The following is a 60,948-nucleotide window of genomic DNA, read 5'->3' as shown; positions in this document are numbered from 1 at the left end:
CCCCCTTCACCTGCCCATTCATGGGAGAAAAACAAAATAAAAAAAACCCAAACCCCTAAAACAGATAAACACCACCAACCACAACAGTGACCTATGCTGGCAACAGCCCGCACCCATGTTCCTCCGTTTGATTTCCCCGGCAAGGGCAGTTTTCTGACAGTGTTTACAAATGTGAGAAGCAATGGACCAAGCTAACAGGAGGACTCTCCCTGGTAAAAATGTGAGTGATGAATGCAACCGACTAAGTCAGCAGATAGCATTGCATTGCATCAATAACTCTCCATTCAATGCAAACCTCTCTGAAGATGGGGACATTTCCCACACAATAAAAACAGGGAATTTATCCCTTGCAAAGCCAAGGAGATTTTAGACCATGAAAATGTCACTTTAGTTCTTGTTAAAGATGAAAATTCTGTCCAATCTGTCAAATATGGAGAAATATCAAAAGATTTACATGATATAAACTAAACACAAGCATTAAATAGTTCAGCAAAACCAGGAAAACAATACACCCAGTGACTATAGAACCACCATCACAAAACAATGAATGTTTCGAAATAACAAGAACAAGGTTGGTCCCAAAGAAGACATAAGAGAAAACAACTCCCCATACTCTTTTGCAGAGACTGGTGTGTGGGGGGGAGTGTATCCATCCTATTTTATCAATGTATTTTTCCAGTACATTCCAACGTATTCAACATACTAAGTTTTGCTGCATTGTTTTCTCTTCCTCTTTTTCTTTGTTAAAAAAAATTCTTATAAGGGATGGCTTCTGGGATGGGAGGGATAGAAGGTATGAAAAGAAGGAAAGGTGGAATGAAAACAATAAATAATAAAAATCAATTTAAAAAAAAGCAAACTCTTCTAACACTTGCCTTTCCCAATTCAGAGGTGGACCTGAGACACCCGAGGCATCTCCCTTCTCATCAACTACATTGAGGCATTTGTGTGGCTACAAATCATAGCATCTCACGGCTGGAAGGGAACAGAAAGGTCATGGGGTCCAACCCATCCCAAAGTGGAGACCCCTTTCACAACATCCCTGACAAAGGCTCATCCAGCCTTTATTTAAAGACCTCCAGTGACAGGGAACTCACTACCTATACAAGGAATCCTATTCTATTATTGGGCAGTTATTATTAAGAAATTCCTCCTTGTATTGAACCACAGCTTGCCTCCCTATAATTTCCACTCGTGGCTTCCAAACCCTCTGCTGGAACATGGGAGAATTCCACTCTCTCTTCGTTTTGTGTCACCTAGCCCTGAACTGGGCTTATAGTTGGTTCCCAGTACAGGCCAATAGACTCATATAATCCCACAATCAAGTGCTAGAGGAAAAGATTTAGGGAGACAAGCTACTTCCATCAACACCACCACCGAGGGGGAGGCCCTCATCCCCTCCTCGACAGTGTGAGCACCAAGAGTTGCTGGCAGAGATGGGGCCAGAACCCAGGTCTTCTGACTCCAGGGCCAGGTCTGACCCCTTGGGACCAGGAGATGGGGACAGCTAGCAACCCATGGTCACAGGCCAGGAAGATTACTCCCCAACGGTGAAGGGCCTTCCTGCAGACACAGCCACAGGCTTTCTCCGTTCTGGGACTTGGTATCCCCTGACTGGCACAAATGCCCACACGTCCTCTAGATCAGGACAAAAATAACAACTCAGCCCCACAGGATATCTACCTGGAGGCTGGTGGCAAGCCGGGCTGGCTTCCATCATCTCACTTGGGAGAACCAGCCTTTCTGTGTCTCCCCTGGGAGGGTTCAGAGAAGGGATCACCGAAGCCCCATCACCACCCACTGGTACACAGAGTCCTGGACTCAGGAGTCAGGAAATCTGAGACTGAATTCCTGCTGTGCCATTTGGGCATTGGGGGACTGAGCAAGGCCTGCACGTCTCAGGAACTGCTTCTTCTTTTATGAGATGGGTCCTGCGCACCATGCCTGCTCCATACCAGGTAAGATCATGAATACTTAGCCCATCCTCATTACAGGCTGTGTAGGATGTAAGTGAGCACTGCCAAGGCCCTTCAGTAAATGGGGATTTCAGGGACGTGCCTCCGCCAGGCACTGTGCTCAGTGATGGAGATGCTGTTCTTATCCCCAATTCACAGCTGGGGAAACTGAGGCAGACAGAAATTAAGTGGCTTGCTCTTAAGGATCTGAGTCTGGACTTCAAGCCCAACACTCTCTCCCGAAAGGTTGAAAACCTTGGCCCAGCTGAGAAGAATGGCCTGCCCAGCCTTTCCAGGCCACGCTGACCAAGTCTGCTCACGTAACGCCTGTTACTTCCAGGCTTTTCCAGTGTTTGTGAGAGAAAGGGGAGAGGAAAAGAAATGAACCAATTGTGGCCAGGAGAGAAGTGGGCCACACTGCCTCCCCCTCCCTCCTCAGCTGATTATCTCCCTTTGACGGCCCCTACATTTCCAAGTGTCTCTGCCTCTCCCTCCTAACAAACTCTAGGAGAGCCATGAGATCCTCTGCCTGACAAATGTCAACATCTGTCTGGTAGGGCCAGGAGAGCTCAGCCACCATGAGCCACGAGGCCTTGGATGCCAAACGCCGGGAGCATCTCCATGACCTCCAGGATCCCTCCCAGCTCTCAGTCCACTAAGACTGGGGATGGGGGAGGAGCAGGCTCATGCCTTCCCCCCCAAACAAGAACTTTCAACACAAGCAAGAAAAAAGTCAAACTCTGTCCAACGTAATTTTATTTTTTAAAGTCCTCTCAATATATCAGAACATTAAGTATACTCTCTTTTAATCTTGAAACCAGCAAGATTAGACAGAAAATTAACCTTAAGTTTTTCCATCAGTAAATTCTTTCTCCCCATGATTGTACTTAAGGAATAAATTCATAATTGTTTTCAGATAAAAGCGGGCACAACCTGCAAAGCCCCTTTCTTAATGAAGATAAGCAAGAATGCATCATGTCACGGGGTACAGCTGCAGCCCACCCTCTCCTGAGATGTCTGTCCTCGGCTAACAGCCCCTCAGATGCCGCCCCTCGGGAAGAGGATGGCCCTTGGCTCCCAGGCTAGGACGAGGCTGGGCAGGGAGGCTGGAGCTAAGGCCTATCTGCTAGATCCCTGGGACTCCTGGCTTCAGCTGCCCCGGGAAAGGAGGGGCTATACATGTGTAGGCAGAAGGACCCGTTCCTACACAAAACATGGTGTGAGCGTCAGGCACCTTTGTCACCACCACACTGACATAACCACGGCTCTCCTCCCGGGTGCCAATGCCAGGGGCTCGGATTCCATAAGACAATGTACAAACCGACCGCCAGGGAGGATTCTGCAATTTCCAATGTGACAGGGGAAAGTAGGGGAATGTCCAGTCTCATATTCCTCTAAACAAAGTCTGGGTTTGCGAGACCGTGTTCCAGAATGGCTGAAGCCACTTTGGCAAAGAAGGGAATGTGGACCAGGCCTTTCTCTGGACCAAGTGCTTTCTCTAATAGAGAGTTAGCCTAAAACTGGCAAGGCAGACCAGTGGTAGGCTTGGTTTTCTGAGGAGGGGCAATGCCCCTTTGGAGACTCCTTTGGAGTCAGAAGGAAAGACCTAAAGCAGGTTGACCTGCCATTTTCACAAAAAGAGCTTGTTCAAGTGCAGAGTTTGACTTGGCATCCCCTAAAGGTAGTCACCGAGAATGGGAAGACCAGCTGGGACCACTCTGTGGGAGGCACCCCCCATGCAGGGATAGGATGAACGAGACAAACAGGGGTGCCAAGACTGTCACCTGCGGCCATGCCAGGCACGCCGAGATCTGGGAAGAAGGAAGGGAATGCTGACATAGGAGACATGGTCCCTGCCCTCGGGATCTTAGAGGACAGCAGGCTGAAAGCGCTTAAAGATCTCCTGGAAACCAAGGCAGTGGTTTGTTTGGATCCAGACATCTGATTCCAGCCCGAAGGCCACCTGACTGGTTCTTCTATCCTGGAAAATTTCATATTTTCAAGAACCAACTGCAAGCGTTTCCCTCCTTCCCAGGATTGGACCTACTGATGCAACTAAGCTGATGTCTACTTCAAAAGACTAAATTGCTCTAAGTAAATTCTAAAAATATATCATGTGATGTATGTTAAATCTGTCTAAATACCTAATTGAATCGGTAAAAACCCATCCATTACGGATTCTAGAGGAGTATAGAAAAGAGCCTAGTTTTGTAAAAGCTGTGTCAAGGATTTCACTGTGAGAACGCACGCAAGCGATTCTAAGCTCGTCTTCTTGTATTTTCAAAGAGCCTACTTTGCATACATTTTACCATATTCATAACTATGAATAACAATAAAACAATGATCTAGGACACAATTTAGTAATTATGCTGCTACTTGAGGAGGAATGCCTTCCCGGAAAAACCTGGTTCCTCTGATAATTGTACTTCCAAGTGCTTCGGCAGCAAAAGAACAATTAATCATGGTCTATAGACAAAACAGAAACACTGAAAACCCCCCATGACATACAGTAGTGGAGATGAGAAGGACAAAACTCCCAATAAATATATGGAAATAAGCCAGGCAGACGAGACTCCCACAATCAAGCCCCACACAAAGGTAACGCAAACAGACAGGCGCTGCGGAAGAACGGACTGCAGGCTGTGACAACACTAACAACAAACTACTCAACAATGAACTTCTGATTCACTGAGCTTCTCTTCAGCAGCACAATGAAGGTTATTTTAACCACTCGGCCTGCAGCAACACAAAGCACCAACATTCTGAGTCCAAAGTGTTGTTGGGTTTTTCTAAAAACAAAAAGTTGGCTAGCACCTGCTTTTCTGCCTTAAGAGCCAAGGGATCCATGACCTGTTTCTGCCAAGTGCTTGCCATCAGCTGAAACAGTCCTCATGAAAACACCGTGGAAAGACAGAGTCGAGACACTGACGACGAATCACGAATTATGATTGTTTAAGGACTAGGATCCATCAAAGGCCAGGATTTACTGCAGATGCAGCAAGGCTCGAGGAAAACCCCCTTTGCCCTGAAGTGGGAGAGAGGAAAACAAAGGCCCTCAACTCTACCTCTGCACAGCCTGAGGCCAAGGGGCTCTGCCCCCTCACCAGGATTCAAAGGTGATGCTGTTGACCTCTGGCCTTCCCCCGAGCTGGATGGATGGGATTCACATCATCTTAGTCCTATGATACACCAGGCCTCTCAGAAAAGTGGGCAGTGGCATCAGGAAAACCTTTGCCAGCCCACCTCCTCCCTGTGCCCTGGGCCCCTGGTGATTCACCTTCTAAAATGCTCAGGATGTACAGACAGCATTGAAAAAAGAGAGTTTTCTAAAATCAACATTTAACTATCAAAAATAAATTCCAAATTTCAAATGTGTGTATGCATCAACAGAATTGGTCTGCAATGTTCTTTCTAATAAATATGTTTGATGATTTACAAGTGCTGGCTGCACCCCAAAGGCCTCCGCCGGCAGCAGTGTCTCAGCTGAGGGCTTCCTGTGTTGAGGTCTCCTCAATCCCTCGGGCAAAGAGCTGCAGCAGCTGGCAGTGAACCCTGTGAGCAAAAGACATCAGAGAGATGAATCACAGCACAGGGACTGCTTGAGTCCAGCCCTGTGCCCAGCGTTAAGTCTGGAGACCTCATAGGGTCAGCTCATGGGAGAGGGGATGGCACAGGCCTTGTTGAGGGTTGAGGGAGATGAGGTCCAGGAACCCCAAGACTGGAGTTCCCAGACGGGGTCATTGAGAGGGAGTACCCTTCAGGGACCCCAGTAGTGGAGAGGGTCAGGGCCACCTGGAATGAATCCGTGGACCCAAGCATTCTTCAAGTCAAGGTGGCAAAGATTTATTAAGCTTTACAGCGGGCAAGAGTTCTTAGGGAACCTGCAACCTTACAGGGGTGCAGGTAAAGTTTATATAGGCCAAATATGTTAATTATTTGTTTTGGGGTAGGGTTAGGGAATGGTTAAGGGGTGGTCAGTTCTTAAAGGAACTTGCACTTTTGGTATCTACTGTGTAGGTATCTTACCCAGGGTTCACTGGGAAACAGCCCAAGGCGGGGCTACCTGGAGGTATGGTATTAGGCCTGAAACATAACTGAGTCAACTAACTGTCAGGGCTGACTAGAAATATCCAGGCTGCTTCCATCGAAGTCAAGATGAATGTAAGGGAGTATACATTTGAATATACATAAGGTCAGTAAGTAGTAAATGTTGCTCTATCCCAGTGCACAGCCAATCAGCATGTACACAGGGAGTTCAAACAAATAAATTCCACAGGAACAGCTGGCTGCAGTATCAGGAGGAGAGATGAGGGCATGCTGCCCTGCTTTGCTAGAGAGAAACTGCTAGGAATAGTGTTGTGAAGCTAGGGAGAGAAGTGATTTTAGAACTGGATGTGGTTTTAGAATTGGGGTCCAGGCACAGGCACTCAAGCACCCCCATCAGCCTGGCCTCAGGGAGTGGGCCTGGTCTGGTCTCTTCCCCTTTCTGAGCTGCAGCTGCATCGCAGTGCTGTCAAATGAGAGTCTCTAAAGGTTCTGCTTGTTCTCAGAATTCGTCCACCCCTTCCATTCTAGCCTAGCAGGAAATCCGTTCCCTTATTTCTAAAATAAAGGGGCTGGAGGAGCAGGCCCTGCCTCAGAGAGGGGCCAGGGCTTGTGTACAGGAGGGGCAGAGATGAGGCTCCAGTCTGAGTCTCCTGACTCCACGGCTACCCTCACAAGCGCCCGGTCAGTGTCTGCTGATGACCTGGACCTAGGGAGGAAGGCGGACACAGAGGGGAGACACCCACCTGACTTCGATGGCAGAATTGTTCAGGATTTCTCCATCACAGTTCCAGGTACTGTTAGGAAGAGTGCAGCAGCAGGCTGGATGGTCGCTGCAGATGTGCCCAAATCGCTTCTTCCCAAGGTCCTTGAGATCACCATCCTCATCTTCCAAATGCTTCGACGTAAACTGAAATTTCCTCACCCGGTAAACCTCAACAAACGCAAAGTCAAACTACAGGACAAAAGTAAATGGGATAATTATATCCTTAAACTTTTTATATCTGGAAAGCAAAATTGTGCACTGAAAAAAATTCCTAAGTCTTCCACGATTACCTGTGGAACTGCCATGTCCCTTTTCATTTAAAAAATAAAACCATTTCCCCAGATACCATATTCCTGCTGTCAATCACTTGGAGGTAATTAATGGGTCTGGTTTCTAGATCAGCTGATAATTCTGGCTCGTCTGTCTCCCGGCCAGGGCCTCTAATCTGTGCCTGTGGCCCCTACTTTGTCTACACCGGCCTTTCAGACTTGCCCTCCAGAAGCCAGGTAGTGAGCAGGCTCTCCTCTTATGAAGCCAGGGCAGCCACTTACACAATCTCTCAATGGGCCTGAGAAGCAAATCACTACATGAGAATCACCCCAAGCGGCGCTCTGAGCCAGTGTCTTAGGTCTTCAACAAAATCCTGCAGCAGGCTATATGTAAAATTCTTCCTGAAAACTGAGCCTGTGCTAGAACCCTAATCCTCCAGGGAGAGAACACCCTCCACTCAGGTTCTGCTGTGGGCAGGAAGCCACAGGGGACTGCATGGAAAAAGCCTTCCAGCTCTTCGCCCCAGGGATGCTCCCACAAAGGACATACCCAATGAGGGTAAAGAAGTGAGGACCCCCAGTAGCACTTTTTGTCACAGTGAGTAACTGTGAAGGCAGGGGGCATCCTGTGACAGAATGGAACACCCCTGTGCCCTGAGAAATACGCCTATGAGGAACTCAAAAGAACTTCAAGTCTCTAGGCAGGAAGTCAAGCCAGCTTCCTGGCAGAGCTGGCCTCTATTATATTGTTGTGAGGAAAGCCTCTGGGGTGGGGCTAGGGGCTGAGCAGGGACACCAGGAAGAGTCACAATAAGGCACTGCGGAAATCTCTGGGCTGCCTCCACCCCCTCCTAAACTGTCCACTCTGGGAGGGAGGGATCGTGTGTCAAACCTCTGGTCTATGCTGACCAAAGCCCAGGGCCACACACAGAGCAGGCCCTGCTTCACAGTGGTGGATTTGTATTCTAAGTGAATCCTGAATGACTGAATCTCACTTCTGTTAAATGCAACAGGGTTACCAATAAACGTGAAAAGGGCCCATCAAAGTAGAGAGGCAGAGAAAAAATTCACCAAGACTTAAATCTTTTCTTCCTACTTTCATAAAAGGCCAATCATTTTTTAAATGGGAAGATAGTTGCTAATTTTAACAGGGTTCGATAAGATCTTAAGGAGACTGACATACAGCACAAACACTGAGAGCTATTATTTTTTACAGTGAAAGATGAACATAACATGTCTTCATTTAAAGGTCCTTTTTTAGAAAAGGTGCCTTTGATAAATGGGTTCAAGTAACAAACCAAGTTTCCTGGCACTCTTCCTAATTAAGTGAACACTCTAGAGAGGCTCCCCTTTGACCTGTTCTCTCGAGCAAACGCTCACACAAAAATGAATGACTCTCACAATTAGATGAGAAACCAAAGGCCCCCCGAACGCCTACCTGGTCATCTTGATTTGTATGCCTGATGAGATACCTCAGAAAATTCAACCGGGAACACTTGCGGACCAGGATGAGGTCCGAGGAGCCGTCGGCCAAGTGGGCCACTGGGGACAGGCCCTTGGGGCTCCGCGGACAGGCGCAGCTCATGTTGGCTGCGTTGATTGCCAGAAACTTCCCCTGGATGACCTTCCACTCTTCCACTTCCTCTGGAATGACAAGAGGCCTTGGTGGTTAAAGGAGCCTGGGACTGTGGAACCCATTTCCTGATCTGTAAAAAGATGCCATGTTCTAAACCCACTTACAGCTCCAACATGAACTCAATGCCACCCACAGATGTGAAGTACCTACTATGTGCATGGCCCAGCTGCAATACACAGAAAGATGTGAGTCCAGGACCCTCGAGCTTGGCCCTGAAGAGAAGGAAGGAGATGAGGAAGGTGGGAAAACGTAAGGCAAAGCTGGGAAATGACAAACATCAAATACCAGTGGATGGAAGGACTCTGAGTGTGAGCGAAGAGGGAGAGGAAGGAGGCCTGGGCCTGTCCTGGTGCAGGCAGCACCTCCGCTACAGCCTGCAGCTTCAGGGAAGTCTGAACACCAAACGGAGGCACCGTGCTCTCTTCTACATGACTCTGCCAATGGAGCAGCCATCAGGAGGACCTCTGGCTGAGCTCTCCTGCTCCATCCTGGCACCGTCCCCACGGCTGCTGGCCTTGGGGCAGTCTGGCCACAATCCTCTCAAGTAACGTCTCACACACTCCTCTTATTCTCATTCTCGGCTGCCTTCACTGCTCTTCAGTCCTAAGGTACAAGATTCTTTCCAGGTCTAGTTCCCCTTTCCACTTTGTTTTTATCAATGACCTTACCCCTTCCTTCCACATTCAGGACCATGATGGGAGCGTCTGAGCGTGGTCGTTCCAATGGCTCGATGGTGAAGAGAGCTCGTCATAAACAACTTTCTGGATGTTTTCTCCCATTTCCATCTGCTGTCCTCATTCCCTCCTCTCAGGACCTTGGTATACCCAGGGCCTCTTGCCAAATTTTCCTTACACTGCTTTTTACTGCCTGTTTCTTGTTTTATGAGCTATGCTGCTCATAATCTTCTCCCATCCTCTCATCAGATTTCCTACACAAGTCCATATTTTAAACACCTGTTGTTTCTGGTTGCAAGGATTTTGCTGCCTGAGCCTCATTTCAGCTTCTTTCGGCCTCTCTGTTACAATAATTGATTTACACCGATCAAACTTCTTGGGGGAAAGGGGCGCGTGGGGCTGGAGGCTGCCTTGCTCCTGCCCCTTCTCCTTTTCAGTCTGGGCTGGTCTCGCTGCGTCCACTTTCCCCTCCTATTTTTATATCAACGCTGAAGGCCGCTCTATCAGGCTGGATACGGAGATGCATCAGGGAGGACGTCAGTAGCAGACTGTGAAGTCAAAGGCTTTAACTCGGCCGTAACACATCTAGCACCGGATTCTTTTTCTGAACCTACTTGGTTCAGAGGCTGTGTAGGAATGACGCTGCTCTGCAGGCCACAAGCCTTCCCAAGTCCTGAACCGCCCTTTCTAAAATTTTAGCCCCTTCCCTTGGGCCTGCCCAACCTCTGCACGGGAATACTCAAGTATCCAAATCTATGCTGGATTTAACCTGAAGGATCTCACTGAGTTTTTATAGAATTTTGTAACATTTCTCTACCTCCTCATTCTCTGGAACAGATGCTGGCACAGAAACAGCAATCATTCTCCTGGTGGTTCATTTGTAAATAGATATTATGAACATGACAACGAGATGAAGAAGTGTCCCATGGAACGAGAAGCCTGGTGGCTCAGTGGGTAGAGTCAGGAAGAGTCGAGTTTAAATCTGACCTCAGACACTGTGTGACAGCTGTGTGACCCTGGGCAAGTCACTTCACCCTGTTTGCCTTAGTCCCCTGGAAAAGGAAATGGTGAATTCCTCGGGTTTTTGACAAGAAGAGTCTGACGCGACTCACAACCATGAAATGATGCTTCGGAGCAGCTTTGCTGCACAGAAGCCAAGTCCTTCCTCTCATGTGCCTCTCCAAGGAAAACCTGGGTCCGTCCCTTTACTGAGCTGTGACTTTCCCTCCTGCTCTGGCTCCGAGACAAGCATCTCGACTGAGAACAACTAGCATACTGTCCGCGGATGCTCTCAAAACCACCTTCTGCCCCCTTTCCTTTTCCTCTGGCAGACTCAGGTGGGTTTCCTATTTTCTTTGCTGGGCATTCACAGCCCTTGCTAAGCTGGCCCTCTCCTCCCTTCCCAGGCTTCTGACACCTGACTCCCCTCCATGTCCATGGAGGAGAACATTAATGCCTGTACAGGGCTCTTCCATGCCCCGAATGCTCTCTCTCCTCATCCCCATCTTCTACCTTTGGGGCCTTTCCTAGTGTCTCTCCATTCACACCGTATATATGGTGCACAGACCTAGTTATTCTAGTACGTCTCCTTCATTGGAACGTGAGCTCCTGGAGGGTGCTGACCACATTTTTGCCTTTCTTTCTCTACCTCCAGAACTTAGCAGAGCCTGGCACATAAGAGGCCTTTACTAAATGACTGGTGACTTTCTCATCTGACATTTCTTAGTCTAGATAATAGCCAATGTAAATAAAGCAGAGTCGAGAGCAGGGGTTCCTAATTTGGAACCCATGAACTAAAGAAAGTGAGAACTGTTATCTCTGCGCAATCAGTTTCCTTCGTAATTCTATGTATTTGATGGATTTACAAATACTATTATGAAAAGGTGTTACCAGGTGCCAAAGGGATCCATGCCCCGCAAAAGATTAAGACCCCTTAGCCCAGCCTAAGTCAGGGCCTATAGCTTATAAGCTATTTTGACTAATGTAAAAAAAATGGCAGAAAATAACATTTCCACATACATATATATAGACATTATATATATGAATTTCTACGGTTATTACACTTCTTAGGGATTTTATCAAAAGTTACAGCACTTTTCGTATGATTTGCTATAATAGAGACAATTAGAAAAAGAAAAAACAATCAAAATGCTATGGTTCAAAAATTCATTCTTTCGATCTTATAGAACATATCAAACTTTTAAAACAGAGAAGTTCTAAACTCTGAAACTCCTGTTTTAATGCGGAGCGTTTATTGCGCACAGAGCAGAGAACACCAGTTGACTAAGTACATGCACCTTCAATTGGAAATGAGTGAGGCACTGAACGCTACATTTATTTTTAAAAATTGTGTGTTTAGAGACAAAGAGATGGAAACGAGAGATCCCACTTAGAGAACGTCCTTTGCGATGTGCCTCTACCCAGCATTACAGATTCACTCAGTTCCATCTCCTGGGATGGCAATGACTTTTCAAACACACTGGCTGATGTTTCCCCAAAAGATTTCAGAGGGAAATGGGGACACCCTTGTTTTCCACAACATACTTTCATTGGGCCCCTACAGGAGGAGCATCTTTAGCCACCCAAGGGTTTTAATATTCGGGGGTAAGGAGGGCAAAGGTGACCCATTTCTAACTGGGGGGCTTCCGCTTCACGGAGCATGGGTCCTGCTACAGTCAGCTCCTTTGAGGTGAGCCTTCTTCCTCCGCCAAGAGCTGCCGTGGGGCACTAAATGCCAGGGAAGTCACTGGTGATAGGTTATATCGATGCCATGTTATTGTGTCCTAAATATTGACTCAGCCAAGACAGTGGCCAAAGGAGGTCTTCAACTCTGGGAGGGAGAGGGGAGGAGATGGAGACAACCAGAACCAGGCAGGGTCCTTGCTTTTGAGAAACTTACAATGTAATAGGGTTCATAAGACTGGACACAAACCCAAAAAGACTCAGCGTTCATCATATAAAGAGATGCAAAAACAAAGACCCAGAAAGGGAAGGAGTAAAAAGACCTTCACACAATCACAGAATGAGACTAGGCCACACCTGATGAGTGGCTGTCCAGCCTTTGCCAGGGGCCCTCCGGTGATAGAAACATCCAAGAAGCACAGGCCATGGGGATATGCGCCTCCATCCTTCAAGGAGGCATCATTTCCAGGGTGCCTCGGCTGAGTCTAGGCCCGGTGGGAGACCCCCTCCTCAGTCACTCTCAACTAAAGACAGCCTAGGGGCAGCCTCTGGAGAGGCTCCTCCCAAAAGGTGGGCCACCAGGTGAAGAGTGAGTTCAGCCACAGCTGCTCCCAAAAGCCTCTCCTGAGTCACCAAGTGGTCACCAAGTGAAGAGGAACAAAATAATCATCAAGCATTACCTGACAAAGGAGCACAGACACCACCCTTTCCCCCAGGGCTGTCAGAGGACCTGGCATGACAAGGCTGAGGCAGAATGAAAGGGTCGGCTCTTGGCCATCTCTGAAGCTTCCTGTCCTCTACTGCGCCTCCCTCTTCCCTAAGTCAGTCACCAAGTGTTTCTTTATTAGGCACTTACTGTGTGCCAGGCACTTAGCAACGCTGAGACACGGAGAGACCAAAACAAGCTGTCCCGTCCAACGAGGGCAACCTCGTGCAAACCCACCCAAACAACATTCAGGACCCATGGACGCTGGCCTTGGAGGAAGATGGAGAGGTCAGGATACATGAGGGAGGGGTAGCAGGTCAGACACAGGGTGGGCGGGGGGGGGGGGGTTGCACAGTTTGACACAGACACTTATCCAACACCCCCCCAATTATCCAGACACTAAAGGGAACAAAGGCCTCCCCGAAACTCCCAGCCCTCTGTGTCTCCCCATCTCTCCTGCCCCCACCCCCATGAACCCCTTGCCTTCCTAATTATCCAGTTCCCTTCAGAAGCAGCAGGGCAGGGGGCAGAGACCCAACAGCACTGAGTTCCGATCCTGGCCCAGACACACCCTAGGAAAGTCACTTCATCTCTCCAACCTCAGGGTGTGCAGTAACACCCTCCAGATGCCGACCCTTCACTCAGAAAAGTTTGGTTTTCTGTTTTTTTTTTTTTTTTAAGCAAACTAGCCACCTGCCCACGCCTTCCTCAGGCCTCACACAAGAAGAGAATACTGAGGCTTCAACACTGCCTCCCTTCCCTAAAAGCCTTCTTCCTCTTGATCACAAAACCACAAGAATTCCTTTTCAAAAAGATCATTTTCCCCAAACAAGAGAAGACTAATTTTTTAATGAAGAAAAATGACACCATTTCTTATGAAACACAATGTCAAATGGCAGGTATGTGATCCATGGGTTGAGGCCCAACTCAAACATTGCCTCCTCCAGGAAGCCTTGGGGGGCGGGGCGGGGAGGACAATCTTCCCTTTGGGGAAGAGCACGCTTACTACTAGCTTTCATTATTCGAGCTTCCCACTGTAACGGGATGTTCTTGTATTATTTTACATTTTGGGAACGTGTGGAGGGACCTCATCCCTCTGCTGCACTTGGCATGCCCAGCCCCAGAGCAGCACCCAATGGGAACTCACTGGAGGACAGGAGGTGCAGCCTGGGTTCCTTGGAGGCGAGCATGGAGAGCCCGTCCCCCACGCTGGCAGGAAAGGCCTTGGGGACCCTGAGGAGGAGTAAGAGGAGAACGAGGAGAGGGAAGAGTGTGGGCTCCCCAAAGGAGAGGTGGAAAGCAGCTGGGGGGATGGGCCTGCCCCTTCTGAACCATCAGCCAGCACAGGCTGAAGTCTGCCCAGAATTTACCTGTGTTTTCCAAGCCATACAGGGATTTTTTCTGCTCATCTTCCAGCTGCTGCTTACTCTGCCTGCAGATGAAGCACCTGAAAGACAGGAACAGAGTGTCCTTAACATTAAACACCGCGGCAGTGTGAGCACAGTCCATCTTGCACAGACCCAAACTCCACTTTAAAGGGTTTCACCAAAACAACTCAAGTGTAGTACACACACCTGCACAGCTGCACAACAGCTGGAATTCTCAAAAGGGCACTTTTTTCCTGCAGAGACTTAAGATACCAGGGCAAAGGTCAGAGGTGTGACCCCCTCCTGGGGCCACTCAGGGCTCATCTACATAACCAAAGAAGGGTCCTCGGAGAGCCCCTGATGGGGAGCCTTGTGGAGTCTATCCATCCACTATGCACAACTGACCCTCTCTGAGGCACGCTGGCCACCGGCCCCAACAGAACCAACCCATCTCAGCCCTGACAAGTGTCTCCTGACCCTCGGCTGGCCCCTGACAGTGCCCAGGTAGGGGGGCCTGCACCCTCAGGGGGCAGCATGCCCCGCTCCGGGATGGCTCCCATCACAGTCACTGGAGCACTAAGGAAGCCCTTTCACGTTTACAAAGCACTTTGCGTGCATTATCTCATATGACCTTCACTAATCCTGTGAGATGGGCCCTACTGTCATTCCCATCTTATAGATAAGGAAACTGAGGCTGACAGGTTAAAGGTCATACAAGCTAATTAAAGTGTCTGAAAGGGGATTTGAACTAGGTCTTTATGACCCCCAGTCTAGTGCTCCAGCCACCCCCTCCCCCCTCCCATGGCCTCCAGGAGGTTTTCCTGCATCTGCCCATCTACACTTCCTCTTCCCCTCATCCCGCCCCTGGCTCTGTCCCCAGGGGCCAAGCAGAACCCTTCAAACCCTCCAAGGCTGCTCCATTCTCCTCTCCGGGATGACTGTAGGACCTGAAGCCACGTGGGCAAGGCCACATAGGCCATTAATGACCAGGGCTGGGACTCCAAGTTTGGTCTTCTGTCCACAGCAGTGGTGAGGACCAGCAGGTACAAGAGCATGGCGAACTTAGTTCATCTGCTCTGACAGAGAGAACAGCCTGGATAGGCATCCTTCGTGTGTGTGTATGTGCACATGTACGAGCACATGCACGCACACACACAAGCACAGGAGGACACAGGAGAGAAGCACCAGCTCCCAGGGGCTGGGGGAGGCCTCAGGCATCACCTTGGCATCTATGGGCCTCCGCCCTAGTTCTGCCCCTTGTCATCATCATTCACCCTCCACAGAGCTGTTAAAGTGACCGTGTCACTGCCCTGAGAAACTCTAACCCCCAAATTTAAAAAATACTGTCAAATGCCCAGAACACTGATTTCTTCCAGAAATGTCAATCCAGCCCCATCCCTGAAGCGAACAACACTTAGGGACAACTGACCATCTGGTGAAAAGCTTTAGGGCGCTAGACCCACAGGAAAACGTCAGGTTTTGTTCTGTTCCGAGAAAACACTGGCTCTTGGAAGGGTTTTGGGGAGGCAGCCGAGCACCACAACCGGCCTTCAGGAGTCCACGGTCACTTGTCCCAACCCAAAGGCCCGGGATTTCCAGGGCCGTTTTCCTGACCGCAGCAAATGCTGCCTCCTCCAATGGGAAGGAGCGCAAAAGCTTCTCTCACCCCATTCGGCACGGCTTCTTATCTCTCGGAGAGCCCACGGTGTGCTGTGCCGGGAGGAAGGCTACTGTTCCTTCGTAGCAATGATGAGAAAGAAAGGTCTTAAAACCTACAAGTAAAATGGAAGAGAATTCAGCGGAATTTGTCGAGCCTTAACACTGTGATGACTCCTGCTGGACTAGACAATCTCCAAGGTCTTCTTTGGCCAATGGCCCCTAGGGTTCTGAGGATGTCGCTTGGCCTAACCATCTCCCAAACGTAATGTTACCAGACTTTTCAACCCTATGGGGTCAAACATTCAAAAGGCCCCCATGCACCCAACTCCCACAGGAGCGCTTCTGTAGTAACGGAACCATATCTTGAGGAAGAGCTAAGCCAATCAAGGTGTAGCAACATGCTAGGAGATGAGGATGAGGATGAGGATGTGGGGCATTCAGAGAAATGTGGAGAGGTGCACGTGGGCTGTGACAGTAGAAGGAGAAGGATCAGGAGAAGAGACTGCCCGTGACTGAGCAGCCGAGACCCTCGTCGGCCACTAAAGCTGAGGGCTGGCTACCGGGTCGTCCCCGGGCAGATGGCTATGTGTCACTGTCTTCCTTTGTTACAAGGGAGGATTCAGAGCTGGGTTGGAGAAGTGGGAGAGGAGGATTGATGTGCAGAAGTGATCATCACGTAAAACCCCCCCAAAGAAAAGTTCTTCATTATACCATGCCTACAAATACCCACCCCCTTCATCACTGCTGTTGACTTCACCAAGCCCAGGGTTCGTTCTGAGGTCAGGGACCCCCCAAGGGGGATCACCTGAACACTGCACAAAGGGGAAACCAAATAGACCAAGCAGGCCTTGCTGGGGAATCATAGGATGTCACTGAGTTAGTCTAACAGGACGCTGCTCTTGGAAAGGCAGTGTTGATGTAAAGGGAGCCAGGCCCAGAACTGAAGAAGACTGGCTGAGGCTGGATTTCATCTGGACAGCATGGTGGCACTTTCCACAAACGCAGGGTACTCCCTGACACAAAGACAGAGATTCAAAGGGGAACAGATCACTGGCATTTGGAGAGTGAATTATTCTCATCAAGACAACAGCGGAGTCACATCACAGGCACCAAGGGGCCTAAGGAAGAAGCAACAGTGGTAATGAAGAAGATGAGACACAGATTGCTGGACCTGACCAAGCAGCCACACAAAGAAACCTGGGTTAGAAGGGCAGCCACATCCAAGCATTCCGAGACAGAGCCTCAAGATCTCTCCAGGAAGGGAGGAATTGTCAAGAGAGGTTTCAAATGCCTGTGTCCTATAGAGCACGGACGAAGGTGCATCCGCAGACCGGCTTCCTCTGCATGATTGAACTGTGAGCACGGCCAGGGATTCACGGTGAAAATGAGGAGGAAAAAGGCAGGTGCTCACCAGAGGGGATGGATGCAAACCAAAGCAAAGCAAACCTTTACAGAGTCACAGAGAACAACCAAGCCTGCAGAGGTCTTAGGAGGATGGATGAGGGACCAAGAAAAAAGGCCCAAAGAGATCACCAGTAACGCTGGAGAGAGCAGTTTAGAGGACTGATAAGGTCAGAAGCCAGACTGCAGCAGGTTTAGAGGAGAGTGGAGGAGAAGCAGTGGAGGCACCTAGTGTAGACAGCCTTCTCAAGGAGTTTAGCCATACAGGGCAGAGGAGATAGGGGATGGGAGGGGCAAGCGAGGGCTTTGAGGATGGGGAGACATGGGCACGTTTGGAGGCAGGAGGGAGAGAAGGAGGATGCCGAGAGGGGCAGTGTGCTGGAGAAGATGGGATCACTCGTGCATGTGGAGGGACTGGTCCTGGCAGGAAGGGAGAGGAGAGAGTTTTCAGTGGCTCGTCTCGGGTCTTTTTCAAGTTTTTTTCCTTCAGCTGAGGGGAGGGCAAGGAGAAGCCCTGGGAGTCTTGCGGAGGGAGGAGAAGGTGTGGAAGAAGTGAGGTGATGAGAGGGCCAGGGGGATGAGGGAGGTGTGAGCAACTACTGCCCTAGGAGCCATGACTGGGTAACTTCAGCTGGCACCGAGTCAAGCAGCTCAATGTCACAACTTTCTCCAGGGCTGACCAACCCCTTCTCACCCAAATAGAAGGAAGGGCATTGAATGAGCAAAGGGATGAAGGAAGGAGCCACCAGGGTGGAGCCCAAGGCCTCCCCTTCACGCTGCCCCCTCCTTGGGCCCTTGATCTCCCCCCTTGAACTTTCTCCAAAGAGGCCTCCCACAAGGGCTCCAGTCTTTAGGATCATGTGCATTTATTCAGCCTAAAGCCATCCTGTAATCTAATTTGATTTTTTAAGTCAGGTTCAGCCCCCTTCTAACGATTTCTTCTCAAAGAAGGTGGGCTCTCAGCCCATGGCATTGGTCAGCTTAAATTTCCCATGCACTAAGTGGCCCAAGAGAAGTATGCCAGAGTGGTGACGGGTCTACGGGAATCCTGCACTTGAGCGTGCAGATGAAAAATGTCCAACCTTAATCCTCCCTTTCTAAAATGCTCCGCCTTCTAGTTCCTTAACTGTTCAATGTTCAAGAACAGAAAAGGTACAGAGATCGATCCCTCGGATACAGTCTGGGGATCTCTCCATTTCATTTCCAATGAGTTCTTTCTTTATTAATTTGTGGAATTACAAGGAAATCTACCCGTGTTCACGCAGCGTTTGTTTGTAAAAACCTGACCCAAGAGTTGTTTGCTTGGTGCCCGATATTGAGGGTAGAGGCTGAGAAGGCTCAGACTGAGTCAGATAACAATTAAAGCCTACAACGTGGCACCTTGGAATGCTAAGTCAGGCCATTCTGCCCAGCACAGATCAGGACCATGGGGTCACCAAACAGCAACCCTGATAAACCAGTACGGATGAGAGCTGTGAAGGACACTCCAGTTCTACCACTCCCCCCAAGTCATCTCTGACCCTCACGGCCCAGGCCCATCAAACGAGAGGCTGCCAAGAACTAGAAAGGGCTGGCACACCCAGAACAAACAATTCCATGGGATTTTCTTCCCTTTTTAAAAAAAAGAGCCAGGTCCCAGCTGTCCCAGTGCTTGCACTGACTCGCTCCCAGGTCTCACTGCAGACTCCCCACCTCACTTGCCTCTCCCCACTTCTCCCGAACCCTGAGTTACCTGAAAGGTCATATCGGATGAGGCCCATCCACCGCTTTTTCTCGCTGTCCCTCAATATGTCTCCATAGAAACCATAGCCCAGCAAGGACACAGAGTACTTCAGAAACGCGTTGTTGTGATGCACTGAAGATACGTCCATAGACAGAGAGTCCCCTGTTGGGAAAGCCCAAACTTTTGTCAAGTCTTAACTGTATACAACTGCTCTTTCCCACGACTATTTCCGAAAGGCAGAACACCACCTCATTGAATGAAAAGGAAACCACCACAAGGCTGCTGAGGAGGGCAGCCACAGGAAAGGTGAGGCCCAAACATGCCACTCTTTGGCCTCATAGCCTGGGGGTGAGGGAAGGAGGGTTCCTAGCTGAGAAAGGTGGCATGGGAGTAATGGAAAATGCCAATGCCTCCAGCTCAGCATCCTATGACCACCACGGACACTGGTCAGACTGTGTGACCTCGGGCCGGTCATCTACCTGCCTGTGCCTCAGTTTCCTCATCGAGCCTCCCAGGTTATACCTACCTCTAAAGTGAACCAGATGTGAAAGGATACAGCTCTTGCACTTAAAGAGATTAGGATTAGGTAGGGGAGAGAATCCACATACACAAATAATGGTAGGACAAACAATAAATGACATGCAAGGTCACCCCTAAAGTGCTGAGATACAGAGGAGGACAGCCCCCTGCGGCTGGACTGTCTGTGGACATGAGGCGAGGTTTTGAGCAAAGACAGGAATGGGGGCAAGACTGAGGAAGAGGATGAGCAGCTTCACCCTGGGGACAGTGGGGGATAAGGCTTGAAAGTGGGGAGAGCTCAGTCAGGGTGGCACGAGGCCCAAAGGTTGGTGGAAAGAAGGGGGCCACAGCATCAGATGGAGAAATCATGTCTAGTCTGCCAGAAACTGGGGTGAGGAACCTACATTTTCACTAGGTGGGAATCAAAGCAGAGTTGGGCATTCTAGGTGTGAGGACCAGTAAGAGCAAAGGCCCTGAGGGGAGAAGGTAAGAGAGGCCTGGACTGTGTCCTGAGGTCAACAGGCCTGAGGTCAACTAAATGGCCAGGGATGGTTTCTAGTGAAGCCAGCTAATAACTAATTGATGCGCTGTTATTCTGCCACAGCACTGTCTGGCCTGAGTCCCCTAGCTTGTTATTAAGCATTTTTACACAATAAACGACTTACCAATAATAATATGTAATGCTGACGTTACTGGGTCATTGATACCAACCGTGGCATAGCACACACAATCTGTTGAACCTAAAAAAAAAAAAAGGGATTCTTGGTCAACTGAGGGATGGGGATGGAGGCTCAAAACCCTCAGCACTTTGAAGTTTCTCAAGCCCTGCTCTGATAAAGCTCCTAAGATGCCCAAAAAAATGCCTCGTGTCTGCCCCATTTTGCAGGAGAAAGCAGAAGACGCCCTGCCCGGCCCCCATCCTCAGCCACTTCATTCTTCCTGCTGCAGGCCTCTTTACCACACTGCCTCCCGAGTGACCGGGAGAAGCCAGCCACCTTCTTCTTTCTTCTAGGGCATCGAGGCATCCTGAAATTCTAGACCACTGCCATTTTCTATCTCAAAACGAAACCAAAGATGCTGCTCGTTGGGTGGCTGGCGCATTCTGAACATGCTAGACTGGACGGCGGGCCACCAGGACAATATGCTTTGCTTAAAGATACGAAGGTTTTCAGTGGGTGAGGGAGGTGACAGGGAGAAGAAATGTCTGATGATGGACAAAGAAAGCACAAGACACAGACAGACGGCCAAGGCCAAAAAGAAGCACAGATGAGGGCGACTTTGAAAGTTACATGCTGAGTTCGTTAAATATTTAAAAGAAAAGCAAGCTGCATATGAGAGAGACACTCACATCCAAGCATCTTCTCTGGTTACACCATGTGTTTGGAAATGCACGTTTTATTGGATGTTCAAGCTCAGCACAAAAATCAATAAAATGAAGGCTTGCCTCTTTCTCAGGAAGAATCAGGCCAGCTCCAGCCAGCGAAGTCAGGGACCCAGCGTACAGAGCGAGGCACAGGTTTGTTCTTGTCTTGTTTTGATTTTCAGACCTCAGCAACTCAGGGATTTGTTTTGTTTGATTACACGTCTGTGACAGCTTTTGTTTTTCTTGCTTTTTCCATGAGGGTTGGAGGGAGAACCAAAGTAAGTGTTCCCATCTTAACTTTACAAGGCCGGCAATCACAAGACTCTAACATTTCATTTACATTTTTCAAATAAGATATGGTGTAGAAATCAACGACACTTTCAAACAGATGAACTGTTCCTCAGAAGCTCAGTGGTTTTCAGAAAAACTAATGACCCAGGGTCTTCAAGCTTCTCCTCACAAGCTCCATTCTTATGGAATTTGGAGCCCCAACTGAAAGTTCTCCTCTGAGGTCTCCCATCTCTGACTTTCAGGGGAATAATTGTGAGCCCTGGAAGGAATGGAGTAGGAGTGAGGTTTGGAAAAGCTCCTGCCATGATGGTGGCCACAGAGAACTAAGGACAGCCTCAGACTGAGCAATTCATGAAGGTCATTTTGTTCATGGCACGATGGTGGAAGGAGAGTCTATACCAACACAAGCAGGGCCCAGAGAGAACAATAAATAATGATAATAAAACCGCTGCACAATTACAGAGACCAAGTACGGTCCCGAAGAAGAGAAAGGAGGCAGCCCCTGTCCCCTTTGCAGAGATGGGATGTCCACAAACATGGTATACTGCACGTATTTCAGACTCTTTTGATAAAGTAATCAGTTCTGCTCACTTTTTCTCTCTCATTTTCTTTTTTCTTTCAAAAACAATTTGTTATATGGGATGTCTCCCTGGGAGAAGAGGGGAAGAGATACTGGGAGAAACTGTTGATGTTTGAAAAGACAACAAAAGATTATCAGTCACTTGTTTGGCACTTGAGATGGAGACGAGACATAAAAATTTGGGCATCTTAAAGCCATGGAATGAAGCTACACCAACGAGAAAGAACACAGAAAGAAAAGCAGCTCCCGGTTACTAGGGTTTTTGCTGGCTCCTTTCCCAGACTTTGTCTCCTGTGAATTTCTGGGGGCCTTAGCTACTAACAGTAGCTTTCTTCTTCCTCCTTTGTGGCTACTCTCTATGGTATCAAACTTTGGGAATGCACACAGGGAGTCTTTTTTCTCCCTTGTCTTCTCCAGTTTAAAGACTTTTTGGCCAAATTCACAAGACCCCTGGCAAATGCATTCTTACAGTCTCATCAGGTACGCTTCATCCCTGGCCAGGAATCTGTCAGCCATGTATCAGAAACTGCAGATATTGTAAGGTCATCTTTGGGGGTGCCCCCAAATTCCTCACCTGGTGACTAGCCTTCTAGTACTTGTCAGGACCATCACTGGCCATGCTGGCAGTCCCTAAGAGAGCCTACAGTCTGCTAGGGCAGTATAGGTACCCTGTAAAAGCCCAAGGCCCCTGCCTACCCCAACAGCATGAGGCCTTCCAGGGAATCATCAAAGAGCAAACTGTGTCTAAAACACCTTTAATGTTGCATGCATCTTAACTCCTAGAAGACTGGAAACTGACCCAGAAGGTCCATTTAACCACAATAATCCCAAGATGCCTTTTTCTCAGTCCTGTTGGCTGAGTCTAACTCCCATTCCCTTTCTTTCTGCAATACACGGGCAATAATCACATGGCAGGTAAAATTATCCCATTTCATTCTATTTACAAAACCATACAGAAGATGACTTTCCGAATCTCTGCTGAAGAAGAAAAAGGATCAGGAATTGATGTGCAGGGGCTTAAGAAGCAAAAGGAATTATTAAAACACGAACAAGAGCTAGACAGACACTGCAGGGAACAAAGGAAGGAGGGGTCTTGGTGCAAAATGACCACGCCAATCGCCATGAGAAGAGGGCAGGGAAAAGGGCAGATGACAGTGAGGGAGAAGGAGCTGAAGGCAAACATATGGATTCTCTCGGGTATGAGATACGGAGGTCTGAATGGCTAGCCCAGGAAACAGGGGAAGAGGGATAGCTTTGTTCTCCAGAAAGCAAAGCTGATTCTTCATCTTAAGTCTCTGCACCTTCTGGGTTAAAGAACTGCACTTTCCCAAGGCCCTGGGCCCGGCAGCAAGATTGGGCTAACAAGGATGAGGTACAGCTGGGGCCTTCCCAGGAGGGCCTCGCCATCCCTGAAACAATTAATGAGGCAACAAGCTCTCCTGGTAAACATTCTGCCCACCTTTCTTTTCAAAAGTAACTCCTGCCTATCCTGGAAGCTGCACAGCTGGCTCGAATACCAGGCTCCAGCCAAGGCATCTGGGCCCCCTACGGGCACTGAATCTGGGCCCTCAAGAGTCACATTCTCTGCTGGCTCACAGAGGGGTCAGACCAATCCAATAACACGTGAAAGTTCTTTCTCCAGGCATCATTACCTGGAGAATGAAATCCCTGGTTGTTTCTTAACAGCATTCTCTTTTTCCCAGTCTGAGCAGGCCCGCTATTCTGTCCTCTCCAGACTGCATGGCTACCTCCCTCCCCAGGACTTTCTTCCCCTTAATCACCCTGATGCACACTCCACCCCTGGGACTACTTCTCATACTGGAAGCACCTCACTGCCCCTACCGCCTCTCCCTCTGATCAGTCGGTCCCTAGCTCTTCATTGTAGGCATGGCCCAACCAGTTCTTCCCAGTCTCAGGGCTCCCTTCCCCATTAGAAGGTAGGCTCCCTCAGGGCAGGGACTGCCTTTCAGCACTTAGCACAGTGCCCCACACACCATAAGTACTTGATACAGGACATGCAGCTGTCTCTAGTGATTACTTTCTATCATCCCTAGTGCTTGAGGATCCCATCCAGGACTGCCTCCCTTGCTACTATCTGGGGTCTCGTGTAGGCGTCCGGCATCCCTTCTCCTGGCTCTCCTCAAGCCATGACCAGTCCGGTCCTGTAGGGCCCTCGCCATCCCCCTAGGGTCTGAGTCCTGGAATTCTGCTCTCGGGACTCTGGTCTCCCAGCCTGCTTCCTCACTTCCCTCGCTCCTCCTGATCCCACCAGCGCTCTCATCACAAACCCATCGAAGACCTACCCCAACACAACCTCCTCCACGACCCTCTCCTGAGTCTCCCAGTTTACAAACGATCATTGCTCTGACACTCCTTGAATGTCATCACAAGTGTGAAGGAGAACCCTAAGATGTGAACAGCCTCAAGGTCCTGATGGTTTGGGGCTCCTGAGTGTAGGGGCCAACACCCCTGTGAAGTCCTCTCAGCATCACTGTGGACTAGGACTCACTGTGGGTAAAGAACCACAGCCATGGCGGTGGCCAGAGGGGCGTGTATGGACAGTGGGTGACGAACAACAGATGGGAACCCAAGGGGCGCATTAGTACCCTCGAGGTGCAAGAACCAGAGGAAGGATGCCGACTCACTTCTCTACATGGGAAATGGGATCAAACAAACAAAAGTCACCAAGCCCGAGAAGTGAGATCTCAGACACAGGAAAACATAACTGATTATTCAACATTTTAAATGATAATCTTAAGTAATCAGAAAAAGTCAAATTATCTTACAAATACTTTGATTAGGAGGACAAAGAGTATGCTACATTTCATAAAAGTCTTCCACCAAAAAATGGTGCAAATACAATCTGGGCCCTTTGGGGGAAGTTTCAGTTACATGAAAACCTAGGTAATAGCACAGGTGGCCCACCTCCGTGAGACTAAGCTGAATAAGGTGGTACTGTACAAAAACACCGGCAAGAACAAATTTAAAGACAAAGAAATCGGGGGCAAACAAAGGCAGTCAGTGTAACATAGGCAATGATAAATACGGTCTCCATCATTTCCCAGGTCCAGAGTTCCTTACGAATGACATTTTAATGTTAATTTTGTTGATATCAAATACTTTTTCAGAAAGGACATTTATCCAATAGCTTGGTGCTGATAAAAATCAGTTTAAATCATGAAAGAAAACCCAACAAAGTTACTTTTGGAGCCTCAATCTCAATACAGCCAGTGATGAGTATCATTACTAACTAGGCCTTGACCAAATTCCTGTCAGAAATAAGTGAAGAGCAACATTCCCCTCGTGTGAAATACAATGTTAAAATACACCCTTCGGCTCGCTTTGGTTGCTTACCTGCAGGGATTATCCCAATTCGCAGACTGCACTGGACTAACGAAGCTTTGGGATTATTTTGGTCTATACCACAATCCCTCTGTGTCCTTCCAATGAGACCATGCAACACCTCACTGAACATGCCATCTCCACCAACACAGACGATTCTGTAGGAAAGCAGAGAATACAGGAGAATCACTCAAACGAATCTGCCTCAAAGAGCCATGGGTCTAAAAACAGTCAATCACCCTCAAGAGGTCGGATGGGCTCATTCCTGGCCCTCCACAAGCTGGGTCCAACCGGCTTGTAAAGCTCACAATCTGGAGGCAGGGACCAGCTATGGAGTCTCGGATGAGAAACACAAAACCAGAAGCAGAAGGGCAGGAAGCAGGACTCTGGGAGGTTCCACACCATTTCCTAGGCAGGGACAGCCTCTAATATCTACCCATCCCATCACTGCCTCACAAAGTGAAACTGATGGGTAAAGTACAACGCATAACTCCATGTTTCTGGGATATACTTTTTTAAATCAAGAGACAAGAAACCTTACTTACCCATCATATTTCTCAATATTAATTTCAAACAAACTGTCCTTGGCATGGTTAGCATGTTCAGTAACTGTGGAAAATAAGCATGTAATTTATAGTTAAGTTCTCATGAGAAATAATCAGCCATAAAATACCATTTGATGGTATTTAAATAAAAACAAGGAAACAACACTTTAGAATCTGGCTACATATTATACTGCCAACAATAGTTAAGTGGCATCTCTGGCAACAGTAGCAGTAAAAAACACTTATTCTTCAATACTTGGCTTAGGAAAACTTATAAATAAACCAGAAAGCACCAAGACCATTGTCTTTGAAAAGACCAAAACTAAACCATGAGCAAAAGATGGCTGTTTTGGAACCCCTTCTACGGGGCAGGAGAGGGATCCCAGGGACCTACATCTGGCAAAAAGAGAACCTGCCAAGTCAGAGGGGACACCTGCAGAGATAGCTTGCACCCAGGACTCCCAACAGCCCTAGGAGTCAAGGAGGGCAGGGGCTCTCGCCAGCTCAGAGAGAATGTCTAGGAGGCCAGTGATCAAAGGTAAGACAGCTATGGGGTGACAGGTCCACCCCATATTCTTCTGTGATGTCAGATGGCCAGGAGTCATGGAATAGCACAGTTAGCAACAAAATAAAGCTGAGGGCATAGCAGGTGGGAGCAGACTACAAAATGTTACAATGAAGACGTGAAGGGGAGAAGCCACAGAAAAGTTGTTCTCAGGAATGTCCGGCTAGATAGGGTAGTGGGTAGCCACAGAGCAGAGGGAAAGCTTGCTCATGTGTATGGGGAGTCCGAAACCTCTGCTGGTCTTCGGCCACCTTGAAGAGCTGTACTGGGAGGCTCCTGGCACATTGCAGGACGCGAAGAAAAGAAACCCAGGACAAGAAAGGGTGGCTGGGCTGGAGTCCACACTGCTGGAGGGAGGACCCATGTCGGTGGGATTGCTGACACACTGAGGAAAAGGATTCACCTTGGCTTCAGGAAGAGCTGGTTGTTCCAAAGTTTGGGGCTTCCCAATGGCCGTAAAGGAAGTGAGGCCATGACTGTGTGGGATTCTTCCTAGCCCTTTTCTTTATGTACTTCCGAGGCCTTCCCTCTGTTTCCTCCTAAACACCAACCAGCTTCTTTCTATCGAGAATCTGGCTCTCTGGAGTGACCTGCAATCACTCTCTTCATCCCCACTTTTGACATGTTAGATCAAGGGAACACTGCCAGACACACAGGTTTCAGCACCACATCTGACAGGCTTCATGCTCTGCCTGTGGATGAGATGGAGAAGGGCGGACCAGAGGATCCTATGGTCAGACGGCTTTGGAACTCATAAAACTACTGGACGAAAGAGCTGACATTAATGAGCCAATGCCAACTTGGAATGAAAGGCTACGTCCTCGACCTTGAGCTGGTCCACATTCGTGTCAATGATATGTACGTGAAGGGATGGCTGGACACTCTTTCCACTGGCAGCCAACGTGGATGCTGGGGAATATTGGAATCCCTTTATAGTCTGGCCCCAGACTCCTTCTTCACCCTGTACCACGTCAGTCCCCTTCTCTTACTGCACCCCCCAGGAAAAGTGGTCTGCTTACTGTTCCCTGACCCTGCAGTGTGCCAGGGACACGTTCTCCTAGAAGCCGGGACAGAACCTGGAACGGCTTTTTCAGATGCCTCTGGCTGCCACTGGTGTCTTCCTCATGAAACTGGATTAGGCTGATCTAAACCCTAGCAGAAGGGAAGGCACAGGAAGTGAATGATGAAAAGCAAAAACAAATATTCTTTAAAAAAGAAGGGAAGACACCGTTCACTTTCTGGTTGTTTATCACCAGCATCCCTGACACTGTCTTACACTTACTAGGCACTACATAAATACTAACCAGATTAAATGGAGAGCTAAAACTTCAAACAACAGAGGTGAGATCTGAAAAGCTCTCTGAAGGCCAGAATAAAGGGCGGAACATAAAGCTTAATAGTGAGAATATGAAGTACTGAAGTCAAGCTCCCCAAAATAACTGCCCAGTAAAGGCGGGGAGGGTGTGGCCAGGCCGGGAGCACAGGAGTGGCCAAGGCTTTCAGCAAGCTGCCACCCAACAGGCTCAGCGGGGCAACATGGCAGCCACGTTCTCAGCACAGCAGCCAGAAGACACGGGGGAATGGTCGTGCTACATTCAGCTCTAGCGAGGCTAAACCCAGGACACCGTGTTCAATTCTAAAGACACCGATGACATGGAGCGTCTTCCCAACAGCAACACAAACAGGATGGCAAAAGGCCAGGAGTTTATGAACAGGTCAGCTGAAAGAACTCTGCCTCTTCGCTCTGGAAGGACTCAGGATATCTGAGGCCTCCACATGGGCTTCTGGTAATTAAAGGGCTGTCCTGTGGAACACGGATGGATTCAAGTCCTTTTGCTCGGCCTCAGAGGGCAGAGCACGAGTCGGTGGGTAACAAGACAGAGAGAGGGACTCAGGTTTGATGGAGAGATTTCCTAAGGTAGCAGGGCCTCTGCTGCTGCAGGAGACAGGCAGTGCCCATCCCCAGGAGCCTTTGAACAGAGGGTGAGTGAGCGGTCCGTCCTTCATTCACGGGGGGGTTGTTGGAGGGCCTCATGAACCAGCACAACCTGACCTCCGGTCACCTCTGAGACTCCTTCCAGCTCTTGATGCTATTCCTTGATCTCATGAAGCCCATCCTCAGGTCTTGCCGCATCCTTCAGCCTGGTTTTTTTATCCACAGAATTGAGAGCAATTAAACTTCTATCCTGTTTATGATAATCATCTTGTAAAACAGTTTTGTTGATCTTTGTCACCCCAGTGCTCAGCAGAGCGCCTGGGCACACAGTAGGTGCTTCATGAAGAAGAGCTCCCATTTCCACAGCACCCCAAGGTCTGCACGAACAGCCTCTGCTGAAGGGTCAGCCCCAGAGAGATGACACAGATAGCAGGGGACACATTCACCCAAGTTTTCTTGGAGGCCTCTACCACTCACCACGCCACACGACAAAGCCAACTATGAGCAAACATTTACATTTATAACATACTCTGTTAAATTCAGTAAAAGATAAAGATGAGCCTCACCGATGACGTCAGCAGTGATAGAAGCGAGACTGAACAGCGGTGCGACTTTCTGTTCGTATATCCGCTTGCCTTGTCTTTTTCCTCCAAAGGGATTAATATACACAAGTAAGTGCTTTGGTCTACATGCTACAGGAAGAAAAGAAAGAGATCTAAATCAGCACGGGTAAACAAGAACGCGAATCCAGATAAGAGAGGCATTCAAGAAACAGACACAGTAATGATTTCAGAAGCGTGACGACGTTGCTTTTTCTGAAACACTATCACCATCTTCATGGAAGATGGAGGGCCTGATGAAGAGGCAGGCAGAGCAGCCACTGTTCTAGAGTTTCCTGTAAGCCCTGAGTGGTGAAGTGACTGGCCTAGAGTCAAAAGCAAGTGTGTGTCTACTAGGCCTCTTCTCCCCTCCCCTCTAGGTACATCTGTGGGCTCCCTGTAGATGCTGAGCACAATACTGCCCCCCAGGACAGGCTCAATACATAAAAAAAAAAGAAACGGAACAAAGAAAGGGGAAGAAAAGAAGCAAAAGGGGAAAAGGTGAACTATGTTCACCATTTGTCAGGCATCCTTTCCACCAACTACTCTGGGGGAAACTGACTGAATAGAGTAGGCTCTTCTTAAATACTCGTTTAGTTCACTCAAGGGCTAAGCACAGGACGTGCAACGACAAAAAAAGGTGATGAAAAAGTTATGAGCAAAAGGACTTTGGAAACAAAGACGTGAGGAAGAAAGCATCCTGACGAGAGTGGGAATAATTTAAGATGAGAGCAAATGAAAAGGGGACAAAACACAATTTTAACTTAAACAATTTCAAATCATACAGAACTAATGGTATTTTTCAAAGGTGTATCAGGCTCTCTTGGGGAATGGCTAACTGCGTCGTGGTGTGGGAAGATAACGGAAAATCATCGTGCTGGAATAAATGATCACTATGGAGGCAGAGACGTCTGTGGCGATTCCAACGCACTGAGGCCAAAAACCTTGCCAATGACCTCAAGGACAGACATGGAGGGCGATGACTCACCCCAGTCTCCTCCCCAGAGGCACCTAATGCATTTCCCTAAAACCTAGTCTGCTCCACTCACCACCCAACACCACCTGGCTCTGACTAACCCTTCATGGGAGCTCCATCCAGCCTCAGAGGAGCCTCCTCTGGGCCTTGGCTTTCACTGTTCCCCCCCCCCCCACCTGACCTGCCATCACTTCTCACCTCTCCCTTCAGGATCCCTCACCCCCTTCAAGACTTGGCTCCCATGCCACCCTCTACATAGAGCCTGTTGGAATGCTCCAAACTGCCCCTTCTCCAAAGCCCCCCACCCTACTCACTGTACTGGGGAAGATGAGTCAAAGTGGTGGAGGAGCAAGAGGAAGGCGTGCACCTCATATTCCCTTACAACTACGCCAATAAAAGACCTAACAAGGGCAGCACACCAAATGGCATAAGGTGATCCAAGGAGGAACCACAATGGCTTTTCAGCTCCACAGACAAGTGACCAGGGCATGAACCACTGCCACTCTACCCTTGGAGCCTCCATTTTGGGATGGGCGTGATTGACCATGCTTTATTCCCCTCTTCGGTATCTGTCCATCACCCTAGACTTTGCCACAGTGACCGCTGCCTCCTTACCCTCCGTATCTAGTGCCCAGGCCCTAGGGTGTTCTCAGACTGGGACATCCCCCTGAGACATGCCAGCCCCCTTTTCCCTCCGGTGAGTTCCTTCTCAGGGCCTCTGTTTTAGGGTCTAGCTTGACCATGCTTCATTCCACCCTTGGTTGTGCTTCTAACCCTGAAGACTTTGGCCCTATGGCCTCACACCAAACCTTCCCCTCCACCCTTTCTAGCTCCCATTCATGTGGTCATGTGTCCCTTGGAACGTAAGCTCCTAGAGGGTATGGACTTTCTTTTCATTTGTATTTGTGTGCCCAGGCCTTAGCACAAGTGCCTTGTTGTGGGCTGGGTGGCTTAAGGAGGATCACAGACTCAGCCTCACTGGACCGAATTCAGTTTTTTCCCTTAAGTTGCCAGCCCTTTCTTGAAGCCTTTATTAACCCTATCACACCTCTGGTTATCACTGCTCTGTCCTTCCTCAAATTACTTTGTGGTTTATTTGCCTGTGTGCATAGTGGATCTCCCATAATCACATCTAATTTCCTCAAGGGAAAGGAATTTTCTTGTCTTTGCATTCCATCAGAGCGGCATGGAGCAGGTGCTTAGTAAATGTCCTAACAAGCACTCTCAAATCTGCTATCAAAGTTGCCCTCAGTCTCTCAATTGCCAAATCCAATGGTTTCTTCTCCATTCACTTTCTCCTTGGCCTCTCTGTAGATTCTGACACTGTTGATCACTCTCTCCTCGATACCCTCTTCCCTCTCCGCCTCCTGATTCTCCTCCTCCCTCTCTGACCACTCCTTCTCTGTCTCCTATGCTGGATTCCTCCTCCAGGTCACACCTGGTAACCAGAGGCATCCCTCAGGCTATCCTGGGCCCTCTTGCTCTTCTTCCTCCAGACTACTTCACTTGGGGATCTCATCAGCTCCCATGGATTTAATGACCATCTCTATGCAGATGAATCACTGATCTTCATCTCTAGGCCTGGTCAGTCTTCTGAACTCCAGTCCCCCATTACCAACTGCCTCTTGGACATCTCAGATGTCCTACAGACACTTTAAACTCGCTATGTCCAAAACAGAACTCATTCTCTTTCCCCCTAGATCCTCCCTGCTCCTACCTTCCCTATTAGTGTAGAGAGCAACACCACCCTCCCAGTCCCTCAGCCTGTCAGCCTGGACTCTTGGCTCTCTCCCACTCCCCGTAGCCAACATGGCGCCAAAGCTGTTCCTGACACTGCCGTCACTCTGCGCCTCACACCAGGACAACTGTAATAGCTTTTCTGGCTGGTTTCTGTGCCTCCAATCTCTATTTACTCCAGTCCATCCTTTGCTCAGCTGTCAGTGATCTTTCTACAGTTGAGATTTGACCATGTCACTCCTCTTGCCATCCCCAGTCCTGGCCCCACTCAATACACTCCAGTGGCTCCCTCCAGTGACTATCTTTCGGCTGTTGAAGGTCTTTTACAACAGGACCACGCTGCTTCTCCAGTCTTCCACCTTCCACCTTAGGATCCAGGGACACTGGCCTCCTGGTTGTTCTTCACACATGACACGCCATCTCCCAATCCCAAGCATTTTCCCATGCAAGGATTCTCTCCCTCCTCATCTCCACCTCCTGGCTCCCCTCAAATTCCACCTGCTGCTGGTCTCTTTCCTGGTCCCGGTTTGCACGTTGTTGCCCCCATAAGACTGTGAGCTTCTCGAGGACAGGGCCTGTGTTCTGCTTGGCACACAATAGAGAGCAGGGACTCTGTTCGGCCCTTCTATATGCCCCCAGGGCTTGGCAAAGCGTGGGGGATACACAGGGCATCTGATAAATGCATGTTAACCTGACCTGACTAAACAACCCAGCCTTCCTGCCGCTGCTAAACTGATCCTCCTTTCTGCGCAGATCTAGTCATCAACGGTGTTAAGTTCAGTGTCCTCGACCCGGCACTGTGAGCCCTCCACAGACTGGGGGGCCCTCCTTTACTAATCTGGTCTCTTATTACTTCACCTCCATATAATCTCACATTTAATCCAACCCTCTGTCAGCTCCCTGAACATACCCTAAAAATCTCCCAACTCCATGCATTTATTCATACTGCATCTTACACCTGGAATGCCTTCCCCTCCTACTTCACCTGACAGATTTCTATTTATTCTTTAAAACTCAACTCAAATGCTACCTCCTCTAGGAAGAGAAGAGCATCCCCCAAATTCTCACAGCAGTAACCTTCTCCTTGAGACCTGATGTAATGATTTGATATTAATTGTATATATTATAGCTTCCTTTATCATGTCTTACCCCTACTAGATGTATCATATCCCCTAAGGAAAAGAAACAAGTCTTATCTAAGTTCGTTAACTCCTCAAGCAACTTGTACATTTTAAATAAATATCTCTCACTATTTGTCAATATTTGCACTAGTCAGTGAAGCCTTCCACTCCCCACCGAGATAGATCTGCATCTTCAGGAAGTGCTAACGTTAAAGTGGCTTATGAAATGAGATGTAAACGTCTCCTTGGGCATCTTCACATCAGTGTGCACAGAATGATGTCCTTCACCTGCTCTAAAAGAGCAAAGGTAAATGTTAAATAACCACAGAATGGGGGGGAGGGGAGCTAGGGAAAGGGTCAGGTGCCTGTGAATAAATGAAGGGAGGGATGGGCAGGAAAAACAAAGCTATAAAGACCCAGAGGCTGAGATCCAGTAGGAGAATGGAAAAGAAGCCAACTTGAAGGGGCCTATCTGAATAAGGCTCCTTGCTCTACGGGCAAGTATGGAAAGAAGGCCAGCTGTCCTCATGGGGCAAGACCATGAAATGCACAGGCCCTGTTGGACCGTGATGCCTGAATGTCTGAATGAGCCCCCGTCCTCATTCATTTTCCTCATAAACTGCAAATCACCAGAAAAGAATTGGTGGGCCACCTGGCAGCCTGAGAAGGAGCCTGCAGTGTATCTCCTCCCCTAGAGTCTTTCCAGACCCCAAGCACATCCCGAAGACGGATGGATGCCCCATTAAGTCAGGGTCTACTGAACAAAGACTTCAACCAATTTGATGGGAATCAAGCCACCCTGGTAGGGACAGATTACTTTTTTTTTTTTTAAAAATAATTGATTTACGTTTAGTTTTCAACATTCACTTCTGTAAGTTTCCAATTTTCTCCCCCTCTTTCCCCCTCCCTCCCCAAGACAGCCTGCAATCTGCTATGGGCTCTACATATACATTCCTGTTAAACACATTTTCGCATTAGTCATGTTGTGCAGAAGAACTATAATGAATGGGAGAAACCATGAGAAAGAAAAACAAAACAAAACAAAAAAGAAGAGAGTCTGCTTTGCTCTGCATTCCAACTCCACAGTTCTTTCTCCGGATGTGGATGGCACTTTCCATCATGAGTGGAAGGAAGGAAGGAAGGGCAAAGAAAGACTCACTAAGGAAAATTGGCGAGGCAACTCCTCTCTTTTCCACAAATTTAGATGCCAGAAACTTACTCAGCTTCTCAAGCAACTCTCTGAGAGTTTGTATCCACTGGTTACAGAGCGGCTCATCCGTGCACCAGAAGGTCACGTGACTGCACCGCCAGCGGTGACGCCGTGCTCTCTTTACATAGTACACTACAAAAAGAAACACATTCATCAGTCCCAAGTGGGTGAGCCTCAGGGGCTTGGTCCATTCGTAGTGACTCGCCAAGCTGGCAAATGTCTTAAGCAGCGAGATGCCCATAATAAAGAGGGTGCCTTAATAACCAAAGGAGAAACGCTTTCCTACAAAATTATGCAAAAGACAGAGACGGGACAAAGAACTCACACCGGGAAGTTTTAGGAAAACAACCCACAGGACACTGAGCAAGTCCATTCTGGGCTGACCCAACCCTGCACCAAACTCCCTTTGACAGAGTCTGTCCACTGGCTCCAGCGCCCCAGAAGCCTCGAGACTGCTACACTAGTACCTGTAAAAGCATAAGGCTTTGCCATTTTTTGCCATTTTCCACTATGATAGTGCTTCTCATCAATTTCTGTTTCTTCTACGGTGATAATCTCAGAAACAGGAACTGAACAGGTATCTGTGAAGACAGAAAAATAGTAAGAAAAGCCAGTGTTAAAGGGAGAAATTTATGAGCACAATCAAAGGAGAAAAAAGCCAATGTTCTAGTTTTTATTCATAACATGTTCACGACAGCTAACAATATGATGACCCCATAATAAGCTTTCTGTTCCTTGGCAGAGAAAGAAACCACCCTGGTTGGGAGCAGCTTAGCACACACGGCACACACATTTTCAGAGTCGGCAAGAAGTCACCCATGCACACACAGCTACTGGGCTAAAGGTTAATACCTAAGTTGACTATTTGGAAATCAGAGCTCAAGGAAAAACGTTATTGGTCTTTTTCAAACATCTATCTTAAAAGGGCATCCATTTAGAGAAATCTAAGGAGGGAAGATGGAAGTTGTGGAGGAGACTGAAGAGGAAGGGGCTCTGAGGATTTTCCAAAGCCGCAGGTCCTGAGCGCAATTATAATTAGTAATATTTACGACATGTTCCTCAATACAGACACACTGGTACCAGAGGAGAAGGGAAGAGGGACGGCCTTCCAGGCTTGGGGGACGGCCGATGGAAAGGTCCAGAAATGGGCCTGGGTGGAAGACAGAGTGTCCATTTCCCAGAGCTGTGAGACTGTTGTTAGGGCCAGTTGTGACTGTGCTAAGGCAGAAATCTGATTGGGTCACCCCAGCCCTAGCGCTGGCCCTGTGGGATTCAGAGCTCTTCACAGCCTGGCTCTGTCCTGCTATTCCAGTCTCCTTACCTGGGACTTCCCTCCGGGACTGGCCCTAACAACATCGCTGCTTAGGGCAGAAGGCAGACAACAGAAAGTGGGGCTCTAATGTCTTGTTTCAGCTGGTCTGACAAGAGGTTTGACACTGTCAAATACGCAGAACTACGAGAGATGTTTTCAGTTAAACAAATCTCCTGCTCTAGGCCCTGACAACTATCTATCTCAGGATGGAAGAGTAAAGGAACTTAAGCATACTGCAGACAAAGAGCTTCGGGAAATACCGAGGATTCTGGAGAATGGCAGGCCTCGGCACCCCTTCTCCTTCTCTAAACACAGGAATACTGGGATGGGCTTAAGGATTTCAATGCCTCCCTTCTATCCCCTGCTCTAAGAATAACAGGGCTTTAGCATGAATGGGAATGCCAGGAGCAGGGCCCAGTGGGCCTAGGGAGGCCTGGCTCAGAATCTGGTTTCTGACAGCAGGAAAATCACCTGAGCTCTCTGGTCCTCAGCTCCATCATCTGTCAAGTGAAGAAACAAACAAATATCACCCCCCCCCACATCATTCCCCAAATAGGTCAAAGGATAGGAACAAATGATTTTCAAAAGAAGAATTACAAGCTACCAAAAACCACATAAGAGAATACTCCAAATCACTAACTGACTGTAGGAGGGAAACGCAAATCAAGACCCCAAGGTTCCACTTCAGGCGCAGCTTACTGGCAGAGATGACATAAGTTGGGAACAGTCATGCCAGAGGAGTTGTGGAAAGCTAGGTTCACGGATGCACGGTATATCAGTAAGGCAGAATTCATGACTTCAGAGGTAGCCATGAATATGCCTGAATGGTCCAGAATCACAGGATATAAGGAATTCTCTAAGTAGAAGGCAGAGGAGTTGAAGCATTTATTGAAACTCAAAAGTAGCAGACCCACGGACCTGTGTCCCCAATTTGACATCTTGGCAAGAACCTTACAAAACCAGTATGCCCATCTCACAATAGTGACCAGGAGGCCACAGAAAAACATGGCAGCAAGCCAAGCCATACTGGTGCTTCTCCCACCCCAATGCCAGGGCCCTCCAGCAAGAAGACCACTCACTGGCCTCAAGCCCCTGCTCAGCACTCTCCAGTCTCCACGAGGGTCAATCCTGCCTTTTTGTAGTGCCTGCCGCCGTTGCCGCTGCTTCTGCTGCAATCTCCAAGCTGTGTTCCAGCTAGCTGACTGCTTCCCCTCTCCTTCAGCTCTCAACTGCTCTCTCCAACTCCCTCTTAGCTCTGCTCCAACCATTCAGCAAGCTCCTCCCACCACAGGCTTCCAATGGCTCCAGTCCTAGCCAATCCCCCCAGGACCCTGAGAGCCCCGCCCCCAAAGCCCACTCAAATGGGCCGGGAAGATCTTCCCATTCACTGATTGCCTTTACACACAGCTACTGGGTTCTAGAACCAGGCTGGAACACAATCTGGAATTCTGAGAGGCTAAGATGTTCTTGCCCTTTGAGCCAAGAACTCTAGTACTAGTCACATCCTCTGAGGCTCCATATGAACCCAAATATTTACACCACCACTCTTTGTGACAGCCAAGAATTGGAAACAAGGCGATGGCCACACACATCGTGGTACATAAGTGCAATGGAATGCTCCAGCGCCATAAAAAAACAACAAATACGATGACAAGAGAGAAGCCTGGCAAAGACTTGTACGAACTGATACAAAGTGAAGTGAACAGAGCCAAGCCAATAACACAGATAGTTACTATGATGAAGTCTGGTCCATTTGGAAAAAGAAAAAAGAAAACAGCCCAAAGTATAAAGAACAGCAAGGAAATACCACTGTCCCCTTGCCCCACCCCCTTTGCAGATGACCTCAGGGTCATGGGGGTCTAGGGAGGATGTCGGACAGCTCTGATTTATAGGCTGGTCTTACTAAAGTTCTTTTTCTTATTCTTCTTTCTTTGTTAAAGGGGATGGTTCTCTGAGAGGAGAAAAGAGAAGGATGCAGGAGAAAACTCAGAAAATGGAAATCCCAAAGACACCAACAGAACCTATTCTATTTTAAAAGACCACATGCTATGCATCGTTCCGGGCTCCCTGGGTAAAGCTCCAGGGAGTCAATATATAGATATCTCTGGATGGAAAGCGCCTCAGAAAAGTAATTTGCTGATCCAAGAGAAGCAACAAGATTTGGCAACAAGTCACTCAGCCTCTTGGAGGCCTCAGTTTCCTTGTCTGTAAAATGCCTGGCTGGCCTCTAAGATGACTTCCAACAGCTTCCACAGACCCTAAAGGTTTGCTAAGCACTGGACATATAAGGTCTTATTTGATCTTCACCTAAGGTAGGTGCTATGGTTATCCCCATTTTACAGATCTGACTGAAAAGGAAACTCATCAGGAGCCAGGAGATAAGGAGGCAGAGAGAGTCTGAGTGGCTGGCCCAGAGTCACGTTTGAACACCAGGGTTCCTGACTCTGAGTCCAAGCCAATCCACTGCCCACCTCAAAGCGAAGCGTTCTAGCTCTAAAGTTTGAATCCTCGGAATTGATCTGCTGGGGAATGAGGGAAAGGGAAGTGCCGAGAATAATTCTAAGGGCGTGAGTCCTGCACAAGGAAGAATGCTTGTACCCTTAAGAGAACCAAGGTTAGAAAAAGAGTTAGCAAGATGATTCTAATTCGATGACCGAAAGAAAAACTACATTTCAAGTTTAGAAAATAACTTTAAATCTCAGTGTATTTCTTACTCAAACATATTTACTGCCGTTAAACAATAGGGAAATCTTTTTTTTTTTTAATGTTCTGGGATCATTAAACCCCTGCTCTAAGTGTAGAATTACACAGAGGCCGAGGGAACAAGAAACACGGATCACTCGATTCTGGAGCTAGAGAAGTTTATAGGAACGGAGTCTCCAACTGTAAAATGTGTCAAGAAACCTAAGAATTCACTCGCCTTCTAAAACTATTCCCCAACTTAAATTCTCTGTAAAATATGACAACAGAATCAAAGTCTCTTTTCCCATTTAGGTGACACAATGATGCAGGGTGCAGAGCTTGGAGCATGGAGTCAGAAGAGCTGAGTTCAAATCCTGCCTCATATTTACTAGCTGCATGACCCTGGGCAAGTCATTAAACCCTTTTGGTCTTGGCTTCCTCACTGGTAAATGGATCACTTCGCAATAGGGAACCTGACAAGAGCTGGTGGGCAGGTGAGAACAATACTCTGACCATGCGAACACCGTGGAATCTTTGGCATAGTCTTAAGGAATGATACAGAGTAACCACAGCTATATGTAGGAGGTGAAGCCAGGGATAGCGATAACGGGAATCCTCACACGCTCCACTGATACAGAGCCTCCACTCTGCCCTCCCACCCATCCACAAAGCTACAGTGCAGTGTGTATTCTTCTAAAGGGAAAACAACTCTCAGCCTGAAGCAGGTCAGAAGAACAAAGGACTGACCTGCACGCTGGCTGGAAGGGGAACTATGCCCAGTAAGAGCATCTGAGAGCTCCAGCGACCTCTTAATACGTCCTCAGGGATCACAATAGCCTGGGTTCCCTGAGTATCCCTCCCTAAGAACTATCCAACACCTCACAAATGTGTTTAGACGCATTCAGCATGCATCACTGAGTGTGGATGCCTCTACGCCGGTCTAGAGACGGCAGTGTCCTCTCTGTCCTTCCTGAGTTTCCTAATTCTGGGGGTGGGGGGAGGGTGCCCTTCTCTGTGGCTGTGGTCACCATGTCTTCTGTCCCTCTGGCTTGGCATTCCAGGCTTCTCTGCATTCTGCATGTTTGTCATTTCTTACCACCCAGGAGAATTCTAGCCTGCTCCTGAACAGACATTCCCCCGTTGAGAGGCACCCATCCTTCCCCATTCTTTGCCAGCACTGCTCTCCAAGCTGCACCATGGCCTTTCTCAGGGCCGTGCCCCAGGCATGTTGGCATCCCTGGAGCAGGGGAGCTTGTTGCAGCCCTGGCACTTATTACTCCGGGAGGACGGCTCCTCCCAGAACCTCCACTGAAGGAGGGCATCCAGACCTGACATACTACACTCCCCTCCGGGCTGCATACTTGACTTTACTATGCTCACATGCTAGAGACCCCCCCCTTTCCAACTCCCTGGTGTTTGTTCTCCCCCTCCCCCCATTAAAATGTAACTTCTTTGAGGGAAGGGTCTGTCTGTCTTTCTGCTCCTATGTCTTATTCCCAGCACTCAACACGAGCCTGGTACATAGTAAGAGTTTAATGAATATTTGCTGACTGACAAAAAGCTGCTCTGAACATGTGGTCAGATCTGTGAAGGAACGAGGTTGGAGAGTTCATCTCCTGCAAAGCCTCTGGTAAGGGGAGTTTCGGAGCCGTTTTCAAATCTAGCCAAAGGCAAGTCAGCTTTAAAATCCCTTTTCTCCATCTTGGAAAAAAGGTTCAGTGAAGCCACTTCCACTAAGCCCGAGGGTCTGCCCTAGGAGATGGGAAGAGCAGTGGGTGAAGCTAATATTCACCTAACACTTAAGGGTTTATGAAGCACTTTACATAAACGATGTCACCCTTTACCCAGGACAATCCAGTGGGTCCCACTTTATACTTGGGAAAACCAAGACTGAAACATTAAATGACTTGCCCGACTCTGAACCCTATCTTCTGGTCTCCCAGTCACAAAGCCAGCCCATTGCCACGATGGAGAGGGCTCAGAAACAGAATTAGCTAGTGCCAACGTCTACCCCGAACTTCCATCCTACATTACCAGCTGCCTCCTGGACACCTTGAACTCAACACATCCAAAGGAGAACTCAGCCCCTTTTCTTCCAAGCCTGCCCTTCTCCCAAAACACCCCAATTTCTGTCTAAGGTATTACCATGGTCATAGGTTCAATCCTAACTCCCCCTCATCCCTCATATCCTATCACCCAAAAGCCATCATCCCAAGGAACAATGCCTCTGAAGAAGGGGCCAGCCATCCTCTATGCCACCAACAGGGCAGGCCAGCCAGCCTCACCTGAGCTTCAAGGCCCTCTCAGGCTGTCACAGCCACCACTGCACGGACACTGGCTGACAGCCCAGGACCCCCTGCCCAGCTCCTGCAACCACCCTCCTGGGGAGAAACCCTTTTGGAGACGTAACCACAGCTACTGAAAACCTAGAAAACAGAGGTCTCGAAGCCAAAATCCTTGGCACTGTCAAGCGGTTCACTGGCAGAAACAGACACACCAGCAGCTTTGCCACCGTACTTACAGCACATGCACTTAATGTACTCTGCCATCTGAATCACAACCGAAACTCACTGTGAAAAGAAAAAAAAATCTTCCCATCAAATTTTCTCTAATAAAAGTCTGCTCTCCAAGACATTCTGCAATAAACGGCCAAGGAGATGAACAAATATTTTTGAAAAGGATCCCCAACAACCCCAGAAAAGACTGCTCTCAGGCACGGAGACTCTAATAGCTCAGAGGCTCTTACTCTCATCCAGCAAACTGGCAAAGAGATCATAAAGAGGTCCAAATCTTCAATGCTGGAGAAGACTAATGTCTTTCAACAATTCCGGAAAACAAATAGGAATGAATCCCCAAAGTGCCTAAGATTTCTATGCCCTGGGTCTCAGAGATCCCACTGCTGGGCACATTCCCACAGAGGACAAAGACAGTGAGACAAACACCAAAACAATCCCATCAGCACTTTCCACTGCAGCAAAAAGCTAACGACAGTGAATTATGCCAGATGGGCAAATGGCTACAGAATTGTGGTATGATGGGATACAACTTTAAAAGTTACAGGCTGAATTTATTTGACTTAAAAGGAGAAGCTGTAAGCACAGTAACATGTATAATCTCCTCCTTCTGCTCTATTTTGGAGGCGGAAATGCTCACTTTAGTTGCTACTACGTTCAGAATAAAATCTAAGTGAAAAGATTAAGATTACATGAAATAGGATTGGGCCGCCAGGGGACCAGGGAAGCAGGACTTGCATTGTTAGAGGAAGGATCCCCATACCAAGGAAATGACAAACAGAAGGAATTACAGGAACCTTAGGAAAACTTCTCTGAACTGATGCAGAGCTGAGGAAGAAGAGAGAAACAGGAAGGACCCTAAAACCTTACACACAAACTATGTCAGCCTAGCAGATGTATTTCTGTCCTTTCAGTGACCCAGGGCACAGCTGCACAGATTGTCAGACCTGTTCCACACTAAGGCTTCTGGAGAAGGGGCAGGGGGCAGCTAATTTCAAAATAGGTGCACCAAAACAGCAGAGGCTTCCACAGAAACTGAAGAGAAACAAAAACTCCAACATTCCACTTTCTGGAAGGCAGAGAGAGCGCCCAAGCAGCAGCCAGTTACTGCACTCTTCCGAGGGAGATAAGGTACACGCACAAGAAAAACCCAGGAAGTGAGGAACAAGCCCAAAGCAAGGCAGGAGCTCCAAATTCCAGGCTCCTGTAAAAGCTGGGAGGGGTAATAATATCCTGTTGCTTCTGGCTGCTTCTTGTAATTGGCCAAAGCCCTCAAGCCAGTCCAGCAGGTTATCTCCAGTTTTCAATTCTCTTCAGGGCTGACTCTCCTCTACCATATTCTCAACAAAGCTAAGTATAATTATCTGAAGTCTGAGTAACTCCTGGCTTCCCCCAGAAATCCGACCAACAGCATCATCACATTTCCTAAGGCTGGAAGTTTTGGGGATGGCCTTTTGGGAGCTTCCCATTTTTAGCTCCTTTCTTCCCTAGAATAGAAGCTGCTTGAGGACAGAGGCTCAATTTCTTTTTGCTTGCATTTGTACTCCTGGGTGCTTAGCACTGTGCCTGGCACACAGCAAATGCTTAATACAGGCCTTAACTAGCTTAGTATTAATAGGAATAATTTTCAACTGCCTTTCCTTGTAGGTCTCCAAGTCGATCCCGCTTCGACACTAGAGCTAACGAGAGACTGAACTCTCCCAGGTGGTTCAGTGGCTACAGTAGAGACCTGGAGGCAGAAAAGACCTGAGCTCTTTTTAACCTCAAACGCTAACTAGCTGTGTGCCTTGGGCAAGTCCCTTAACCACTCTCTGCCTCGTTTTCCTCACCTGTGAAACGGCAATGTTCATAGCACTTACCCGAGGACTGCTGGGAGATATCTGCAAAGTGCCAAAGCCATGCTAGCTTTCATCATGTGGAGCATTTTATACCATTGTATATCACTTTTAATTTCAACCAGACCCAGAGCCTGAATTAATGAGTAACTGGATGAAGATCCAGGACCTGGGCTTCTTTGTTCTCTAAAGTTTGCTCCGGAAATACCCTCACCTCTGTCAACAAGGCCAGATATCTGTTAGCCATTAAAGGATGAGACCCTAACCCCAAGAGAGGCTACCTCGGGCATATACTATGTCATGGAACGTTAATAAGACACAGAGATGCTGGGCTATAGTTTTAACTGACCTTTGTCAACATTCTTTACAACCCTATCCCATTAAGGGAAATCCTCTTCTTGTATCATGGTTAAACATGCATGCGATCATAAATTTGAGTAACATGCTGAATTGTGATTGTCTCCAGGCATGCTGCTCTGCTGCTGGCTAACAAGGATTCATTTCAAGATCGGCTCCCTCCTTCTTCTGACCAGAAGAGCTTTAAATGAAGGCAGGGCTATTATTACCCTGAGCCTGCCGCCCTTGGAAGAGTGGACTGATTTAGCTCACCCATAAGCCGTGCCAAGCAGGCACCTCCAGGAAATCCTCTGAATGTAGATCTTCTGGCCCTGCTAGACATGCAAATGAAGGACATACAAATGTATTCAATTTTCTGTAAGTACAGTGGCCACACAACATTGGATTTATGGCTTCCAAAAGGTAAAAAATGAAAAATATCTGACATTTGGCCACAGAATTTACTGCAAAACTGACAATGAACCCCAAAGAACTAGGACTCTATTTCTACAAACATGGGAAGTGGAGAGAGGGGAGACCTGGACAGGCCCAAGGACTGCCTGTGGTGTGTGGCCACAGCCTAGAGACTGCCTCGCTTTTGTATCTGCACCTCCCTTCTCTAGCACAATGCCAGAACCATCTCGGACAGCTTACATTACCTCTACAATCCCTACCAGCTCTCAATCTGTGATCCTATGATCAATAAAACCAAGCATATCTATTTTACTGCTGTTTACAGTTGGAATGTATTTTTTCAACATATAAAATAACCCCCTCCTCCACTGCCTCTTTCAAGTGTGGAAGAGATCCTGGGATCTCAAAAAACGATGCCAGCATCAAGTTCTGGTAAAATCTGAGGAGAAAGAAAATACTTGGGGGACAGGAGGAGGAGAGGAAGGAAATCAGCAATGGTCTAAAGTGGTGCCCGAGTGAAACCTTGGATGAGAAAGAGTTGAACAGAGATAAAGAAGAATCGGCCAGTCATGTGGCACTTATTTAAGCACTTACTATGTGCCAGGCACAGTGATAAGCCCTGGTGACACCAAGAAAGACGAAAGACCATCCCCACCCTCCAGAAGCTCCCAGTCTTTGGGCGGGGGGGATGGATCCCCCCACCATCCCCTTTCCCCTTCCTTTCTCGTAGGGCTAGACAGATTTCTATATCCCACTGCCTGTATATCTTATTTCCCAGTTACGTGTAAAAAATTTTTAACATTTGTTTTCAGAACTTTGAGTTCTACATTCTCTCCCTTCTTCCCTTCCCACCCGCCCTTGAGAAGGCAAGCAATTCAATAGGAGTTAGAGATTGTAGTGTTTCACAAAACACTCCCATAGTCATGTTGCGAGACACTTATTTCCCTCCATCCTATCCTGTCCCCCTTTATTCACTTTTCTCCCTTGACCCTGTCCCTTTTCAAAAGTGTTTGCTTTTCATTACCTCCTCCCCTGATCTGCCCTCCCTTCTATCATCCCCCTATCTGCTACCCCCCTACTTTCCTGTAGGGTAAGATAGCCAATTGAGTGTGTTATTCCCTCCTGAAGCCAAATCCGATGAGAGCAAGGTTCACTCATTCCCCCTCACCTGCCCCCTCTTCCCTTCCTACAGAAATGCTTTTTCTTGCCATTTTTGTGTGAGATAATTTACCCCATTCTATCTCTCCCTTTCTCCTTCTCCCAATATATTCCTCTCTTACCCCATAATTTTTTAGACATCATACAAGGGCAGACAACTCTATACAAAGAAGCAATACACAAGATACATTAGGAGGACTCTCTGAAGGAAGACACAAAGATTAGGGAGGACTGGGAAAGATCTGAACAAGCTAGCATGTGAGACTTGAAGGTGGCCAGGGCAGCTGGGAGGTACAGAAGATGGGGGGGGGAAGGGAGAAGGGGGGCAAGGGAGAAGGGGGGGAGAGAGAGAGAGGAGATGGAGAGGAAGAGGGAGAGAGAGAGGGAGAAAGAGAGAGAGAGAGGGAGAGGGAGAAAGAGAGGGAGAGGGAGGGAGGGAGGGAGAGAGAGAGAGAGAGAGAGAGAGAGAGAGAGAGAGAGAGAGAGAGAGAGAGAGAGATATCCAAGCATGAAGGGACAGCCAGAAAGGCTGCTCCAAGTCGGAGGAGACAAAGTGGAGGCCAGAATGGCTGGATCACAGACTACCTGGAGCCTGCCAGTACGGAGGAGGCCAGATTAAGAAGGGGTTTGGAAGCTAACCAGAGGATTTTCCATTTCATTCTGGAGTAATAAGGAGCCACTGCAGTTTACTGGATGGGGGGGGGAGGCTCACAGTCCACTTAGGAAGTGGATAATGGGCTGGGGGGCGAGGGAGGAGAGACCTGAGGCAGGGAGGCTGCTGTACCAGGCACAGTGATCCCGAGGGACTGGGGGGGGTGGGGCGGAGAGGAATACACGGCACAGAGTCTGCAGGACTCAGGATGAGGTCTGTCTGGGACATGTCTAGCGAATGTCCACTTGGAGACGTCTGAAAGGCAGCTGGAGATGAGACTGGAGGTCAGTAGAGAGGGTGGGGCAGGACGGGTAGATCTGAGAATCATCAGCACAGAGACGGTCACTGGACCATGGGTGCTGAGGAAGTAAAGTACTTTAGAGGAAGAATAGAGAGTGAGAGGACTGAGAATGAAGGCACTGATCCGTAGGGGCCTTTTCAAGGAGTTAGTCACAAAGAGGATGACCGTCAGCAGGGATGGAAGGCTCAAGTGAGGGGTCTTTGGAGGGTGAGGGATGTAAGGGCATGTCTGGAGGCAGGAGAGACTGAAATAAGTGAGACAGGAAGGAGGACAGAGGGGGATCTGTTGGAGGAGATGGGGTAGAAGGGGACACTCCAGCACAGAGGGGTCAGCTCGGTCTAGAGTCAGGCCACCTCATCATGTGAGATGGGGGTGAAGGACAAGAGGGGCAGAGGGCATTTGAGAGCCAGGAGGTGAGGAAGAGGAGAGAAGAGGGAGCTCACGACACACAAACAGGAGGCAATGTTCTCAGCTGAGAGTGGGGACAGGGGGAGCCATGGGAGGTCTGAGGAGGGAGGAGAAGGGGTGAAGAGCTGCAGTAGAAACTGAGTTGATGAAGGAGGTAAGGTAGGACTGCCACGCCACAGCAAGGGCCCAGGAGACTGGGCAACATCCATCTGCAGTGGACCCAGTCAGAACACGAGTGAAGTGTCCTCCACTTCGTTCAGCAGCACATGTGTAGGGAGCGAAGGTAGTAGAGTGGGAGTCATGCCAGGCTGGGCCAGGCATAGCTGGCAAAGTGATAAGGAGGTTAATGGTTCAGGAAAAGAAGTTGGTGTCAAGGTGAGCTGATTCACCAAAGGGTCAAGATGGGGAAGAGAAGAGTGTGACCAGTACCCAGGTGAGAGTTTGGGACAGAACTAAGGGGCCAGGAGATTAGTACAGTGTGGATGGTAAGGGAAGGCAGAGGGAGCAATTGGGTGCCAGGAAATTATGGCTGGAGGAGGGGATTTGGCAGTTCTTGAACATTTGGAGGTGGGATGCAGGACATGACTGTGTTTGTGTGTGACTGAGATGGGATGGAGGAGTAGGTCATGAGGCCTCTGCAAAGCCGAATCACTGACACTCCCTGGGCCCCAGCCTATCTGTGAAATGGGGAAGTAGGGCAAGCTGCCCTCTGAACTCCTCTCAAGTATACAAGCCTCTGATCTCTTTCCCATCTAGATTCCGTCCTTCTTTCAGGGGCTCCTGTACCAAGACTTATTTCTCAACAGCTTCAACCCACAACGGTGTGTACTGTCTTTTAACCCGGGGTCCTTGAACTTTATTTTTAAGGAATATTTTAATAATTGAATATCAGCATCACCAGCATCCTTTGTAATCCTATGGACACGATTTTATGCATCTGAGAGCATTATTTGCTGAGGAGGCCACAGGCTGCCTCAGACTTATAATGTATCCACTATGCGCTAGGCAGACTCCTTTCACAAAAACCTCCAGGTTGTTGGAGGGCTGATGACCAAGGGTATCAAGGAAAGCTTTGTAGAAGAGGTAAGAGGTGAGGGTGAGCTGATCTGCAAAGGAAGAGGCAGGGATGAGGAGAGAGAGCAAGCCAGGAAAAGCTCACTCCAATGCAAAGTGCCCAATGATGGAACATGGGGACAGGAGATCTCTCCTAGTCAAACTAAGGCCACAGAGTGGTTGGGAGAATATGGGAATGAAGGCTGGGAAGGCAGATTTGGAGGGACACTGTGGAAAGCCTTAAACCAGACTCCCTTTGGTGTCTCAGTAATGTTCCACCCTACCCCACACCAAAAGAAATACTGAAGGGTTCTGTTTATTAAAGAGTTAGGCCTAAAAACTGAATTAGGTAGTTCTGTCCTAACAATTAGTAGCTATTTGGAAAAATCCTATTTTTATTTCACTCTCAACTAAGCACAATCACTAAGAGCTTGTGGGTGCCTGCAGGCTGGGCACAGCCACTTTCATTTCCTGTTCTACAGTGGATTTCACACGGCCCTCGGTTTTGTTTTTAATCACAGTAATCCTGAAAGTCCTGCTTCACAAAGATGTGACGTCGGAGTGACGTTGGAAGTAGAAAGTTCCAGAAGCTACCGGCACGGTTGAAAGTACAGCTAAACAAAAAATGTCCCTCAAACATTGACTGGCGCCTTAGCATCATGAGCCATAGAATACATCACCGGCCTCTCAGATGTCTGTAAATCTTCAAGGTCTCTATAAGCATCCACTATTAAGCAAAGCGGCAAACCTAAGTTTCTTGGGAGGGAAAGCCTCCCTCACAACCCAACAGAACAGGCTCTCTTTCTGGTCTCAGCAGCTGAGGTGCTAATCGGGTGTGAGCCTGGCTGGCTCGAAAGGCCTCTAGGAGGAGGATTGGTTTGGTGGCCGTGGGGAAGATGGACTGGAAAGGGGGGGCCCAAGCAGGACCACTGGACCCCTGGGTGCACTGTCTCCCTAAAAGACAGCAATGCTTTTTACAACGGAGAAATGAGCTTTGACGGGCAGTGTGTTAAAGAACACACTAGGGTTGCGTAAACTACTTGGCAAACTTAGAACCTGTTTGAAGAGAAAATGCACAAAGGCAGAGAAGGCATTCAACAGCAGCAGCTGCTTTCTCGTTCGAGTATCAGTGGTCACAAGAGATAAGCTGGCCAGACCATGTACGTTCCTGCAAAGATGAACATCCAACAACTCGACTGTGGAATCCGACGAGATTACGCTAGACTCGCCCTCCCGCTTCTCTAACTCCTCGGTCCTCTCTGCAGGTTTGACAGGCCAGCTTCCTCACACACGACCCATTTCCCCTCTGGGCCTTTGCCCTGGCTGGGCCCCATACACTGAGTGTACCCCCAGGTCTTCAGAGTCTTCAAGCAGGGACTGGGACAGTTTGGGAAGATGATGGAGAAGGTCCCCTGGTCCAGGAGAGCCTCTCGGGGCCTGCCTTCCTCTGTGAGGGGGCTGCCATCTCTCCCTCCGCACTGAGTATGGTGCTTACCTTGGCCCCACTGGGCCACCTCATACCCTGGTGACTTGTCTGCCAGGCATCCTTCTCGTCCCCCATTACAGTATAAGTGCCTATGCCAGTAATCTTTTTTAATCTTTGTATCCCTAGCTCATAAAGAGATCTCCATCAAGTGAGAGAGAGAAAATAAACAGAAGAAATGACTGGAGTCAGTCAAAGATATTCCCCCGAATGAGAATGAGCAAAAATTACATCGGGGTTTGGGGGAGGTGCTCATCTAAGAGTTCCTGGAGGAAGGCACCCAGGGTGGGTAAAACAGCCCGGCAAAGGTCAACTCTGGGCCTGGCCCCTGGAGGGCCTTCTAGGCCAAGCTGAGTCTGCAGTGGACTTCTCCTCTCTACCAAGAACACGGGATTTAGAGCCGAAGGCAACCTCAGATGAAGGATTCTAATGCTCTTCGATTTACAGATGCCAAGAGGGAGGCACAGAGATATTAAGCAAGTGGCCCAAAGCAACCCCAGCTCCCCCAGGCCAGAGCAGGCAGGTAAGTGCAGGTGTGTCTGTGCTCTCAGACTTCAAGTCTTGTTGGAAATGGTATTTCTCACCTACAGGAAGGGCGCTGGGTCTTAACCCTGCTAGTCACTAACTCAGGCCTCCCGCCTCCAGACCTACCATCTTTACATCAAGAGGCTGGCCCCTTTCCTGCTCTAAACTTTTTGAAAATAAGAGAGAATCAATGTGTTTTGAAGATGCCATGACTTTTCCAGAATTCCAAATAAATGGGGAACTATGGTTTAGAAAGTACTACTGGGGCAGCTGGGTGGTGCAGTGAGTAGAGCACTGGCCCTGGAATCAGGAGGACCTGAGTTCAAATCCGACCTTGGACACTTGACACATGCACTAGCTGTGTGACCTTGGGCAAGTTACTTAACTCCAATTGCCCTGCCCCCCAAAAAAAGTACTACCATCATCTCCCATGGAATCCACACAGATGTTTGTGATGAGTACCCTTGAGGCCGTGAGCACATCTCACACCTTCGCAGGCCTATCCCCCAAGATGTGCCCTCCAGTATCACAGAGGATGGCCCTGAAGAATGTTCTGCCAGACAACGAATATGAATGGTTCCGACCAAAATGAAAGCAGACCTCAGAATCCACCACATCCGGCCCAAGCACACGGTCCAAGCCAGGATTAGCAAGGCCAGAAATACAGAGGCACTGCTCTGATGGCAAGAAAGACTAGACTCTCCAAATCCAAAGTGTAGACTGCTCAGAGGTTGGAAAAATGCGACCACCGTGGCCTATACAAGGAACAGGGGTAGAAATAGCAACCCAGGGACCTCTTGGGAATCCACTGGCAGGTTGGGCCTAAGTCCTGTTCACCAGAGAGAAACCACATCTTTCCAACGCTGCTAAAAAGACCCAGCTCTGAGAGCCCGTGGTGCTCACCTGCTCCACACCTCTAGCAAATGCACTGACTGACCAGCTTTCATCACAAAAGCATGCCAGAGCCACTGAGAAAGAGGAGCAGAAAGAGCTCCATCAATTTCTGCTTTGCCAATGGCCAATCCAACTGGCCTCGTGGAGCTGTGGTATCAACAAAGAAGGCGGCCAGCCTGAAGCCTTTGTGGCAAAGATGCAGAGCCCTCCAGCAGCAGCCATGGGGCAGGAGGTCCAGGCTGTCACCTACAGAGAGCAGTCCTTGTAAACATTCTATCAAGTTCCATAATCAGACCCTGCTCCTGTGGACTCTTCTGGGGAGTGCTGATCACCACGGGGTGTGATAAAACTCACGTAAATATGAGGTGTTCTGCACACTTACTCAAGAACTCAACTCCAACCAGGTCGGAGATGTTATGTTCCCTACAGCCATCCCCCATCACGTGGTTTCCATCAGTCTCACCTGGTGCTCTGACGCCATATGACCTCAGTCCTCTCCTACAAATGCTCAGACCCCCTGTCTTTGTCTGGCCTCGTGTCAAAAAGCAATCGAGGCTGCTCAGAAAACATGGGACAAGTCACATGAAGAGCTTCTGCCTCACTGGCCTATGTGTCAATGGCAGCCAGGCAGGACAAGGACAGAAGCAGGGCAGATCTCTGCTCTGCTAGCATTCACTTCTGTCATAAACAGCCTCCAATCCTTCACTCGCATAGGAAATCCCTGGAAAAAGCTTCACAAGCAATGACCCAGAGTACTTGGGATTTATTTGTTCTGCCAAGCCAGGCAAAGGCTAAGCAAAACACCATAAACCAGATTCAAATAATACCTCACTCACACAGTACTTCAGTCTCAAAATGTGCATTAGCCCATTTTTGTCATCCTAACAATCCCATGGGGTCAGTCAATAAACAGCTATTAAATGTCTACCACAAAGCAGGCAGGGTGCCAAGCACTGGGGATACAGAGAAAGGCAAAAGACAGCCTCTGCCCTCAAGGAGCTCCCGGTCTGACTGGGGAGACAACACGCAAAAGTATGTACAAACAGGCGATATGCAGCCTAAGTAGAAAATGATCCCAGGAGAGGCAGCTGGGTGGCAGAGTGGATAGAATGTCAGGTTGGGAGTCTGAAGTTCAAGTCCAGGCTCAGACACTTACCAGCTATGTGACCTTGGGCATGCCTCTTAGCCCTATTTGCCTCAGTTTCCCCATCCGTAAAATGAGCTGAGGAAGGAAATGGCAAAACCACTCTGGTGTCTTTGCCAAGAAAACCTCAAATGGGATCGAGAAGATGCCATGACTTTTCCAGAATTCCAAATAAATGGGGAACTATGGTTTAGAAAGTACTACCGGGGCAGCTAGGTGGTGCAGTGAGTAGAGCACTGGCCCTGGAGTCAGGAGGACCTGAGTTCAAATCCGACCTTGGACACTTGACACATGATCGAAACGACTGAACAACAAAAATCAACAGAAGGAAACAATAGGATTCAGGAGAATTGAGAAAGGCTTTCTAATAAAGCTAGGATTTTAACTGGGCCTTAGATAAGTAGGCCAGGGGGCAGAGATGCGGGGCGGGAAGGATGAGTTCCAGGCATAGGGGATGGCTGTGCCAGAAATGGAGTGTCTTGTTCAACAAAAGTTTGGAGGTTGGCATCACTGGATCAGAGTACATGGGGTGGGGTAAGAGTAGAGGGGAGGTATCTGTGCAGGGGGGGGTGTAGTGAAAGAGACTAAGTCAAACAGGATGCCAGGGCGCAAGAGCCTGGGTGACGGGCAGTGCCCACCATAGTCATAGAAGAGCTGGGGAGGGGGGTGGTGGTAATGAGTTCAGTTTTGGACATACTGCTTTTAAGATGTCTCATGGACATCCAGTTGGATATGTCTGAGAGGCAGCTGGAGAGAGCCTGGGGCAGGAGAGGGAGATCCGAAAACTGCCAGCAGAGAGGTGGTCATGACATCCCTGGGAGCTGAGGAGGTCACCCAGTGAAGCAGGATAGAGGGAAAAGAGCGGAGGGCCCACAACTGAATCCTGGGAGCCACCTGAAATTAGAGGGAGGATCCAGTAAAGGAGACTGAAGAGAGATCAGACAGGAAGAGGAAGAAGAGGAGGAGAGGAGAGAGAAAGAGAGGGAGGGGAGAGAGGGAGAAAGAGAGGAGACAGAGAGAGAGCAGAGAGAGACGGAGAGAGAGAAGAGAGGGGAGAAGGAGACAGACAGACAGACAGACAGGAGAGGCCCTCCAGGAGGAGGCAATGGTCAGTGTCCAGGCTGCAGAGGCATCAAGGAGCACGAGGTTGGAGGAAAGGCGTTGGGCTTTGACCTAAGAGATGGTTGTGTCTTTGGGGAGGATCGTCACCTTTACCTGACCTAAGAGAGAAGTGAGACCAAGTGGGTGTCCTGGGTCCAAGGCCTGCAGCTCCCCTGGGCCCTCAGGGCATCTAGTCCAGCCTGCTCCGAAGCTGGCTGGGAAGGGCCGAGGAAGGAGGAGGCCCCAGGTTCTCTGGGCCCCGATCTGGGGCTCTCGGGGCTCTTCTCTTTCCCGGGGGCTGCGATGCGCTCCGAGCGCGCCCCTTTCTCACCCTGGAAGGGAGCTGCTAATCATCCCCATTCTGCGGACGAACAAGCCGAGGCTGGGCACGGCGATCCGCCCCGGACCCCGCTGCAGCAGGGGGCAGCCTCCAGGGCCCGGAACCGCGGGTGCCGCCGCAGCGCGGGCCCGGGCAGGGCTGGAGGAAGCGCCAGTGACGGACGGACACCAGACGCGGGGACTCGGAGAAGCAAGGAGCGCAGGGCGCCCCCCGCCCCGGCGCTGCCCCCCGGGGGCTCCAGGTTCCCCCCCCCCCACAGTCCCGGGCCTCTGGCCGGCAGGACAGCCGGGGGGGAGGGGCAGGGGCCGGCAGGACGGCCGGGGGGAGGGGCAGGGGCCGGCCATCCGCGTCGAGCCAAGCGATAAGGGCACAAGGCCGAAGGGCGTCCTGGGGCGCGCGCAGGAGAAGCCGGGCCCGGGGAACTCCCCGCCGTCCTGTTCGCAGTCAGGACCCCGGCCCGCGCTCACAGAGGAGGCTGCTTCAACCGACCTCGGCGGGGGGGGTCCCAGCTCGCTACCCCGCGGCCGCGACCCCAACCCCGCCCCGCCCCCCAGTGCTTGAGCCGCAGCCCCTTCTCCCCTCCCCTCCAGAGGGACGGGGGCGGGGCGTCGCAACCCCGGGGGTCAGGAAAGGGTGATCCCGGAGGGGGGCGAGCGCGCTCATCCCTCCGCGCACGCGCACTCACCGGGCCCCGGGGTCGGCGCCGCGGCCGGGCCGGGGTCGGGCTCCGAGGCGGGCCCCCAGAGCAGCAGCGCCCGCGGGCGGTCGAGGCTGAGCAGGCAGCGGCGCCGCTTGAGCCACAGCTGGGGCGGGCCCGGCTCGGCTTCCATGGCGGCCCCTGGGCCCGGCCGCGCCGCCCTCGCTCCGACACTCGACTCTCTCTATCTCTCTCTCTCTCCCCTGACGGCCGGGCCGGGGGCGCGCGCGCGCGTGGCCGGCGCCGGGGCCGGGGGCGGGGTTCCGGGTAGCGGTCCCCTCCCCACCCCCACCCCCCGCCGTCAGGGGTCCGCGCGGGGGCAATGCGTCATCACGTACGCAAAGCAGACTCCCTCCCAACCCGCCGGGGAGGGGGCGGGGCAGGGGGCCCTAACCAATGAGCGTGCCAGACCCTCCCGCAGGGGCGGGGCGGAGCGGAGCCGAGACCAGAAGCTTTCCGAAGGCGTTTCCGCGCTAGCGGGGGCAGGAGGAGGGGCGGGAGGACCCAGTGACAGCGTCAGAGGGTCCCCGAGGGGCTGGACGGGGCAGACAATGACCTTTCCAAAAATACTTCGGCGTGGGCGGGGCCAAAGCGTAACAAAGCGGGTGGGGGCACGAAGAACCGGGGAGACGCCGGAGGGTTCCGAAGGGGCGGGGCGAAACCAAAACAACGACCTTTCCGAAGGCACAACGACGTAGGCGGGGCGGGAAGGGGCGAAGGGGCCCAATGGGAGCGCCAGGATTTCAGAAGGGGCGGGGCAACCAAGAGGGAGAAGGCGGGGCCTCGATGGGGCCTTCCGAGGGGCGGGGCTAAGGGCAGGACCCTGACCGGATGCGTCACTTTGGGCACGCCTCCAGGGCGTGGCCAGACAGGAGGTTGGGGGGCGCCTCGGAGGGCAGGAAGGGGGAGGGGAGCGTGCAGGCCGATGACTCGCTGTTTCTATGGAGCTTCCCAGACGCTGCTTCTTACACCGCCAGTGAGGAAACATTTATGAAGCTCCTACTGTGTTCTAATCCCGGGAGGTGCCCATTCTACAGACTTGAAGTACGAGGACATTCAAAGACCTCCGACCCTCCACCGCTGTATTTCACACCTCAGGGTTCTGGGCGTGTTCTCAGGGTCCTGCCTAGAACATGGCACCTAGAACAGAATGCTAATGCTAGGATGGACAGGCCGAAGAGGATGGAGGGCCTCCGGCCCCCTGGCCCTGAGTGCCCAGGCTGACGCCCCAGGTCATGAGGGCCATGGCTGCAGGTCTTGTGGCTCGCTGAGACGGTCAGATCTTTTTCCTACCACGTGCTCCTGGGCTTCGAAGCCAATGTGGGATAATGAGGCCTCATCTAAGGCCCCGCCCAGCCAGAGGTGTGACCCCCCCAATACGGCAGAGCTGCATGCTCAGATGGGCATGAAGACCCCACGCAGGGCTCTAGGGAGGGCTCCTGGGGGCCTGGGTCCATCCCCTCAGCTACCTCCAGGAGTGACCCAGCTCCCCTCTAGGCCCTGTGACTGAGTCCATGGTTCACAGAACCATCCTTTCATGAAGGGGACTTGTTCTGGGAAGTTTGGATTCAAAGGGCTGCCCTTGAGGACCTAGAGGGCCATATGCAGTCCCCCACCCCTGGGCTGGTGTTTACCCAGGTGGTGGGGGGTCAGTTGAACAATTATCCAGCACCCCTCCTATGCTGAGTCAGGAGACCTCCCAGGGAAAGCCCCTCTCCCTCTCCCAGGGCAGGTGAGCCCAGCCCCGCCCCCCAGGGTGGTCTAGGAGGAGGCGGAGAGGTTGCTTCAGTTTCCACATCTGTAAAGGGAGGAGAATGGGCAAAATGAACCTGTGCGCCCTCAGACAGAGCCTGCCTTCTTCCCTAGACTCACCTTGGCCTGCAGGTGTTCCTCACCTGCCTCAGACTCCGTTCCTGTGTTACCTGGCCCTGCCAAGGTGTTTTCCTCTTATGTTTTGTTCTTTGTTGCACAAGGTGTCTGCTGGGGCACGGGAGGGAAGGGAGATGCTGGGAAGGGAGGGATGCAGGAAAAGAAGGTGTAAAATTCAGCAATAACTGGCATTTATGCATCACATTAAGTTTGCAAAGTGCTTTACAAACATCTGCTTTTATCCACAACCCTGGGAGCTAGATGCTACGGTTGCCCCTATTTCACAGACAAGGAAACTGAGGCAGACTGGAAGTGGCTTGCTCAGGGTCATGCAACCAGTGAGTGTCTGCGGATGGGTTTGAACCCGGATCTCAAGGACCCCAGGCCCAGCCCTCTCACCATTGGGCCTCCCAGCTGCCTCGATTTAACGTTTCTTGAATACTTCCCCAACACTGATTAAACACCTGGGAAAAGCACCCAGTCGAGAAGACCATGAGACAGAGACAGGAAAGGAAGAAAGAGTCTCTGCCCCAAAATCAGAGACTGTCACTGTCCACCAATGCCTACATTCTTAGGGGCCGAAATCCAGGCCAGACCTTCATTTCCTTATCTGTCTAAGGAGGTGAGAGAAGGGTATTTCTAAGATCCTTATCTTTCCTAACACTGTTTACATCTCTGACTCTGGCCTGAAGTCATCTACAGTTTGGACTCAGGCCTTTGATGTGGGAAAGGACCTCCCAAAGATGGGGCCAGCAGCTCCTAGGGTGGTCCCCAGCCCCTGTCTGGGGGTCGGAAAGGACAAACCTGCTTCCTCATGGGTCTGTCCTTTTCCAGCCACATATCTGTGGGAGGCCGAATTTTCCTCCTGTGCTTCAGCCAAACAACATTATGCAACAGGCTGAATGCAAATGCGGGTGTTAGAATGCAGTGGGCCTCTATTATCCCAGGGAGTAAAGAGATTCGCCATAATGCCACTTCTCACTAAGTTTTTTGATTATGGAAAAGTTATTTTTCATTAAAATATGTTATTATGTTAACTTGTAATGAGTTTCTTATTTTCACTGTATATGGATTTTTGAATTTCATCTATTTTAATTTCCAATATGGTCACTATTGATATATAGAACTCACCCAAACAAAAGCTGTCTGGGGATCCCCAATAATTTTGGAGCTCAGGAGCCCCAAAGTCTGAGAACCACCAGGCTGAGCACCAAGCAGCACCCACGGGTCCCAGCCTACACCTCCTGGCTCCCAGTCTATACCTTTCCCCGCTTCTCTGTGTGTCTCTGCTGCCTCCTCAGATCTCTAGTTTCCACCAAGACCCGGTCCAATACCACCTCCTACCCAGGTCTTTCCACTCCCTTGACACTACTTTGTTGTTTACTTGCTGGAGCACCAGCTACATCCCAGCCCCACCCCCTCCCCACATCCCAGAGGAACACAAGCTTCTGGAGGGCAGGCCTTGGCTTTCTGGTCTTTGGAGTCACTGAGCTTTGCCTGTGGGATGGATCAGACATGAGAGGTCATCAGGAGAGGATACCCTGGGAGTAACACCCCCTCTTCTACCGGGGCCCAGAGAGACCCTGCCCTCCTCCGGAATTCTGGGGTCAGAAGGCTATCAAGAGATCATTCCACTGAATTCGATATTCATTAAGGCCCTAGTGTCTCCTAGGCCCCATGCTAGGCATTGGGTCTATACAATAAAATATCCCTGCCTTTGGGGAGCTTACATTCTATCTACATGGACCCAGAGATGGCAGGAACCTTACAGGGCATTTACTTTTTCCAAGAACCTCTTGTCTCTATCTCTCCTTTGCTCTGTCCGACTTCTCCATGCCTGCATTAGACTTACTGCCTCTTCTCACCGTATAATACCCTGGGGTTTCCTGAAGGCAGGGCCTGCCTAGAGCACTTTTCATCTTTACAGCCTCTGCCTTACACACAGAAGGTGGCTAATAAGTGCTTGGTGTCTTTTAGTTTATTTGATGTCATCTGGGTCTTTGTGCGAACTGTTCCATGCTTCTAGATCAGTTCATGTAAATCTTCAAGGTTTCTCTAAATGCCTCGAACTCATCTTTTCTTACAGCACATCATATCTGTTACACCCACTTCCCACAATTTGTTGGCTAGTCCCCAGTCAATACACAGCACCCTGCTTCCAGCTTCCAGCATTAAACTCACTGCCCTCCTTTCCTTCTTCCCTCCCTCCCGTCTTCCTTCTGTCCCTTCCTTCCTTCTTACCTCTTTCCATTCCTTCCTTCCTCCCTCCCTCCTTTCATTCCTTCCTTTTTTCCTTTCCTCCTTTCCATGTAAGCTCTCTGAGGCCAGCGCCTACCTCAGAAGAGGTCGATAAATAGTGCTGATGGATTGATTGAGTGATCATTGGGGATACACCACTGACCAAAGCTCAGTTTAAGATTGCTGATGGTTGTGACCAATGGCTGAACCCTAAAGGCCCCTGACACGTACCTTGTATGCCATGGAGGTGACCCAGCGTTCTCAGGAGCTCTGCCAAAGGAGCACAAACATGCTGGTTTGGGGAGGTAGCTTCTAGTTTGGGACTGAACTCTAATGTTATTCAGAAAACAGTCTTGAGGGGGAGCCCTTGTGCAGAGATCTGGTGCAAACCTGGATCAGGCCTAGTTCCTCCCACCCTCATGGAGCATCCATCCAGTCTAGCTAGGGGATAAGACACAAACACAGGGAACTGGGATATCCAACATTAAATGAAGTTTATTAGAGAAGACCAAGCAAAGGGCTTGGCCTGGCTGTGCTCTAGGTGGTCAACCTGAGGATAGAGGGGCTGATCCTGAGAGGCCCCATGAAAGGTAGGGCTCTTCTGGGGCCACAACAGCTTGGAATGGCTGAGGGGGCAAAGAAAACAGAAGAATTGAGGGCTGACTCATGACTCACCATAAAAGCAAAGATCCAACAACTACCAACCCCTGCAACCACTGAAACTCTCCTAATTACGGTAGCTGGGTCCTATAAAATGGGCACCGAGGGACTGTCCACGCTGATCTCCCAAGGGGCCCAGACGTTCCATAAAACACTCTCCCCCTTCTCATCAGCAGTGCCCTCAGGAGAATCAGCCACAATTATCAACATTAATTAACGGGAACAGTCTCCTTTGCCTCCCCAGAATTGGGAAGGGCTTGCCATCTGCTTTGGGGAGCAGGCTCCTTTGAAAAATCACTTAGGAATAAATCTGAATTAAGTCTTCCGTGGAGAACTTCATCAGCAGCCCCCCACCCGCCACCGGAAGCTAATCTTGGTGCTTCATTCAAATAAGTTGATTCAGTAATTTTGTGGTTTTACTGTTTTAAGGAGGACAAAGGTGGGGTGAGATTTCTGCCCCCACCCCCACCCCACCAAGAAGCATTTTTGAAATGCAAGAGCCAACCCGGTATTTCTCCCCATTCTCCTTCTATGTGTTTCCTGGACTTGGACTTAGGAGATCCTCCCTCTCACTTTTCCTTTGCCATTCTATGCCCGGGATGCTCTCCACCCTCACCTCTGCCTCCCCGGGAAGGCTTCTCCTGGGTCCTTCTCCAGGAAGGCTTCTCCTGGGCCCTTAATTTCTAGTGCCTTCCCTCTGTTGATTCTCTCTATTTTATTCTGTCTTTAGCTTGTTTATGTATAGTTATTTGTTTGTTTTTCCCATTAGATTATAAGTTCCTTGAGGGCAGGGACTGTTTTTGCCTTTCTTTATATCCCCAGGCTTAGTACAGTGCCTAGTATACAGAAGGTGCTTAATAAATGTTTACTGCCTGACTGCCCACATGACCTTGAGTAAGCCACTCAGTTTCTTTGGGCTTCAGTTTCACCTTCAATCAGTCAATAATCAACAAGCATTAAGTAATATAAATCATATGTCATTTATTATGTATCTCAATAATATTCTTGAGTATAAATATGCATCGAGGGCCTTTGTGTTATGTCCAGTGAGGACATGTGGAATCCTGCGCTTGTAGGAAGGATAAGCTCTAAGTAGGTGAGGTCCCTGTTAATGAGGTTTGAGAACAGTCCCAAGATCTCTGCTCCCCATGCCTGAAACTCTCAGCCTCCTGCCTTCCTGGTGTCCTTCAGGGCCCGGCCGAAACCCTACCTTCTGCAAGAAGCCTTCCCCATCCCTCTTGGTGCCAGCCCCCTCCCTCTGCCAATTCCTCCAATCTATGCCGTCTGTAGTTTGTATGAACAAATCGCTTGCACGTCATGTCTCATGTTAGACTGTGAGGTCCTCGAGGGGAGGAACAGTACGATCTTTGCCTTTCTTTATATTCCCAGGGCTTAGCACAGTGGCTGGCACACAGCAGGCACTTAATAAATGCTTCTCAATCTTCAGCCCTCCTGAGCTGGCTGATGTGGATCATTCTCTTCCTGGAGGCTCTTTTCTCCTTAGGTTCTCAGACACCAGATGGTTCTCACTAGTTCTCCTCCTACCTCTCTGAGGGCTCCTTCTCTCTCCTTTGCCCGATTCTCCTCCAGATCATGCCTGTAAAAGTGGATGTGGCCCGAGGCCTCTTCTCCCTCTAAACTGGTTCCACCTCTTCAGCTGCCATGGATCTAATGACCATCTCATGGTTGGTTCTCCCATCTGCCCTGGCCATCCCCCGCTTTGATCCCAGGCTTCCTTCATGCTTCTGCTCACTTTCTGCAGGAGGGCTTCCCTCGCCCCAGCTGCTCTTACCTCTCTGAGATGACCTTCCACCATATTTATACATACTCTATTGTTCCCACGGTGAGCTCCCTGAGGGCAGGGGCTGGTTTTGGCCTTCTCTGTATCCACAGCCCTTAACCCTAACCCTGGCACACAGTAAGCAATGCTAGTTGGTTGACTGATTGGCTTGCTGAAGAGGCAGCTGGAGGTGAGCTTCAAGTCAGGAAGACCAGAATTCAGATCCTCCCACGGGCACTGAGGGGAAGTCATCGCCTATCTGGACCTCAGATGACTCACCTGTTGGATGGGGTGATAGCTCGCCCTTTCTGGCCCTAATCTAGGACACCATCAATGTCCCACATCCATAGCTGCCCTGCATTCTGATGCCACAGATCATTTGAGACTCCTGGAAGCCTGGGGCAGGTCTGATGGCCTCAGAGGTCACCTTATCCAAAGCTCTTATTTTACACATAAGGAAACTGTGACCCTGAGGGGCTTGGTGACTTGCCCACAGCCACAGAGCTCATGAGAGCTGGGGTTTGAACCCAAGTCCCACATCCTACTCTCCAGGGCTCTGGGGCTCCACAGACTAGAAGGACCTGGCTAGGGTGTCCTCCCAGAAGTGGAAAACCAAAAAGGGGCAGGTGGGCAGCTATGAAGCACCTACTATGTGCCCGGTACTGTGCTAAGCACTGAGTGTGATCCGTGCTCCATCTCTCCTTTTTCTTTCTCCCTTTTTGTCTGAATCTCCCTCTTCCTTCTTCTCTTTCTTCTCTCTCCTTTCTTTTTCTTTTTCTCTCCTTTTATTTTTCTCCCTGTGTCTACTGGTCTCTGTCTCTTCAAGGCTGGCAGGGAGGCTACAAGCCGGAAGAGAGGTGGATGTGGGAAGGCAGGGGGATGAGGAGGAGGCTCCATCCAGTGCCAGTGTCTGAGGCAATCTGCTTTCATGAGGCAGACAGTGGCCTTTTGTGGAGGGGTCCTGTGGGCCTTGCCCCATCAGCCTTCCTCCGAGGATCAGAGAGCCTCAGTCTGGAGGAACCGTGGAGATGGGCTAGTACAAACCCCAAAGGTGGGACCTGGCTAGGATCAGAGCCAGAATTCAAACCCAGGACCTCCAACTCCAGATCCAGCTCTTCCTGACTTCCAGGCACAAAGCAAATGCCCAGGAGAGAAGAACCCCTAGGGACTTTGGAGATCACCTCACCCAACCACCTCCTTTCTCAGAGGAGAAGGTGGTTGACTTGCCAGTCTCACAGCCACACAACTGGAGGTAGTAAATGGGGGCACAGAAAATGGACCTGTCTGGCTCTGGATTCTGGGCTCTTGCTGCTGCTCCTGCAGAGGTCAAAGTTCCCCAGGAGTACCTGAGGTCTCCAGGGCGGAGGGAGGGAGGATGTGGGTGTGTCTGGGGCCTTTTTCTGGCATGGGGTCAGCGTTGGCCTGCCACTGATCCTTGCTCTGCAGGGCCATACTCTCACGCAGCTGGAGAATCTTACAGGGGCAGTGCCAGCAGGCTGTGTGACCTGGGGCTCCCCACACCGAGAGCCTCTTCCCTCTGCCTTCTGGTCCTTACAATCATAAAAGGAGTCACGGCTAGCACTTGTGTCTTATTTTAAAGCTCGTAAAGGATCTTACATACAGCATCTCATTGATTTTCACAGCAACCCAGGGAGGTGGACACTCTTGTTACTCTCATCTTAAAGACAGAGAAACAGGCTAAAAGAGAGTAAGTGACTTGCCCGGGGTCACACCGCTAGGAAGGAACCGAGGCAAGATTAGAACACTATCTCCCCAAGTTAAGAGCTCTATCCAAGATGTCACCTAGCTGCCTGGACGGCTCACTCCTGGGGAGGGGAGGCTGGGGGGACCCCAAGGCAGGGCTGGGAGAGCCAGGACAGGGTGAAA

At 49.7% G+C, this 60,948-nt stretch overlaps 1 protein-coding gene across 1 annotated transcript; it reads right to left on the bottom strand.

Moving 5' to 3' along the window:
• Positions 1-2,694: 2,694 nt before the first annotated feature.
• On the bottom strand, positions 2,695-52,722 carry CERK (ceramide kinase). The gene is made up of 13 exons (XM_036760202.1): positions 52,503-52,722; positions 34,134-34,247; positions 33,676-33,798; positions 28,590-28,715; positions 25,523-25,586; positions 24,990-25,135; positions 20,067-20,141; positions 18,892-19,044; positions 15,766-15,871; positions 14,103-14,179; positions 8,473-8,678; positions 6,746-6,954; positions 2,695-5,507 (listed from the first exon to the last, which is right to left on the bottom strand). Exons 1-13 carry the CDS (start codon positions 52,645-52,647, stop codon positions 5,435-5,437), a joined length of 1,617 nt encoding a protein of 538 aa, XP_036616097.1. The 5' UTR covers positions 52,648-52,722; the 3' UTR covers positions 2,695-5,434.
• Between the last annotated feature and the right edge of the window lie 8,226 nt (positions 52,723-60,948).

Source organism: Trichosurus vulpecula, chromosome 5 (genome assembly GCF_011100635.1).
Source record: "Trichosurus vulpecula isolate mTriVul1 chromosome 5, mTriVul1.pri, whole genome shotgun sequence".
Lineage (NCBI taxonomy): Eukaryota > Metazoa > Chordata > Mammalia > Diprotodontia > Phalangeridae > Trichosurus > Trichosurus vulpecula.
Note: the sequence above shows the minus strand (reverse complement) of the source record. Positions and strands in the feature narration are given on the sequence as shown.

Coding starts and splice junctions, on each gene's coding strand:
- CERK (XM_036760202.1), bottom strand. CDS start 52,647: ATGGAAGCCGAGCCGGGCCCGCCCCAGCTGTGGCTCAAGCGGCGCCGC. Junction 8,679..14,102: donor GTATGGCTTGGAAAACACAG/GTAAATTCTGGG, acceptor TTGTCATTCCAG/AGGAAGTGGAAGAGTGGAAG. Junction 6,955..8,472: donor ATACAAATCAAGATGACCAG/GTAGGCGTTCGG, acceptor TTTGTCCTGTAG/TTTGACTTTGCGTTTGTTGA.